Raw genomic sequence first — 72,089 nt, forward strand, 5'->3', positions numbered from 1 at the left:
TGAGCGTAGCCTAGTGGTTAGAGCGTTGGACTAGTAACCGGAAGGTTGCGAGTTCCAACCCCCAAGCTGACAAGGTACAAATGTGTAAAGGTAAAATAAAAAAATAAAAAAAATTGAGAGACAAAATATAGCAGTGTGTCGGCGATAGCACCATACCTTCAAGTGTGCGTTTGTGTGCGACTCGTCATGCCACCAATGCACTTACGAAACAATACAAAAGGGAGACATGCTTGGTCTATGGTGATGTGTTCAGTACTGGGAGCTAGTACGTATAGTGAAGTACGACTGTAAAAAGTGATGGAAGCTGGTCTGTAGGGACAAATCCAATAAAGAGGGGCCTATAGAGTCCTTTCTGATGGGTGGAGATGTGACAAGCTGCCAGCTCATATGCTGTTGTGCTTGAGTCACTTCACTGTGGGTCGCGGGTCCCTCTCGCCCCCATCCCTGGCCTCACCCCACTTCGCTCACAGCCTCGTTTGAGCCATTAGGGCCATGGCAGAAGACGCCCCATGTTTCATCCCACTGCTCCACTCGCCCAAACCCCCACCCGCCTCTTCCCTCTGCGTCTTATAGACAACCTGCCATGACACGTTGGCTGAGGGTTAACTGCACCACGCCATGGTGTTTAGGGTGTGTTGTGAAGAGCCCTCCCTGACAATGTCATGATTACATGTCTGTCCATCAGCCAGCGCGGTAGCGGCTCTACGAAGACACACCAGGAATTTGAAGGGGTTAGCTGCATTTGCACGAGTGATTGAACTGAAGTGATTCATCAGGAAACTCAGCCTCACATTGATAAAGCTCAAGGGAGTCGAATGAATAAGCGTCTGTGAGTCGTGTCTTTGTGTTGTGCAACTTTGATGTATCCGTTTCAGTTTCAATACTTCCCAGAGAATCTAATATTTGATGGTGTTATGCCATGCCCTTTTAGCTGGCAAGGAAACAACATTTCTTGGCTGGTAGGACTGTTTTGTCTGGACTTTCTGCCTGCTTACCTACAATGCAGAGGCAGACAAGTGTTGGGTTCCCCCCATATCTGGTAAATAACACCTGTAGGAATTACAACTGGTTTGAAACAGCCAAATTAGGCATTGTAATGATCCAACAGTGTTGTAATCCTGCAGGAAACCTGAACACGGCACATGTAGTGATACCATCGCTCAAAGTTGAGTTTGAATTTAAAAGGGTATTTTGTTTAGATGGTCATTCGCTTAGTTCTTGTTCTCAACACCTGTGTTTTCATTCTTCGACAGCGAGAGCCCAACATAATCAATGTGGGTTGAGAATGTCTATACCACCTGTGCTTTCTGAGAAATATCAATGCTGTAGCTAGAATGTGATGAGTGTGTTTCATGAAACAAGGGGAGCGGTATAGGAGAGATGCAGGTTGACTTGGCGGAGGATTCACCCTTAGGGCAGATGTGCTAATGGGAGACGATGGGGTCTCTCTCTCTCGAACACACACACACACACACACACCAGAGCTATGGTTATCAGGAGGGCCCAGATGTAATGAGATTGTGATCCAAAGTGATATAGGGTGGATATATGGGAGGCATGTGTGAGGAATTCATAATTGTGTCCCAAGATTTGGCATGGTGAAATGGTTAGCCTAAATCCCATTCAGTCACTGGATATAAATGGGTATGATATACCAGTGTTACGTTGATATTAAAGCTAGACTCGGCGAGGCCGCACGCGCGAAGTAACAGTGTCAATTTCCGCAACAACTAAGAATGTTGAAGCAGAGCTAGGCACTACGTTGTAGCAGCGTGAAGCACTCCCATGCACATCGCGCTCATCTAAACGGCGTAGTCTACCTTTAATGTTATGCTTCCATCTTTACAGTTCACAGGTATTGACTGTGATTTCTTTTTAGACTGATGCCAAAGTAATGGTATTAAAAATGGGTAGGTTCAGGTAGATTATTATTATTTTTTTACAGGATATGACATTACTACAGTGACAAGCAGACACACACGGCGCCACGTAGAGATTTGGGTAGCAGCTTTATTTTTGTGCAAGTCTCTCAGCACGTGTCAGAGACGGGGGTGTGCTTTGCAACAAATGCTTTACATTAGAGTGGGCTTGGCTGCATTGGTCACAGTGACCATCGCTATTCATGCCAATTCATAACATGGCTGCTCTGGTTCTATGTCCCCATGGCTGTCCCCATCTGAAACTGCCTAGGTCCCGTGTCACCTCCTTGACCTCTCATCCCTGTGACTATCTGTTATTTATCATTCAGCCATCACAATGAGAGATATGGTCATCAAAAGACAGACGGTATTCGATCGGAGTGAGGCATTGGCTGAGTATTTGCGTTGCTTTCCCAGTAGATGCCTCTCGCCAGTCCAATGAACCGTTCGTAAACAAAAAGCAGGCACCACAATGTAAGTTGCTTCAGCAGGTGTATGTTTCAAGCCCACTAAAAAGTGATTCGATAAGGTGTGTGTAATTTTTTATAACTTTACACATAACAGAAACAAGTACTATCAGCAGGTAGTTGAAAAACAAGCTGCAGTAGAAAAAAAATTGTTTTCCCCCCTCCAGAATCCATAAAAACAATACTTGAATCCATAAAAATAAAAAAATCCATCCAATCCTTGATAACTTGCCACCATGCATTATGTAAGGCTTTAGTTCCCTAATTGCGCTAACAAACCTAGACTAGATGACGCTGTGTAATGGTTTAAGCTAGCTATCTCTAATCAAAATTGTACTCGAGCTAGCAAATGTTGTACTATACAGCTCACTAGGCTTCTGCATGTCTTACAGTGTTAAACAGAGGTAGTAGGGATTGGTAAACGTTGCCACAGAACTAGTGCAATGGCAAACTGATAAGACATATAGAACCTTCATCGCTGGTTCATCCCTGGATAAGTATTACTGCTGGCTTAAGTTTTATTGGTGGCTTGGCATATATGAAAATGGCTCAGATGGTATGTCCTCCAATAACCCCTTAACAGCTTTCCCCTATATTGTTCTCCCTATCCTTTATGCTACTGATCCAATCCTCCAACTCCATACAACTACTCATCGGTGTCCTGGAAAAATCTCCAAACCCACACCCACCTTGTTAAACGACTCAACTGATCATCGACACCTCGAATAGCTTGATCAGACATGTTAGCAATGGGCAATTAAAAACTGCATGCACACAGTATTACTCTCAAAGACCAGGGGGTTGGGGACCACTGAGTGAGAGGGATTGTGTTGGCATGGATCATCGCTGGTTTGGATGGGGGGGTGCTAAAGCAGTTACATAAGGTATGGTTGAGCTGTTGGAAAAGAGCTTGGGCTGTTCTTTCAGCTGTTCCCTGAGGGCCCCGGTATCCGTGGCCCTCCAGACGTGGAGGGCTGTACCGGCCGAGAGAACCAGGAAGAGGAGGAAGGCGGTGGGGTAACCCACCCAGTCCACCAGACCCCCAGCCAGGGCACTGAACATCAGCTTCCCCAGTACCTCCAGGGTGGACAAGAAACTGTAGTGGGTGGCCTGTCGGGAGAAGAGGAGGGGGGAGAGGGTTAAGTAGGGGCGAGGGCAGAGAGCGAGAGAGAGAGAGAGAAAAAAAAAACTGGACTCGGGTGATATTTCTGTCTCGGGTATGTGGTCATCGCTTGTCTTTTAACTGGTGTTTGCAAGGAAAATCAGTGGGGAGACAAACTCCCACAAAAAAAGGAGGGACAGGAGACAGAGAAAATGAAGGAAATACTACAGAAGAAGAAAGGAACCAAAAGAAGAATTGAAGAGGCAGAATGACAAAGCTTGAGATTTGTGTCTCCAATGTGTGGATGTAGGCCAGCTGGTGAGGGGTATCTGGGTCCAGGCCTGCAAGCTCTTAGAGGGAGAGAGGAGAAAGAGAGAGAAATAGTGAGAGAAAGAGCAAGAGAGAGAGACAAGACCAACACAGATAACCTAACATCCCAAACTCTACCTCTCAGGCCCACTAATGCAGATTCGTGGGTCTCCACCCTCCACTGACACCTACACACGGTGCAACCCTATTCCATACACTCATGTGTTTACGCCAACAGACATACAGGACTTCAAGTGTGCCAATGTTGGTGTTTCAAACCATTATTAGTATTTTCAAAAAGTGTAAAAAAAAGAAAGAATTTTAACCACTTTAAAAGTGGACATACAGCAACAATTGCAAAGCTTACTAGATTAAATTACACAATTTAAAAAGCCCATTTCATTGAGAATGTCATAAACAGGACTATCTTTAGCAACTTACTTGGAGGAGATTGTGATTGGGTCTAAATAGCTGTATGGTGTTTGGTAGTCTAGAGGTTAAGAGCATTGGGCCAGTAACCAAAAGGTCGATGGTTCGAATACCTAGCAGACTAGGTGAAAAATCTGTTGATCTGCCCTTGAGCAAGGCACGTAAACCCTAATTACTCCTATACGTCGCTCTGGATAAGAGTGTGTACTACAATATAAATTCAGTAAATTCAGTGTAATTTCTCCCAAAAGTCAGACTCTTTTCGCATACAAAGACAATTTTCTCAGATACATCTGCATTCACCACATTTAGTGTGGTTATCCTTAGATATATTCTCTGTAATTGTTGATATTTTGTCCATTTTTTATTCTAGATAACATTTTCTTTGAAAACATGCACTTCAGCATTAAACAGATAGAAAGATGAAAAAAAGTATTTATGGACAGGTCAGGTCCTGACCAGTGTTAACAGAAAGAAACAAAAATATTTAGGCATACTTCATCCAATTTCCAGATGTTTTTAATGAGACATTGCCTCATTTGCAGATCTTAATAAAATATTTCAGAAAAAATGCAAATACAAAAAAAGTATTGGTGTTGGTACATTCAACCGGTAAAAGTTGATTGTGATATCATTAAGGGTAAAGAAGTATCCTACGAGTGTGATGCCTAGCCTTAAACCACCTCCACAAACGAAACTATGCAAACTACTAACCACTTAACAAAATTGATTTATTTCAGCACAAAAACACTAAAGCATCTGCTGTGGCATGCAGTGCCAGCTACGCCTAAATCCACATGATCAAAGTGAAAGCAACCTAACTCAATAAGAGGAGTAGGTTCCCGTGGAAAACATTGTTGAATGATTACGGTGAGCAGATGACTTAGATTATTAACACTTTGTGCGGTGAAAAGGCCTTCGTTCGTTGTGCCTTTGACGCTGTGTAATATAGCTCCTGTGTGGCTATGAGAAACTTAGCCAGTTACCCGACTCGGACAAATGTCACTGGTGGCAAAATGGGGGAGCTGTAAAGGAGACATTTCCCAGGCATCTTTGCTGGGTCTCAGTAGAGTCCAGTGCTGGGTTGAACCGGGTTCACACAGCCGGAGCGCCTGTAGACCCGAGTTAAGTGAAGTGCTTTTATTCGAGCGAACTTGTTTAAGGGATTCCATTTCTCTCTCCTGGGCCCTCGACAAGCACTCATGGTATCAGCTTTCCGTCACTGGATATGACCTTAAAATAACAGGCAGCTATATGTGTCATGAGAACATTTCAAATTAACCCCGGAGGTTATCGCCTGCCTTTATCATCAAGGATTTGTGATGAGCTTTGTTTCATTAGCTTTTTCTCCCTTAATTGCTCAGACACAGCCCTGTATCCTCCTTGGTGTAGCTTTCCTAGTCGCCGACTCCTTGGTAGAACCGAGGCAACTCATCACCTTCAGAATTGATTGAGTGATGTTTGAGAGGCTGCAAACGGATCACCTCCAGGCAGCGATGGCCCAGTTTGAGTGGGACAAAAAAAAAAGTTGTCAAAGAAGAAGGGGAGAGAGAGAGATGGAAAAAGGAGAGAATGAGAAAGGCAGAAAAAGGGAGAGAGGGAGTGAAAAAGAAAAGGGCTTGTCAGTCCCAGATGACAGGTGGGTGTTGTTGCTTTGAGGAGGGCTACCTGTCCTGCCTGTTGACACCACAGGATGTGACCTAACTCCATAGAAGGAGCACTTTAAAAAGGAGAACAGTGGGGAAAAGCAGAGAGGGAACAGAACAGAGCAGGTTAGCCTGGTCTCTTTGTTGCGTTTTTGTTCACAGCCAGGAGTTTCTGTTTCGATGGCTTACATAACAGAGCACCCCTGTGGCCGCGACGGGGTTCGGACAAACCCTCGTCTTCTTAGGTAGACGCCTCTCCTCCAAGCTGAGGTAAATGGCTGAGAGCTCCACTCCGTAAATGTGTGCATGACCTTCAAAATGTGGGGCACCAACAAAAATGTAAACAATGGAGCAAATGCATCCCTACGACATTTGAAAAATTCCATGAGAATATCTTTATGTATTAAAACATGATGTCAAGCTGAATATAATTTGTTTCTCACACCTAGGACCTGACTTGGCCATGGGAAATGATGTTCTAGGTGTTACTTTTCTTTACATCCGAACGGTGTAGCTGGGAACAAACGCGTTACATTCATTTCTGGAACATGGGGATCTTTTATGCATTTTCTTTAAAGATTCCACCTACGCCTCTGTGAAAATGTCACCTTTCATCTAAACCAACTTTGGCAAGGACTAAAGCATGAATATTCTATTGTTGTCCAACACCAAACTTGTCCTTGTCGTTATGAAAAAGTATAAACACAAAAACGACAGTCTAAGTCTGCATGACATCGCAGCAGCCTGGTCCAAATAGCATAGCTACCTGCTCCATCTTTTCACCCCCCCCCCCCCCCCCCCCAAACAACTTGAGTTTAAAAATGTCAATCTACCAAGCAAGGCAACTAAAAATAGGCAGAGCAAACCTGTTTTGGTTATTTCTGGTACACTATATGACCAAAAGCATGTAGACACTTGCTTGTCGAACATCTCATTGCAAAATCATTGCCATTAATATGGAGTTGGTCCCCCCCTTTGTTGCTATAACAGCCTCCACTTGTCTGGGAAGGCTTTCCACTAGATGTTGGAAAACTGCTGCGGGGACTTGCTTCTATATAGCCACAAGAACATTATGCTTGGTTCGCAGTCGGCGTTCCAATTCACCCGAAAGGTGTTTGGGGTGGAGGTCAGGGCTCTGTGCAGGCCAGTCAAGTTCTTCCACACAGATCTCGACCAACCATTTCTGTATGAACCTTGCACATGGGAGTATTGTCATGCTGAAACAAGAAAGGTCCTTCCACAAACTGTTGCCACAAAGTTGGAAGCACAGAATCTTCGAGAATGTCATTGTATGCTGTAGCGTTAAGATTTTCCTACACTGGAACTAAGGGGCCTAGCCAGAACAATGAAAAGCAGTCCCAGAGCATTATTCCTCCTCCACCAAACTTTACAGTTGGCACTACGCATTGGGGCAGATCTTGTTCTGTGGCATCCACCAGAACCCAGATTAGCCCGTCAGACTGCCAGATGGTGAAGCGTGATTCATCACTCAAGAGAACGCATTTCCACTGCTCCAGAGTCCAATGGCGGCAAGCCTTACACCACTCCAGCCTACGCTTGGCATTGCGCATGGTGATCTTAGGCTTGTGTGCGGCTGCTCGGCCATGGAAACCCATTTCTTGAAGCTCCCGCCGAACAGTTCTTGTGCTGACGTTGCTTCTCGAGACAGTTTGGAACTCTGTAGTGAGTGTTGCAACCGAGGACAGACGATTGTTACACGTGTTTCAGTACTCGGTGGTCCCGTTCTGTGAGCTTGTGTGGCATATCACTTTGCAGCTGTACGGTTGTTGCTCCTAGATGTTTCCACTTCACAATAACAGCACTTAAATTTGACCGGGGCAGCTCTAGCAGGGCAGAAATTTGACAAACTGACCTGTTGGAAAGGTAGTATCCTATTACGGTGTCACATTGAAAGTCACTGAGCTCTTCAGTAAGGCCATTCTAATGCCAATGTTTGTCTATGGAGATTTGCATGGCTGTGTGTTCAATTTTATATACCTGTCAGCAACGGGTGTGGCTGAAATAGCCATAGGATATCACCAGTGTCAACGGTTGGCTCCTATTTAAGTGAGAGTTTAACTGTCAAGTCCGCTTATTGGTGTGTGGTCAGCGACTTTTATAGAGAGATCGTCCCAAATTACACGTACCGGGGGGCCTCCCGGGTAGCGCAGTGGTTAAGGGCGACGGGGAGGTCCGTGGGGCGACGCACAATTGGCCTAGCGTCGGGTTAGGGAGGGCTTGGTCGGTAGGGGTGTCCTTGTCTCATCGCGCACCACAGACTTCTGTGGCGGGCTGGGCGCAGTGTGCGCTAGCCAAGGTGGCCAGGTGCACGGTGTTTCCTCCGACACATTGGTGCAGCTGGCTTCCGGGTTGGATGCGCGCTGTGTTAAGAAGCAGTGCGGCTTGGTTGGGTTGTGTATCGGAGGACGCATGACTTTCAACCTTCGTCACTCCCGAGCCCGTACTGGAGTTGTAGCGATGAGACAAGGTAGTAGCTACTACAACAATTGGACACCACAAAATTGGGGAGAAAAAGGGAAAAAAAAAAAAAAACATTTTAAAAAAATTACACGTACCGTTTGTGAAAGAAAAGGAAAAGTACTGCGACCCCCAGCTAATATGACAGAAATCAGCATTACAAAACCAAAGATATTGGTCTGTTTTAAGCTATGGAACTTGTGTCATCGTGCTGACTATAAACTTCTATACTAACATGACCAATCTGAGGTAAAAAGGATGTGGTTAAGACGTCAGCTTGTGTAATGTAGTAACACATACTGTCCACATGGAAAGCAGCGTCATTTACATGAATTAGACATGGCCAAATATTTCAATGTCTTAATTTAAGATCGTAAATTAAGCAAATTCACATTTGTTCACTGATCAAACATTTCTCACTAGTTTAACCATTGAGAGAGAAAAAAATACTCACAAAACTAAACCAGGCGCTCTAGACTAGAGCATCCATAGGATCTGTGCAGCAGCCAGAACCTTTGACGTCCCTACTACATTTTAAGCAACTTTCTATCTAGACAATGTTTTGGTTCGGATTAAATGGATTAAATTGCGATTTTGTGCCACTGGTCTACAAACAATACCGGACAATGTCAAAGTGTTTAGGCATTTCTTACAAATATATTTAAAAAAGCTGAAATGTCTTGAGTCAAGAAGTATTCAAACCCTTTGTTATGGCAATCCTAAATACATTCAGGAGAAAATTACAGTGCATTCGGGAAAGCATTCAGACCCGTTGACTTTTTTCACATTTTGTTACGTTACAGTCTTATTCTAAAATGGATTATTTTCAAATTCACCCTTATGAATCTACACACAACACTCCATAATGACAAAGCAAAACCTGGTTAAGAAATATTTGTAAATGTACAACAAATATTACATTTACATAAATATTCAGACCCTTTACTCAGTACTTTGTTGAAGCATCTTTGACAGTGATTAGTGCCTTGAGTCTTCTTGGGTATGTCGCTACAAACGTGGCACACGTGTATTTGGGGAGTTTCTCCCATTCTTCTCTGCAGATCCTTTCAAGCTCTGTCAGGTTGGATGGGGAGCGTCGCTGCACAGCTATTTTAAGTCTCTCCAGAGATGTTTGATCGCGTTCAAGTCCAGGCTTTGGCTGGGCCACTCAAGGACATTCAGAGACATGTCCCAAAGCCACTCCTGCATTGTCTTGGTTCGGTGCTTTGGGACGTTGTCCTGTTGGAAGGTTAACCTTCGCCCCAGTATGAGATCCTGAGCGCTCTGGAGCAGGTTTTCATCAAGGATCTCTGTACTTTGCTCCGTTCATCTTTCCCTTGATCCTGACTAGTCTCCCAGTCCATGCTTCACTGTAAGGACGGTATTGGCCAGGTGATGAGCAGTGCCTGGTTTCCTCCAGACGTGACACTTGGCATTCAGTCCAAAGAGTTCAATCTTGGTTTCATCAGACCAGATAATCTGGTTTCTCATGGTCTGAGAATCCTTTAGGTGCTCTTTGGCAAAATCGAAGCGGGCTGTCATGTGCCTTTTATTGAGGGGTGGCTTCTGTCTGGCCACCATACCATAAAGGCCTGATTGGTGAACTGCTGCAGTGATGGTTGTCCTTCTGGAAGTTTCCTGGTCACCTCCCTGACCAAGGCCCTTCTGCCACGATTGCTCAGTTTGGCTGGGCAGCCAGCTCTAGGAAAAGTCTTGGTGGTTCCAAACTTCTTCCATTTAAGGATTATGGAAGCCACTGTGTTCTTGGGGACTTTCAATGCTGCAGACATTTTTTGTACCCTTCCCTAGATCTGTGCCATGGTACAATCCTGTCTCAGAGAATTCCTTCGACCTCACGGCTTGGTTTTCGCTCTGACATGCACTGTCCACTGTGGGGCCTTACATAGACAGGTAGATGTCTTTCGAAATAATGTCCAATCAATTGAATTGACCACAGGTAGACTCCAATCCAGTTGTAGAAACATCAAGGATGTTCAATGTCTCAAAGCAAAGGGTCTGAATACTTAAAAAAAGGTATCTGTTTTTAATACATTTGCTAACATCTCTAAAAACCTGTTTTCGCTTTGTTATTACGGGGTATTGTGTGTAGATTGATGAGGATTTTAAAAAATGTATTCCATTTTAGAAAAAGGCTGTAACGTAACAAAATGTGGAAGTCAATGGGTCTGAATATCCCTTTGAGCATGGTGAAGTTATTACACTTTGGATGGTGTCTCAATACACCCAGTCTCTACAAAGATGCAGGTGTCCTTCCTAACTCAGTTGCCAGAGAGGAAGGAAACCGCTCCAGGATTTCATCATGAGGCCAATGGTAACTTTAATACAGTTACAGAGTTTAATGTCTGTGATAGGAGAAAACTGAGACTGGATCAACAACATTGTTGTTACTCCACAATACTAACCTGAATAACAGTGAAAAGAAGGAAGCCTGTACAGAATAAAAATATTCCAAAACATGCATCCCGTTTGCAATAAGGCACTAAAGTAAAACTGCAGCAAATGTGGCATTTTTTTAAACTTTATGTCCTGAATACAAAGCATTATGTTTAGGGCAAATCCAACAGAACTAAATCACAGAGTACCACTCTTCATATTTCCAAGCATGGTGGGGGCTGCATCATGTTATGGGTATGCTTGTCATCGGCAAGGACGGGAGTTTTTTAGGATAAAAGGAAACAGCCAAGCACAGGCAAAAATCCTAGAGGAAAACCTGGTTCAGTTGGCTTTCCAACAGACACTGGAAGACAAAATTACCTTTCAACAGGACAATAACCTAAAACACAAGGCCAAATATACACTGGAGTTGCTTACCAAGATGACATTGAATGTTCCGGGGTGGCCTAGTTACAGTTTTGACTAAAAATTGTCTTGAAAATCTATGGCAAGATTTGAAAATGGCTGTCTACCAATGATCAACAACCAACTTGATGTGAAATTACCATATTGTACAATCCAGGTTAGAAAATCTCTTAAGAGATTTAGCCAGAAAGACTCACAGCTGTAATCGCTGCCATGTATTGACTCAGGGATGTGAATACTTATGTAAATGAGATATTTCTGTATTACATTTTTCAATAAATTTGCAAAAGAACAAATAAAAACTTGTTTACACTTTGTCATGGGGTATTGTGTGTAGATAGAATAGATTATATATGTTTTTTAGCCTATACATTTTGAATTCAATCTAACAACAAACTGTGGAATAAGTCAAGGGGTATGATGAATACTTTCTGAAGGCACTGTAGGTACTGTATTGACAGTTGTGTAGAGAGTGGCTCTTACCTGTACACTCTCCTCCGCTCTCTGTGTGCAGTGCATCATGGTCGTGAAGGTGAGCGTGGTGATGAGGCCGCCCAGGAAGTGCTGAACGCTCAAACTCAACACAGCCATAACTGAGGGGCACAAACACAGCCTGAGAAACTTGACACGTCTCAATGTGAACACCGTAGCACAATGCTGCGAGACATTACGGCACATCCGGTTCTACGTTAGCGCCATTTAAAATCTCCCTTTTCGCTCAGAAATTCCTACTGGATGGATGGTGTGAGGAGAGGAGACTGATTTGTTGGGGGGGGGCGTCTCCTCGCATTCCCCCAATCAAGTCGTTCCCTCTCAGGAGAAGAGAGCAGAACACAGGCAACACAGAGCATCTCTCAGCTCCCACTGACGGTGAATTATTCACCAGAGATGTCGAGTTTTGCTGAATAAGACTTCTCCATTTCATAAGATTCAGAGAGCGAGACACCAAACTCAGCTCATCAGAGTGAGAGAAGGGGGCACTCATGTAATATTAAGAATTTTGCGGCAAAACATTGTCACATTTTTGGATCTTTGACATCACAAGAGGGAGGCCTCCACTTCGAGGTTTCCAGAGTGAACAGCTCAACAAAGGTTCAAACAGACAGCTTCTGTTCTTCATTCAGCTTTCCTTCATTTGCATGAGATTAAAACGGAGAGAGCAGAGAGGGGGGGGGGTCTGAGATTTGTAGATCTACAAAGATATTCTAGTGTATCCTAGCAGTGAATCCCTTTCATTTTCTTTTGACAACAATAATTATTTGAACCCTTTTCTGCTTGGCTGGGGAGCACGCATGGCTTATGCAACATACTGAATGGACTTTGGGATGGCAGGTAGCCTAGTGGTTAGAGCGTAACCGAAAGGTTGCTGGATCGAATCCCCGAGCTGACAAGGTAAAAATCTGTTGTTCTGCCCCTGAACAAGGCAGAGCTCTGGAACACCATGCTGTTCCCCGATAGTCCGGCATTTTAAATAATAATTTGTTCTTAACTGACTTGCCTAGTTAAATAAAGGTTAAATAAAAAAGAATATATTTAAAAAATGGAGTATCAAATTTGATGTATAGACCTAAATGTGGATGGTCGCACATGACACAACGTGTTATTTGTTTCGCCATGGGGACAAGGGGCATGTGGGGTTAGAGGACGCAACCTGGACATCCATGAATCGACATATGCGAACGTGAGTAGATTACCTTGAAAACAACGGTCGGACATCTTGGACACAGTCCCCAGTTCTGTATACCCCAGTGGGTTAGAAGTGCCGCAGTTGTGGACGCATGTATGGGTATCCGGTAAAGTCCACCCAGTGCAGCTTTCATGTCCAAAAGCGGATCGATCTGGGAGCCCTGTGGGTCTGTATATTCTGTGGGTCTAATATTCATAGCTACCTGTATGAGTCAGTGAGGCTACATCGAGGTGCCTGCCTTCATTCATCAGTCCCACAGTCACCTGCTCCCACATCATAAAAGGAAAAAAAGATATCGAGCTACGGATGGACAAATAGATGTGGCTAGAGGGGGACTAGGGACGCGCGTGTAAATCGAGATTAGTGGCTAAGGACAGGCTGGTTAGAGTCAATGATGTACTTGTATGTCCATGGTTAAGTGGGTGAACTGATGCCTATGCTGCCTAGTCAAGAGTGCGGTCGGGTCTTCTCTCACCTTTCATGAGTGGGGAGGGTTCCAACACAGTCAGGAGGGAGCTCTGGAACACCATGCTGACCGTCCGCATTACAAACACCCGCCTCATCAGAGAGCCAATACTGTGGAGGCACACAAGACAAACAAAGACTCTTAAACATAAAAAGGTTCCAAAAGGGTTATTTGGATGTCCCCAAAGAGGAAACCTTTTTGTTTCCTGGTAAAAAAAAAAACATTTCTGGCTTTGTGTGTGGAAAGGGTTGTACATGGAACCAACAAGGGGTCTCCTATGGGGACAGCTGGAGAACCCTTTTATGTTCTAGATAAAAACAATTGTGCTAAGAGGAGACAAATGCAATTTGACACACACACGGATAAAGAATACTGTGAAGTATGTGCATGCTAACAAAAACAAACACAATATTTCCCCTCTACAGTTGCTCACACGAGTGAGCGCATGCACACACACGGCGTGTCGCCAGACGCTAATCGATTCCCTGATAGTCTAAGAGCTTTGTCTCCCGGTGGGCATGGCTCATGTGGTAATCAATAACCTAAGGACCTCCCCAGCGTGGAAGTGAATTAATGACCATCAGGACACTCTTAGAGCAGTGTGCGTTGTGTGTGTGTGTGTGTGTCAACTAAGGATTACCACTGTGGCAATCATTCTCCAAAAAGGTCCCTGTCAATCAGACGAACCTGGCCCGTGTCACTGTCTGATATCTGAAATCTATACAACCCATCTGACATTGACCTTACCACAGCTTAGTTTGAACTCAGGCTAATGTGAGCATACAGTCGGTTTCATAAGAATTCACCCCCCTTGGATTACAAAGTGGGCTTAAAATGGATTTAAATTGTCTTTTTTTTGTCTACAAAAATACTTTGTAACTAACATGTCGTAAAAATGTAGGTAAAACGAAACACTAATACAGTTTGATTAGATAAGTATTCACACTCCTGCGTCAATACAAGTTAGAATCACCTTTGGCAGTGATTACAGCTGTGAGTCTTCTTGGGTAAAGCCTCTAAGAGCTGTCCACACCTGGACTGTGCAATATTAGCCTATTATTATTTACAAAACTCTTCAAGCTCTGTCAAGGTGTTGGGTGTCACGGCTAGAAAGTCACTTTCACGTCAAGCCATGGACCTTCAAGCAGATTTACGTCAAAACTGTAACTTGGCCACTCAGGAACATTCGTTATGTTATAGGTTATCGTCCTGCTGAAAGGTGTATTCCTCTACCAATGTCTGATTAAAAGAAGGTTTTTCTTGAGGATCTTGCCTGTGCTTAGCGCCATCTTGGTTTATTTTTGTCTAGCATATTTTTGTCTAGCATCTACCAATCACTTTCCTTCTTCATGAGGCTTTCGATATGCTCCCTGGTTTTTTATTTGTTGAATCTGTGCTGTATGTATGGGGGACAGAGGAAGGGGTAGTCATTAAAAATCATGTTATTTCACACAAAGTGAGTCCATGTAACTTATGTGATTAGTTAGGCAAAATGTTACTCCTGAACTAGTTTAGGCTTGCCTAAACAAAGGGTATGAATAATTATACTATATTAAAGTCATTTCATTTTTATTAAATTTGTAAACGTTTGTAGAATTTTCTTTTCACTTTGACATCATGGAGTATTTTGTGTAGATCAACGGGGGGGAAAAAAGCACATTTAAAAACATTTCTATACCACTTCGTAATGCAACAAAATGTTGAAAAAGAAAGAAAAAAAGGGACAGACCTACAAACTATCACAAAATGGTATATCAAATAGAATCTGTCTCCTTCTGTCCATTCTCAGTCTGTAAGCCTACAGGACCTACAGGGTCCTTCCAACCTGAAAAACAATCTGCTATCATTCACATGCTAAAGACATTCTTTCCCTTCGTTCATTATTCCCTCCCTTCTCAATGACACTCTTTGAAATCTGGCTCTCTGGGGAGTTGCCGTAGTGATGGGGCGAGAGAGGAGAACCTGCCTCGCCACTGACACCTCACACTGGCTAGGCCCCGATACCATATAGGCTCTCAGGTTGCCGATGGCGATCTGTGTAAGGGGGTCAGTCTCTGGCCACTCAAGCGTTTCTGATGGGGCCCAGGATAAGCGTCCAAATGAGCTTTTAGTACATTGAAACGGCCTGGTGGATAGGCTTTGTGTAATGTGTGTGTGTGTGTGTGTGTGTGTGTGTGTGTGTGTGTGTGTGTGTGTGTGTGTGTGTGTGTGTGTGTGTGTGTGTGTGTGTGTGTGTGTGTGTGTGTGTGTGTGTGTGTGTGTGTGTGTGTGTGTGTGTGTGTGTGTGTGTGTGTGTGTGCGTGCGTGCGTGCGTGCGTGCGTGCGTGTTGGGACATGGGGGGAGAGGGATGGGAATCACTCTGTGGGAATCTGGACTGAGTGTACAGTGTCAGGTGAACGCACCTCCGTGTGTGAAAATGTGACAATTCTGCCGGAGTCCTTTACAAGAAAGAAAGACCGAGGGAGAAAGACAGACAGAAAAGAAGTACCCTCAAAAATATGAGAGAACTTTGGTGAAAGAGATTTCAAACAAAAAGTATTTGGACTTATTTTACAGGTAGTAAAGGTTAAAAAAAAACTCAGAGCAAGCTGTGCAGACTTCTTAATACAAAGACAATATATGTGTATTCTCTTCATATAGGGCATATTTCAGATCGACGCTAATGGTATTATTAAGCAATAAGACCAGAGGAGGTGTGGTATAGGGCCAATATACCACAGCCAAGGGCTGTTCTTAGGCACGACGCGACGCGGACACTAATAACGTAATTAAAGGAAAAGTTGTCATACCCGTGGTATACGATCTGAAACACCATGGCCTTCAGCCAATCAAAATTCAGGCCTCAAAAACCACCCAGTTGTTTATTATCATTAACCCATCTCGCTTTGTGAGTGCTATAGATGGACATGGTGCCGTGTGATCCACGCTAAAGCCTTGTGTGGGAAAATACATACGCAATGTTATTTATAGATTGCATTACATCTCATGTGCCGAGGGCGGAAGCTATAAAGTGAAGCTATGGGCAGATGTATGGTCTTATGCAACGCAGGATGAGTTAGGGTACTGTATGCGCTGTAATGGTAATTGTTAAAACTGTAAGGTTAAGTAGCCATTGAAAGGAGTACTCAAAGCGCTACAGCTGAGGCACGGTAGTGATATTGTGTGTACAGTGATAACTGCTTAATGACTTCAGTCCGGCTTTGATGTGCAGGTGCTTTATTTCAAAACGCACACCGGTTCCGGTTGGAGCGAGTGGTCGCATCTGCACGTCGCTCCAACGGGTAGTATAACTTTTTCATTATATTTCATTATATATTCATTATATCACAACGGTTTGATTTGTCTTATCTTAGCAATTTCTTCTCAGCTAGCTACATAGCCGTCTTTGTATCAAAGATAATTGCGTAATTATCGTATTTCGCCGTCCTAACGTAGTCTTCACTAGCCAGCTAGCTAACGTCCACTGATTAGCTGCACTGGAGAAACTGTTACACTCAACTGAACGACTTGATTAGTTTAGTGTTAGCTAGCTACATAGCTGTCTTTGCTGTCTTCGTATCATCGTATCATCGTATCCAAGATAATTGTGTTGTTTAGGTTTAGAGTGTGTAGTCTTAGAGTGATTATCTTAATTTACCGAGGTTAGCTAGCCAGCTATTTGTCGTCCTTAACGTAGGTGACTCTGCTAGCTAGCCAACGCTAGCCAACGTCTTCTGTATAGAACTCAACTACCCGGTCGCATTCACAGGTTGTATCACATTTTCACTTCATTTTCATTACAGTACAACGGTTTGATTTGTTTGATCGTAGCTAGCTACTTAGCTAGCTACATAGCCGTCTTTGTATCAAAGATAATTGTGTAGTCTAGAGCGATTTTCTAGGTTCGCTAGCCATCTATTGTCGTTATTTTAACGCAACGTAACGTAAACAACACTGCTAGCTAGCCTGCTAGCCCCCGAATAGCAACACTGCAGAAACTATTACACTCAACGGAACGACTTGATTAGTGTAGTGTCAACAACGCACCCACTGCCAGCTGGCCTACTTCAGCAGTACTGTATCATTTTAATCATTTTAGTCAATAAGATTCTTGCTACGTAGCTTAACTTTCTGAACATTCGAGACGTGTAGTCCACTTGTCATTCCAATCTCCTTTGCATTAGCGTAGCCTCTTCTGTAGCCTGTCAACTATGTGTCTGTTTATCCCTGTTCTCTCCTCTCTGCACAGACCATACAAACGCTCCTCACCGCGTGGCCGCGGCCACCCTACTCTGGTGGTCCCAGCGCGCACGACCCACGTGGAGTTCCAGGTCTCCGGTAGCCTCTGGAACTGCCAATCTGCGGTCAACAAGGCAGAGTTCATCTCAGCCTATGCCTCCCTCCAGTCCCTCGACTTCTTGGCACTGACGGAAACATGGATCACCACAGACAACACTGCTACTCCTACTGCTCTCTCTTCGTCCGCCCACGTGTTCTCGCACACCCCGAGAGCGTCTGGTCAGCGGGGTGGTGGCACCGGGATCCTCATCTCTCCCAAGTGGTCATTCTCTCTTTCTCCCCTTACCCATCTGTCTATCGCCTCCTTTGAATTCCATGCTGTCACAGTTACTAGCCCTTTCAAGCTTAACATCCTTATCATTTATCGCCCTCCAGGTTCCCTCGGAGAGTTCATCAATGAGCTTGATGCCTTGATAAGCTCCTTTCCTGAGGACGGGTCACCTCTCACAGTTCTGGGCGACTTTAACCTCCCCACGTCTACCTTTGACTCTTTCCTCTCTGCCTCCTTCTTTCCACTCCTCTCCTCTTTTGACCTCACCCTCTCACCTTCCCCCTACTCACAAGGCAGGCAATACGCTCGACCTCATCTTTACTAGATGCTGTTCTTCCACTAACCTCATTGCAACTCCCCTCCAAGTCTCCGACCACTGCCTTGTATCCTTTTCCCTCTCGCTCTCATCCAACACCTCCCACACTGCCCCTACTCGGATGGTATCGCGCCGTCCCAACCTTCGCTCTCTCTCCCCCGCTACTCTCTCCTCTTCCATCCTATCATCTCTTCCCTCCGCTCAAACCTTCTCCCACCTATCTCCTGATTCTGCCTCCTCAACCCTCCTCTCCTCCCTCTCTGCATCCCTTGACTCTCTATGTCCCCTATCCTCCAGGCCGGCTCGGTCCTCCCCTCCCGCTCCGTGGCTCGATGACTCATTGCGAGCTCACAGAACAGGGCTCCGGGCAGCCGAGCGGAAATGGAGGAAAACTCGCCTCCCTGCGGACCTGGCATCCTTTCACTCCCTCCTCTCTACATTTTCCTCCTCTGTCTCTGCTGCTAAAACCACTTTCTACCACGCTAAATTCCAAGCATCTGCCTCTAACCCTAGGAAGCTCTTTGCCACCTTCTCCTCCCTCCTGAATCCTCCGCCCCTCCCCCCTCCTCCCTCTCTGCAGATGACTTCGTCAACCATTTTGAAAAGAAGGTCGACGACATCCGATCCTCGTTTGCTAAGTCAAACGACACCGCTGGTTCTGCTCACACTGCCCTACCCTGTGCTCTGACTTCTTTCTCCCCTCTCTCTCCAGATGAAATCTCGCGTCTTGTGACGGCCGGCCGCCCAACAACCTGCCCGCTTGACCCTATCCCCTCCTCTCTTCTCCAGACCATTTCCGGAGACCTTCTCCCTTACCTCACCTCGCTCATCAACTCATCCCTGACCGTTGGCTACGTCCCTTCCGTCTTCAAGAGAGCGAGAGTTGCACCCCTTCTGAAAAAACCTACACTCGATCCCTCCGATGTCAACAATTACAGACCAGTATCCCTTCTTTCTTTTCTCTCCAAAACTCTTGAACGTGCCGTCCTTGGCCAGCTCTCCCGCTATCTCTCTCTGAATGACCTTCTTGATCCAAATCAGTCAGGTTTCAAGACTAGTCATTCAACTGAGACTGCTCTCCTCTGTATCACGGAGGCGCTCCGCACTGCTAAAGCTAACTCTCTCTCCTCTGCTCTCATCCTTCTAGATCTATCGGCTGCCTTCGATACTGTGAACCATCAGATCCTCCTCTCCACCCTCTCCGAGTTGGGCATCTCCGGCGCGGCCCACGCTTGGATTGCGTCCTACCTGACAGGTCGCTCCTACCAGGTGGCGTGGCGAGAATCTGTCTCCTCACCACGCGCTCTCACCACTGGTGTCCCCCAGGGCTCTGTTCTTGGCCCTCTCCTATTCTCGCTATACACCAAGTCACTTGGCTCTGTCATAACCTCACATGGTCTCTCTTATCATTGCTATGCAGACGACACACAATTAATCTTCTGAAACCTTCTGATGACCAGGTGGCGAATCGCATCTCTGCATGTCTGGCAGACATATCAGTGTGGATGACGGATCACCACCTCAAGCTGAACCTCGGCAAGACGGAGCTGCTCTTCCTCCCGGGGAAGGACTGCCCGTTCCATGATCTCGCCATCACGGTTGACAACTCCATTGTGTCCTCCTCCCAGAGCGCCAAGAACCTTGGCGTGATCCTGGACAACACCCTGTCGTTCTCAACTAACATCAAGGCGGTGGCCCGTTCCTGTAGGTTCATGCTCTACAACATCCGCAGAGTACGACCCTGCCTCACACAGGAAGCGGCGCAGGTCCTAATCCAGGCACTTGTCATCTCCCGTCTGGATTACTGCAACTCGCTGTTGGCTGGGCTCCCTGCCTGTGCCATTAAACCCCTTCAACTCATCCAGAACGCCGCAGCCCGTCTGGTGTTCAACCTTCCCAAGTTCTCTCACGTCACCCCGCTCCTCCGTTCTCTCCACTGGCTTCCAGTTGAAGCTCGCATCCGCTACAAGACCATGGTGCTTGCCTACGGAGCTGTGAGGGGAACGGCACCTCAGTACCTCCAGGCTCTGATCAGGCCCTACACCCAAACAAGGGCACTGCGTTCATCCACCTCTGGCCTGCTCGCCTCCCTACCACTGAGGAAGTACAGCTCCCGCTCAGCCCAGTCAAAACTGTTCGCTACCCTGGCCCCCCCAATGGTGGAACAAACTCCCTCACGACGCCAGGACAGCGGAGTCAATCACCACCTTCCGGAGACACCTGAAACCCCACCTCTTTAAGGAATACCTAGGATAGGTTAAGTAATCCCTCTCACCCCACCCCCCCTAAGTTCTAGATGCACTATTGTTAAGTGACTGTCCCACTGGATGTCATAAGGTGAATGCACCAATTTGTAAGTCGCTCTGGATAAGAGCGTCTGCTAAATGACCTAAATGTAAATGTACATGGCCAAAAGTATGTGGACAACCCTTCAAATGAGTGGATTTGGCTATTTCTGCCCTGCTAGAGATGCCCCGGTCAACTGTAAGTGCTGTTATTGTGAAGTGGAAATGTCTAGGAGCTGTAACAGCTCAGTTGCGAAGTGATAGGCCAAACAAGCTTACAGAACAAGACCACAGAGTACTGAAGCGCGTAAAAATTGTCAGTCCTGGGTTGCAAACACTCACTCCCAAGTTCCAAACTGAGCTTTATGAAATTGGTTTCCATGGCAAAGCAGCCGCACAAAAGCCTAAGATCACCATGCACAATGCCAATTGTCGGCTGGAGTGGTGTAAAGCTTACCGCCATTGGACTTTGGAGCAATGTTCACTGGAGTGATGAATCACGCTTCACCATCTGGCAGTCTGACGGATGAATCTAGGTTTGGCAGATGCCAGGAGAACGCTACCTGCGCCAATGCAGTGCCAATTGTAAAGTTTGGTGGAGGAGGTATATTGGTCTGGGTCTGTTTTTCATAGTTCAGGGGAGGCCCTTTAGTTCCAAATCTTAAAAACTACAGCATATACAATGACATTCTAGACGATTCTGTGCTTCCAACTTTGTGGCAAAAGTTTTGGGATTTTTCTTTTTTCAGCATGACAATGCCCCCGTGCACAAAGTGAGGTCTGTATAGAAATTGTTTGTTGAGATCAGTGTGGAAGAACTCTGGCCTGCACAGAGCCCTGACCTCAACCCCATCAGACACCTTTGAGATGAATTGGAACACAGACTGCGACCTAAGCTCGCAACACCTAAGCTCGCAACATCAGTACCCGACCTCACAAATGCTGTTGCGGCTGCATGGAAACAAGTCCCAGCAGCAATGTTCCAACATCTAGTAGAAAGCCTTCCCAGATGTAGAATGATAGTGAAAACATCACAACGATGGAATAACACATATGGAATAATGTAGTAACCAAAAACAAAGTTCTAAACATTTCAAAATATATCTTATTTTTGAGATTTTTTGCCTTGATGACAGCTTTCCACACTCTTGGCATTCTCTCAACCAGCTTCACCTGGAATGCTTCTCCAATAGTCTTGAAGGAGTTCCCACATATGCTGAGCACTTGTTGGCTGCTTTTCCTTCACTCCACGATCCAACTCATCCCAAACCATCTCAGATGGGTTGAGGTCGGGTGATTGTGGAGGCAAGGTCATCTGATGCAGCACTCCATCACTCCATCATGCCATGCTGGTTAAGTGTGCCTTGAATACTAAATAAATCACAGACAGTGTCAAAAGCAAAGCACCTCTCCTCCATGCTTCACAGTGGGAACCACACATCTGGAACCAAAAATCTCACATTTGGACTCATCAGAACAAAGGACAGATTTCCACCGGTCTAATGTCCATTTCCTTGTGTTTCTTGACCTAAGCAAGTCTCTTCTTATTATTGGTGTCCTTTAGTAGTGGTTTCTTTGCAGGAATTTGATCAGAATCCTGGAAAGCTTTGTAGTCTAGTCAGATCTGCTTGTGTGGAATCAGAACCTTAGGTCCTGCGGTATGTGGACTGCTATACAGAGCATTCTGCCTGATTCATGCAGTCTTCTCTGAATAGTTCATGTTGAGATCTGTTTGTTACTTGAACTCTGTGAAGCATTTATTTTGGCTGCAATTTCTGAGGTGCTGTTAACTCAAGGCAAATGGTTGCTACTTTGAAGAATCTAAAATATATTTTGATGTATTTCATAGTTTTGATGTCTTCACTATTATTCTACAATGTAGATCAAATAAAATAAATCAATAATAATAAATCCTTGAATGAGTAGGTGTGTCCAAACTTGTGACTGAACTTCAGGCTATTGGGAGAAAAAAAAGATGAGGTCAAAGAAAGTTCAACTTACACTGAGTGACATTTTGCACAGTATAAAAAACAAAAATCTATGAGTTTTTGATCTATGATCTCTTTAAATCAAAAAAATAAAAAGACCATTTCTATTGACCTAAACAGAAGTTGTTGATTATTGGTGGATGGTTTTGCATTATCAGATGTAGAAGTTACAGGGCCTAGTGTTTCTGTTGGGGCCTGTCTCCTTACCTCTCTAAGAAATATTGGAGGCTACACAGCATCTCCCCATGCTGCTATCATACCACACATCTCACACTGGGGGGCCACACACAGAGACAGAGAGACAGAGAGAGAAAGAGAGCGAGAGAGAGGGGCTACACAGCTCTGAGGGCTGTGTTCACTTCCATTAAAACACACATATACATCCCAGTGTGTGAAGTGGAGGTGATGTGATATCTGTGCCACAGAAAGGGATGCTTCTGAGACATGTGAAGCTGAAATGGGCACTGTAGATAACAGACAGATGATTTGAAAACAGCTGGTGAGTATTTCAAATGAGTTACAAAACAAGTCATGGAAGCATGTGAGTTAGGTAAAGCTGAAATCAGAGTGTTACTTCTGAACGCTACCTGAACTGGAAACGCTACCAGGGGCGTGTTGCCCCTGAACACTACCTGAACTGGGAGAGCAGCAGGCCGCCGAGGGAGGAGCCACAGATGGAGAAGCCCATAGCGATCACGCCGTTCCAGAACCCCAGCTCGCGTGCTGTCATGTGATTGTCTAACAGGAAAAGAGGGAACATGGTCACCGCTCCCTGCTCACCTATGGGTGGAGAGAGAGAAAGAGAGAGAGGGGACACCAGTTAGAGTTAAGGTTAGACAAGCGAGAGGCTTGTCGCAAATCAGTTCATCTGTAATTCTATCTACAACACAGTCCTGTGTCAACTACAATGGATTAGCCATTGTAGGGGGAAAAAAACACACAAACATCTACAATCCACCTTCCTGTGACAGAGCTATTCAAACGATAAGAGGAAGAAGACAATGGTGTATTCCTTCCATGTGAATGTAAGACAACTCCAATGTTCTTGAACACGGTGACAGTGCACAAAGTAGTTAACCTGCTTAATAGACTGACTGGACACTGTTATAGTAGTGCTAATGTCTTTTCTAAATGAAACAGCACACACTATTCCTAGATAGTGTCAATAATAGATGTTCAACAGGAAAAATAATATCCTCTGCCTTTTCTAAGGGGGGGGGGGGGGGGGCGACAGGAAAATGCAAAACTTCCTCACACAACACAAGTCTCAGTCACAAGAGCTCTCGGTTGAAATAAGTTTTGCCAGGCAGACAATTGTCTTTCTGTCGCTGTGTGGCGTCAAAGACGGGATAATGTACTGCCGAGCGACAGCGTAAAATATTCAGCAACACCGCCATTATTAATGGAGAGTGACTTCACAGAGACAGGAAGACTGAGCGCTGAGTGACAGCTCAGAGACTACTGTCAAAGAGACGACACACACAGACATAACTTGGCCAGGAGAAAAACAAAAATAGACAGAGAGAGAGAGAGAAAGCCCTTCACATGAAATGGAGAAGGAAATCAAAGAGTTCAGAGAAGCTGCTGAAAACCTCCCGGCGCGCGGGAACGCTGCGATGACGCACGCGTAAACGTTCTGACAATGCTGTGTGACAGCCCAGCTAAATTTGTGTCAGGAGAATGAGTGGGATAAACAGAGGTTGCGATGATGACATATTCATCACATTCAGCATCTACATCTCCTGTGTCTGTCTCTACGAGGCAGATCTAAGATCAACAGCTATTCATCTACATCTCCTGTGTCTGTCTCTACGAGGCAGATCTAACATCAACAGCTATTCACCTCCACCTCTACGCAGACGACACCATTCTGTATACTTCTGGCCCTTCCTTGGACACTGTGCTATCTAACCTCCAAACGAGCTTCAATGCCATACAACACTACTTCCGTGGCCTCCAACTGCTCTTAAACGCTAGTAAAAACCAAATGCATGCTTTTCAACCGTTCGCTGCCTGCACCCGCACGCCCGACTAGCATCACCACCCTGGATGGTGCCGACCTAGAATATGTGGACATCTATAAGTGTCTGGCTAGACTGGCTAGACTGCAAACTCTTCTTCCAGACTCATATCAAACATCTCCAATCTAAAATCAAATCTAGAGTCGGCTTTCTATTCAACAACAAAGCCTCCTTCACTCACGCCGCCAAACTTACCCTAGTAAAACTGACTATCCTACCGATCCTCGACTTCGGCGATGTCATGTACAAAATAGCTTCCAATACCCCACTCAGCAAACTGGATGCAGTTTATCACAGTGCCATCCGTTTTGTTACTAAAGCACCTTATACCACCCACCACTGATGACCTGTATGCTCTAGTCGGCTGGTCCTCGCTACATATTCGTTGCCAGACCCACTGGCTACAGGTCATCTACAAGTCCATGCTAGGTAAAGCTCCGCCTTATCTCAGTTCACTGGTCACGATGGCAACACCCACCCGTAGCACGCGCTCCAGCAGGTGTCTCTCACTGACCATCCCTAAAGCCAATACCTCATTTGGCTTCCTTTCCTTCCAGTTCTCTGCTGCCTGTGACTGGGACGAATTGCAAAAATCTCTCAAGTTGGAGACTTTTATCTCCTTCACCAACTTTAAACATATGCTATCTGAGCAGCTAACCGATCGCTGCAGCTGTACATAGTCCATCGGTAAATAGCCCACCCAATTTACCTACCTCATCCCCAATACTGTTTTTATTTATTTACTTTTCTGCCCTTTTGCATACCAATATCTCTACCTGCACATGACCATTTGATCATTTCACTCCAGTGTTAATTTGCTAAATTGTAATTATTCGCCTACCTCCTCATGCCTTTTGCACACAATGTATATAGACTATTTTTTTTCCTACTGTGTTATTGACTTGTTTATTGTTTACTCCATGTGTAACTCTGTGTTGTTGTCTGTTCACACTGCTATGCTTTATCTTGGCCAGGTTGCAGTTGTAAATGAGAACTTGTTCTCAACTAGCCTACCTGGTTAAATAAAGGTGAAATAAATAAATACAATTTAAAAAAATCTACATCTCCTGTGTCGGTCTCTACGAGGCAGCTCTAACAACAACAGCTATTCATCTACATCTCCTGTGTCTGTCTCTACGAGGCAGCTCTAACAACAACAGCTATTCATCTACATCTCCTGTCTGTCTCTACGAGGCAGCTCTAACAACAACAGCTATTCATCTACATCTCCTATGTCGGTCTCTACGAGGCAGCTCTAACAACAACAGCTATTCATCTACATCTCCTGTCTGTCTCTACGAGGCAGCTCTAACAACAACAGCTATTCATCTACATCTCCTATGTCGGTCTCTACGAGGCAGCTCTAACAACAACAGCTATTCATCTACATCTCCTGTCTGTCTCTACGAGGCAGCTCTAACAACAACAGCTATTCATCTACATCTCCTGTGTCGGTCTCTACGAGGCAGCTCTAACAACAACAGCTATTCATCTACATCTCCTGTGTCGGTCTCTACGAGGCAGCTCTAACAACAACAGCTATTCATCTACATCTCCTGTGTCGGTCTCTACGAGGCAGCTCTAACAACAACAGCTATTCATCTACATCTCCTGTGTCTGTCTCTACGAGGCAGCTCTAACAACAACAGCTATTCATCTACATCTCCTGTCGGTCTCTACGAGGCAGCTCTAACAACAACAGCTATTCATCTACATCTCCTGTGTCTGTCTCTACGAGGCAGCTCTAAGATCAACAGCTATTCATCTACATCTCCTGTCTGTCTCTACGAGGCAGCTCTTAACAACAACAGCTATTCATCTACATCTCCTGTCTGTCTCTACGAGGCAGCTCTAAGATCAACAGCTATTCATCTACATCTCCTGTGTCGGTCTCTACGAGGCAGCTCTAACAACAACAGCTATTCATCTACATCTCCTGTGTCTGTCTCTACGAGGCAGCTCTAAGATCAACAGCTATTCATCTACATCTCCTGTCTGTCTCTACGAGGCAGCTCTAAGATCAACAGCTATTCATCTACATCTCCTGTCTGTCTCTACGAGGCAGCTCTAACAACAACAGCTATTCATCTACATCTCCTGTCTGTCTCTACGAGGCAGCTCTTAACAACAACAGCTATTCATCTACATCTCCTATGTCTGTCTCTACGAGGCAGCTCTAACAACAACAGCTATTCATCTACATCTCCTGTGTCGGTCTCTACGAGGCAGATCTAACATCAACAGCTATTCATCTACATCTCCTGTGTCTGTCTCTACGAGGCAGATCTAACATCAACAGCTATTCATCTACATCTCCTATGTCTGTCTCTACGAGGCAGCTCTAACAACAACAGCTATTCATCTACATCTCCTGTGTCTGTCTCTACGAGGCAGATCTAACATCAACAGCTATTCATCTACATCTCCTGTGTCTGTCTCTACGAGGCAGATCTAACATCAACAGCTATTCATCTACATCTCCTATGTCTGTCTCTACGAGGCAGATCTAACATCAACAGCTATTCATCTACATCTCCTGTGTCTGTCTCTACGAGGCAGATCTAACATCAACAGCTATTCATCTACTCTACTACTCACCATCATCAGTTTAAACCTGGGAAACGTTTTAACATCCAAGGGTGTAGGTAGTTTGACCATTTGTAATTACGGCAAGACTTTACATAAATGGTCAGTCTGATTTCCACATCCATTTTTTGACTTGTAAATGATTGATATACACCCATTGATTGCTGAAGAATATAACGTATAACTCATGGGCTTAGTTCAATTGTCGTACCCCAAAATATAAGCTTGATTGACTTCTTTGTTTGTAGGCAATGTAGGTCTTCAACACTGTTTAGCCTCAAAATATGGTTATAATTATAAATGTGGAGCTCATGGATGGTCAGTCCTTGTAATTCTATACATTTGAGAGTGTCTACATTTCTCCAACCCCATCGCTCAGCTATTTAACAAAACACTGATGGGGTGAACGCTTTACTGTTAATGGAACTGCAGATTGCCCTTCAAGAGCCTGCAGGTATAATGGTTTATAAACCCATTATAAGCACTATAAGCCTTTATAATGTCTAATAAACCACAGACTACTGTTGCAGTTCATACTTCCTACACCCATGTCTTGATTCTGTGGTTCGGTCTTCACAGTGTTCAGTGCTGAAAATCCATGCAGACAAACACAACAAGGCTGATTATTCATTTATATAAATACTCTCAAAGCAACAATTGTCATTTTCAGAGGATATTTCATTAGGCATCCACAAAGAAGAAACTAGTTGAGAGGGGGACAGACGGACGGACGGACGGATGGACGAGACCAGACAGACAGACAGAGAGAGAGAGCGAGCGAGAGAGGGTAAGGGAGAAAGGGGGTAAGGGAGAAACGGACAAACAGAGAGAAGGGGTAAGGGAGAGAAACAGACAAACAGAGAGAAGGGGTAAGGGAGAGAAACAGACAAACAGAGAGAAGGGGTAAGGGAGAGAAACAGACAAACAGAGAGAAGGGGTAAGGGAGAGAAACAGACAAACAGAGAGAAGGGGTAAGGGAGAGAAACAGACAAACAGAGAGAAGGGGTAAGGGAGAGAAACAGACAAACAGAGAGAAGGGGTAAGGGAGAGAAACAGACAAACAGAGAGAAGGGGTAAGGGAGAGAAACAGACAAACAGAGAGAAGGGGTAAGGGAGAGAAACAGACAAACAGAGAGAAGGGGTAAGGGAGAGAAACAGACAAACAGAGAGAAGGGGTAAGGGAGAGAAACAGACAAACAGAGAGAAGGGGTAAGGGAGAGAAACAGACAAACAGAGAGAAGGGGTAAGGGAGAGAAACAGACAAACAGAGAGAAGGGGTAAGGGAGAGAAACAGACAAACAGAGAGAAGGGGTAAGGGAGAGAAACAGACAAACAGAGAGAAGGGGTAAGGGAGAGAAACAGACAAACAGAGAGAAGGGGTAAGGGAGAGAAACAGACAAACAGAGAGAAGGGGTAAGGGAGAGAAACAGACAAACAGAGAGAAGGGGTAAGGGAGAGAAACAGACATGGTTTGAGAAAGGAAAGGGAGAAATAAAGAGCGAGAGAGGGTGAGGAATTTGGTGCAGGGGGGCGGGCAGAGGAGGGCTGACAGGTTGCTGATGGAAAATGAGAGGTGTTTGTGTGTGTACGAGCGAGCGAGAGAGAGAGAGGAGAGGAAACTGAGCGGCACTTCCTAACCTCCTGCCCAATGTATGACCATATTAGAGAGACATATTTCCCTCAGATTACACAGATCCACAAATAATTTGAAAACAAATCCAATTTTGATAAACTCCCACATCTACTGGGTGAAATTCCAGTGTGCCATCACAGCAGCAAGATTTGTGACCTGTTGCCACAAGGAAAGAGCAACCAGTGAAGAACACCATTGTAAATACAACCCATATTTATTTTCCCTTGTTTACTTGAACCATTTGTACATTGTTACAACACACATGCACACACACATGCACACACGCACGCACACACACACACACACACACACGCACGCACACACACACACACACCATTTATAATGTCTTTATTGTTTTGAAACTTCTGTATGTGTAATGTTTACTGTTAATTTTTATTGTTTATTTCACTTTTGTATATTATCTTCCTCACATGCTTTGGCAATGTTAACACATGTTTCCCATGCAAATAAAGCCCCTTGATTTGAATTGAGAGAAGAGGAGGGGGATCAGCATGAGAGGGGGGGGGGTTGAAGGGTCAATGAGGACACAGAAGGATCACAGAGTGGTCACATGAAGCTCAGACAGAAGAGGCCAGGATCAGAGGGGATCACAGACACTTGGGAGAAAACAACAAGACACAACCCACCCTGGGGACACGATACAGATAGAACCAGTAAAACACTAAATCTACAGTACATAAACCATCCATAGGGAATAGAGACCCCACACACTCACATGACCAGCCCTACTGACACACTAACAGCTATCCCTACAGGTGTGCAGGGTGTCACAGAGTTTGTTGACCCCCTAAAGGACTAGGGTGAAGCATGGGGAAAATACTGTGTGTGGCTATTGACCAAGGGTAAAAGCAAGGCAACTTGAACCCCAACCCCCAGATGGGTCACTTTGCTGCAATGCTCTTATTACATTTACATTTAAGTCATTTAGCAGACGCTCTTATCCAGAGCGACTTACAAATTGGTGCATTCACCTTATGACATCCAGTGGAACAGTCACTTTACAATAGTGCATCTAAATCTTAAGGGGGGGGGGTGAGAGGGATTACTTATCCTATCCTAGGTATTCCTTAAAGAGGTGGGGTTTCAGGTGTCTCCGGAAGGTGGTGATTGACTCCACTGTCCTGGCGTCGTGAGGGAGTTTGTTCCACCATTGGGGGGGCCAGAGCAGCGAACAGTTTTGACTGGGCTGAGCGGGAGCTGTACTTCCTCAGTGGTAGGGAGGCGAGCAGGCCAGAGGTGGATGAACGCAGTGCCCTTGTTTGGGTGTAGGGCCTGATCAGAGCCTGGAGGTACTGAGGTGCCGTTATGTTACCAACTACGTTTTACTCCCATAACCACATGAACTATAACCAAATGTTCCCTCTCATTTTCTTCAGCATGGGGGCAAATTTCAGGTCTACTGAAAGCAAACTTGAACTTCATGAAAATGTTGTGCCACTTCCGGTGGGCATTTACTGTGAACACTGAGGCTGTACCCGCTTTAAGTTATACGTTTTAACTGTGGCCAAGTAGGCTATTTGATCATAATGTAGGCCGACCAGAGAGGCCTACCATAAAAAACAATAGAGAAAATGCATCCCATAACATTTTAACCTGGAAATAGCTGTTCTATCATTCAGCCTACAGTAGCAGCCAATGTGTGTTGTTCAATGTAGGCCTACAATCTACTTAGGGCTTGACAATTGCCAGTTGTAAATGAGAACTTGTTCTCAACTAGCCTACCTGGTAAATAAAGGTCAAATTAAATGTTAAAAAACAACAACCTGTTTATCCACTTAAGTTTCAGACAAGGTGACTGGAAATGTGTTTGATGCAAAACACCACTTTACAAAATAAAATGAATTACTATTCCCGTACCATTGTTACAGAAAATCAGACAAATGACAAAGATAAAAACAGGTTTTTAGCATTTTTGCAAATGTATTAAATAGAAAAATTAAATATCACATTTACATAAGTATTCAGACCCTTGACTCAGTACTTTATTGATGCACATTTGGCAGTGATTAAAGCCTCGGGTCTTCTTGGGTATGACGCTACAAGCCTGGCACACCTGTATTTGGAGAGTTTCTCCCATTCTTCTCTGCAGATCCTCTCAAGCGCTGTCAGGTTGGATTCAAGCCCGGGCTCTGGCTGGGTATAATTTTGGTATAATTCCCCAGATCTTTGCCTCGACCCAATCCTGTCTTGGAGCTCCGTGGACAATTCCGTCGATCCCCATGGCTTGGGTTTTACTCTGACATGCACTGTCAACTGTGGGACCTTATATAGACAGGTGTGTGCCTTTCCAAATCATGTCCAATCAATTGAATTTACCACAGGTGAACTCCAATCAAGTTGTAGAAACATCTCAAGGATGATCAAAGGAAACAGGATGCACTAAATTTCGAGTCTCACAGCAAAGGGTCTGAAAACTTATGCAAATAAGGTATTCGTTTGTAATACATTTGCAAAAATGTCTAAAAACCTGTTTTAGCTTTGTCATGATGGGGTATTGTGTGTAGATGGAATTATATATATTTTTTAAAAACGTCAATTTTAGAGTAAGGCTGCACGAAACAAAATGTGGAAAAAGTGAAGGGGTCTGAATACTTTCCAAATGCACTGTATATATGGCAATGGCTATTTACATATAGGCTTACTTGAGCTCTGATTGGTTATGGCGCACAGGTCTGTGTAGAGTACGGGTCTGAGTCATGCCTGTCGATGCAATAGAACCCTATTCCAATGTCAAATTGGGTGTCAAATGAAAGCGAAGAGACTATATTTTTGAGAAATGAAGGCATATAGTATATACATTTTTAAACCATTTTCATACCCAAAAATGTGTAATAAGCAATGGCTTTGATTTATGGTAAAACAGATGGAAAAGGGGTCTTGGACAAAATCTACCAGAAAAGGTATTATAAATACATAAATGTTTAGAACCCCTGCCAACTAATATCAACACTTAGATTTCGTTTTGTAGAAATGATTTGCTTTTGGTAAGTTTAGTTAACATTGCCATGTGCCTTGTCATTCTGTTTAAAGACGTTTTTCCTATTTCTCTCCCTCATGAGGAGGAAGTATAATGAAAGTTCACAGAAGTAAAAGGTAAACCTACCGATGAGTTGTGTTTTTACTGATAACAAGTTTGTTGATGAAGTGATTCAAAAGTAATAATTCTTAATAAAAAAACAAACCACTAACGGAATTACTGCAATTGAATTGGCTACAATGGGACAGAGTAGTCACAAACCACAGTTGGGTCACCTGCTACAGTCCTCCCTTCCACTGGCATACTGCTATGTTCAGCTCATTACCGGTTTCTTTTCGCTTTTTGTCATCTGGTGGTCAAAGCATGTCACCACTCCCGGCTCTTACTGATACCATGACACCTACCACCCATCCTCTTTCCATTTCTTGTAACAAGCATCCTCACCCACTGAGTAGCGACTGACACGGACGTTGAAAAGTAGTTGACATTTGGTCAGTCCACCCTGGGGGACCAATCATAGACGTCGGTGTTTCACAAGTTTGGACAGCACAGTAATGTACAGTATTATACGACGGGTGGTTCTAATCCTGAATGCCGATGGGTAAAAACCGCATTCCAACCGGTGTCTATTCCACAAGTTAATACCAGCTAAATCGATGACATTAAAAAGACTGTTTACTCGGTTTCATCTGACTGCGCAATCCATTGTCTCATCAGGCCAGCCAGACACTTTATAAAATTGGTCTCCACTATAAAAAGCATCGAGACATTATCTCTTTTCTTTTAGAGTAACATTTGGTTTTCAACAGTGGAGATTTGTATAAACGTTGCTGTCGGTCTGTCCGACGTTTGCAACATGGTTTCAAAATTCTAGATGGATCTCCAGGTGTCCCATAGTAATGAATGTTTCGGGAGTCGGGACGAGACAGGCAGGCAGCTTTTCTCAGCCAGTCGAAATCATGAATCAGCGCAGCTAGTTTGCGGTCTTTCCAGCTTCCGTTTGATGCGATTGTGTTCGTTGTGTTGTTAGCAAGCTCCTCTGAACAAAAGTGTCCTGACGAGTAAACACATTTTCTATGCCGGGCGAAATCGTGCCTAACTAGCTCATTATTATGGATGTATCCAAATAAATGTCACTAGAAAACAGCTTAAACAAATGCAAATATTGTTGTTATTCTGTCTGCACTGTTTGACGTGACTGTAAGTTAGCCGTAGTTGGCTAGCTAGCAACCAAGGGATAAGAACATTGCCAGCCAGTGTGGCAATGGAACATTTAGAACAAACGACTGGGTCGCGTCCACAGATACAGAACAAAAAGAAAACGACAGGGTCGCGTCTGTGACAAACGGACAAACGACCAGTAGGCTTAGGAAGCAACCCTAGATGTGTCGGGACTATACCTTGTGGAAGGATGAAATATATTTATTCATACTATCAAATAAACGTTAATTAAAATGTCAAGTCATTATTTGAACATGTTGGTAACCCGTTGTATAAAAGTGATAATAGCCTCCAAGCCGGTGTTTGGAGGAGATATTGGCAAGGTTTGCCGACACGAGACAACACCATTGCCAATATATCCTCCAAACACCAGCTTCTCGGGCATTATCACTTAAGCAGAGCACAGTCGAGAACAGTACAGTACTGCGCGGGGGCTGTAGTAGAGCACAGTAAATAAAAGTACAGTACTGTACAGTAGAGATCAGTACTGTACAGTAAGGCATTGGGTATACAACAATGTAGGGAAGGGAGTTTGAAATAATTCCACTATTCGAATAGTATCATGAATTTTTGTTGGATATCCGAAACGCATGTAGTTTGAAACGTATATTTTTTTACCTATTAACCTAAGCACTGCTGCGCGAGGGCTAGAGGCTGGCGCTCTATTGCTGTGTGAGAGATGGGAGTGAGCAGACGGGGAGAGACGCCAAGGTAACTTGGCTACAGCCGAGAAGAGCTAACTTTTAGCAGCCACAATGTTGTTTATCATCCCAGTGCCCGCCTGGACTGGAGTAGCCTAGAGAAGCTAATTGAGGCCACATGCTGCGCTTTCTCTCAAACCCCCTTCATATAAAAACAGCAATTTTATTCCATCTTGCATTGCATTAGTGAACTCTCACTCCACTTCCTACACATTGAGCCCATTTATCCCTTTGATTGGCCAATATAAGCAACAAGCTACACACATCCACTGGTCGGCTACTGATTTTTTTATTTTTTAAATGGGGCGCACTGTGCACGTCATAAAAACTACAATGAAGATTTTTTTATTAAATCAAATCATTTGAAATGTCATGGTATATCTTTGTGTGTAACAATGTCACATGGATGTTTTGATTTAGAAAAGACCTTCGCAGTGTTAAAAATAGGCCTATAATTGTTTTTTCTTGCAAAAATGAAACTCGTATTGGAACACAAATGCCTGTTTGATATTCGACTAACCGTGCCCATCCCGTAGTATAATGTACTGTATTGTACTGTAAAGTACACATCTACTTTACTGTACTCTACTGTACTGAACTCCACTGTGATGTCCAAACTTATGAAACACTTGTGAAACACAGTATGTCTATGATTGTTTCAGATTTGATCTGGTCCGGACAACCAAAAGCCAATGAGTATAATAATAGTCAAATAGTCAAATATGCAAAATAAGGATATTGCCGAATTCTACCTTTGTGTACCTATTCAGGATACATCACCATGAAGATTATAGAAATACATAATTATGAATATCATTATGTATTTCTATAAAGTACAGATCAGAGACCCATGATGTAATTCCGTTAACGGATGTAAATCCACTTCACCTACTGCAGTTCAATAACCAAAACAAAAAAATATCAAATTTGAAGTGTCATAGCTTATTCTTTCTGCAGGCATTTTTTCAATCTTAATTCAGAGCAGATGGATAACAGTTTTCTGGAAACGTGGTCGCATAAACGGAGGGAGGCATTACCGTAATTCTGTAATCAAACATTGCATCTGCAAAGTTCTTACAGTAAATGTCTAAATTGTTCAACGTAATCTTTGTGCATAGAGTTGTATGGTTTGTTAAACTTTGAAATCAATGGTTTTTGTTTGGCAGCCCTACGATGTACAGTACCAGTTAAGTTTTTTTTATTTAAAAAAAAAACTATTTTCTACATTGTAGAATAATAATGAACACATCAAAACTATGAAATAACACACAAGGAATCTATGTCCCTAGAATTTCTAAGCAAACAGCTGGAGGCAGGGCTTTCTCCTAGAGCTCCATTTTTATGGAATGGTCTGCCTACCCATGTGAGAGACGCAAACTCTGTCTCAACCTTTAAGTCTTTACTGAAGACACATCTCTTCAGTGGGTCATATGATTGAGTGTAGTCTGGCCCAGGAGTGTGAAGGTGAACGGAATGGCTCTGGAGCAACAAACTGCCGTTGCTGTCTCTGCCTGGCCAGTTTCTCTCCACTGGGATTCTCTGCCTCTAACACTATTACAGGGGCTGAGTCACTGGCTTACTGGTGCTCTTCCATGCCGTCCCTATGAGGGGTGCATCACTTGAGTGGGTTGAGTCACTGACGTGATCTTCCTGTCTGGGTTGGCGCCCCTCCTCTTACATTCTCCACCCGGCACAGCCAGAAGAGGACTGGCCACCCCTCATAGCCTGGTTCCTCTCTCGGTTCCTTTCTAGATTTTAGCCTTTCTAGGGAGTTTTTCCTAGCCACAGTGCATCTACACCTGCATTGCTTGCTATATGGGGGTTTAGGCTGGGTTTCTATACAGAACTTTGAGATAGCAGCTGATGTAAGAAGGGCTATATAAATACATTTGATTTGATGTAGTAACCGAAAAAAAAGTTAAACAAATCAAAATATGTTTTATATTTGAGATTCTTCAAAGTAGCCACCCTTTGCCTTGATGACAGCTTTGCACACCATTGGCATTCTCAACCAGCTTCATGAGGTCGTCACCTAGAATGAATTTCAATTAACAGGTGTGCCTTGTTAAAAGTTAATTTGTTGAATTTCTTTCCTTCTTAAATGCGTTTGAGCCAATCAGTTGTGTTGTGACATGGTAGGGGTGGTTTACAGAAGTTAGCCTTCTTTGGTAAAAGACCAAGTCCATATTATGGCAAGAACAGGTAAAATAAGCAAAGGGAAATGACAGTCAATCATTACTTTAAAACATGAAGGTCAGTCAATGTGGAAAATCTCAAGAACTTTCTTCAGGTGCAGTCGCAAAAACCATCAAGCGCTATGATGAAACTGGCTCTCATGAGGACTGCCACAGGAAAGGAAGACCCAGAGTTACCTCTGCTGCAGAGGATAAGTTCATTAGAGTTAAATGCACCTAAGAAATTGCAGCCCAAATAAATGCTTCACAGGGTTCAAGTAACAAACACATCTCAACATCAACTGTTCAGAGGAGAATGTGTGAATCAGGCCTTCGCGGTCTAATTCCTGCAAAGAAACGACTACTAAAGGACACCAATAAGAAGAGACTTGCTTGGGCAAAGAAACACGAGCAATGGACATTAGATCGGTGGAAATCTGTCCTTGGTCTGATGAAACCAACCGCCGTGTCTTTGTGAGACGCAAAGTAGGTGAACAGATTATCTCCACGTGTGGTTCACACAGTGAAGCATGGAGGAGGTGGTGTGGGGGTGCTTTGCTCGTGACACTGTCTATGATTTATTTAGAATTCAAGCAATATTAAACCAGCATGGCTACCACAGCATTCTGCAGCGTTAAGCCATCCCATCTGGTTTGCTCGTAGTGGGACTATCATTTGTTTTTCAACAGGACAATGACCCAACACACCTTCAGGCTGTGTAAGGGCTATTTGACCAAGAAGGAGATTGTTGGAGTGCTGCATCAGATGACCTGGCCTCCACAATTGGTTACTACATGATTCCATATGTGTTATTTCATAGTTATGTATTCACTATTATTCTACAATGTTGAAAATAGTAACAATAAAGAAAAACCCTTGAATGAGTAGGTGTGTCCAAACTTTTGACTGGTATTGTCAACAAGTTGGGTTAACAAAGCAAGCGAACACTGAAAAGGCAATCCAGGGGAGCAGTGTTATGGACAACCAAACATGGCCACTGGTGGGTTTGCTTTACAAATAAAACCTCTGGGGGAACCCCACCCACAGTATTTGAAAAGTAATGTTATACCATCCTAATACTGTCCTCTCTCTTTAGGCCTCTTTGCCTTTATCCACCCCTTTCTATGTATCTCTGGGCACCATGTGGTGGTTCTTCATTAATTCATCGCCCCCTCCAGCCTCCCTGCAGTCCTCTTTCTCTCTGAAAATTAAACCCCACACCCTGCACTACTCTCTCCCCCCCACTTACCAACCGCAAACCCTCCTCTTGCCCCCTCTTCACGCTCTGCCATCATCTCTCCTGTGTCACACAGGCGATCCTCCTAATCCAACCTACGGCTGTGTATGGCGGGGAGAGGACAGGACGGGGGCAGTCTCATCTAATCCCACCCCCCCACCCCATCCACCCGGTCACTTCCCAGAGGAATCGCCCATGCTGTCTTCTCACAGACACATGCAAAAGACTGATTCCCTGACCTATCAATGTTTTTAATTTGCTGTTTCTGATTTTGTTATACTCTTGTGAATTCTATGGTTTTTACTAGATTACTTGTAGTTTTTCACGTTGTTTGTGTGTAATTTTTGTAATGACTTGGTGCTGCCTAAATCCCAATGAGCCAATCCTGGTTAAATAAAGAAAAAACACACTGGGCCACATCTCCTCATGCCATCCCAGCACCAGTCCTGCCTCCACACTACAACATCCATCCACAGAAAACTCACTGTGTTTATTAAGAGTGTGTGGGAGAGGGGTCTGAGAGGTGTGTGTGTGTTGGGGGGGGGGGGCATGTAGTTAGACACACGAACACACCCTTGCACATACATAATACCATCTCACGTTCACACGCATTGTCGAGTCTCACCCGAAAGTCGCACACAAACGCAAACAGTCTGACCTTCCAGTCTGAATAGAAGAGCGAACAACTAAACTAATATGATGATTACTAGGGCTGTGACGATACCAATATCACAATATTTTTTCCATGGCTAAAAATTGAAATACGAAGCAGACCAAATTCTTTGAACCTGCGTGATTTAAAATATGTGCTACAGCTTGTAAAATAAATACATGTGACTCTGGATGACAACATGATGTTTGTTTCCAACATTAGAGCTGTTTTCCTAAAGAAGTTAAATACGCTTCGTGTTTTGTTTCCTTGACACGATACTAACGAGTATTGCGATGATGGTATCATCCTGGGCCTAATAATGATGTTAACAATAATGGCATTGATTGCGATGGAGAAGGTGACAGTAGTGATAACGATGATATGGAAATGATGCTGGTGAACAATCATATGGATTAGTGTCATGGAGGGGTCCTGTCTAGGGTCTGCCTGGGCACATCTGATTACCATGCCAACCCTACCACACTCTCTCAAACACAAACACACACACACAGGAAAAACAAAAATTGCACACACAATCAAATGTAAGCAAATGTAAAATAGCATGTTTTCCCACCACCCACACAAACACCAGTGTGATGCTGCGTCTTCCATTTCATTTTCCGTGAAAAAAAAAAAAAGAGCCACAGACACAAAGACACTCCAGGCCTAATCCTTACATAATCTCCTTCTGTTACCAAACACCAAACTCTGTTTACCATAAATATTTGTATCTTGCAAATATGAACTACAAAACAACTGGTTTAAAAAGGACAACATTCCTAACATCTCACTAGGCCTAATACATACCTGTTGATTTCTACATAAATGCTATTCACACAGCTCAAAGTGTCATATTTTCTAAGAACAGGACTTTTAGTAGGTTCTGGACTCACTACCAAATCCCTGGTAATAACCCCATTCCCTTCATTCATTCATCAACAAGATGAGCAGGGCTCTCTAGTCTATGGTATGGAAACAGAGACATCTGGTGGTGAGAAATGAGACCACAGCTGAATGGAGAAAAGGCCTCTCAAGTCCTCCTTACCTCACAAAAGCGGCTATGGGACTGTGTAGTGTTCATTTAGGCACCAAACTGTAGAAAACTGAAACAGCGAGGGGATTACTTGGATTGGACCAGTATAAAATGCATAATTGTGTTCATCATTGCAAACCGTCTAAAAATGTGTTCTGTTGCCTGCCTTAGTAAATACTACACAGGATGGGATTATCAGAGCTTGTCCAATAAAAAATGCTTGTTCTGTTTTCAGTTGTAAAAGGCTTTGCGACGTAGTGCACTAATGAATACAACCCAGAAGGTTTTGTCATGTTCTCTCATAGAACTCAAACAGATACTGCCCGATCAAAACGCTCTAATCCCCAATTACCTAGAGAATGAGTTGAGAATGTGTTAAGTCATTTAAATGAAAAATGTCATTCTTAAATGGTATGAAACTTTGGCTATACTATATTCAGTAAAGCTTTTCAAAGTGGAGATAGATTATGACGTGACAGGACTATTCAACATAGATATAGTAAAACAATACACTCTGAACAAAAATAAATACAACATATAAAGTGTTGGTCCCATGTTTCATGAGCTGAAATAAAAGATTACAGAAATTTTCCATATGCACAAAAAGTTTCTCTCTCAAATGTTGTGCAAAAATTGGTTTACATCCCTGTTAGTGAGCATCTCAAGAAGTGAGCATCTCTGATTAAGCAGCATGATTATTACACAGGTGCACCTTGTGCCGGGGACAGTAAAGAGCCACTAAAATATTGTCACACAACACAATCTCACAGATGACTCAAGTTGAGGGAGTGTGCACTTGGCATGCTGACTGCAGGAGTGTTCACTAGAGCTGTTGACAGAGAATTGAATGTTCACTTCTCTACCATAAGCCGCCTCCAACATCGTTTTAGAGAATTTGGCAGGACACCCAACCGGCCTCACAACTGCAGACCACGTGTAACTATACCAGCCTAGGACGTCCAGATCCGGCTTCTTCATCTGCGGGATCGTCTGAGACCAGCCACCTGGACAGCTGATGAAACTGGGGGTTTGCACAACTGAAGAATTTCTGCACAAACTGTCAGAAAAGGTCTCAGGAAGCTCATATGCATGCTCGTCGTCCTCACCAGGGTCTTGACCTGACTGAAGTTCGGAGTCGTACCAGACTTCAGTGGGCGAAATGCTCACCTTCGATGGCCACTGGCACCCTGGAGAAGTGTGCTCTTCACAGATGAATCCCGGTTTCAACTGTACCGGGCAGATGGCGTGTGGGCGAGCGGTGTGCAGATATCAACGTGGTGAACAGAGTGCCCCATGGTAGTGGTGGGGTTATGGTATGGGTAGGCTTAAGTTATGGACAATGAATACATTTGCATTTTATCGATGCCAATTTTAATGCACAGAGATACCGTGACCTGATCCTGAGGCTCATTGTCGTGTCATTCATCCACCGCCATCACCTCATGTTTCAACATGATAATGCATGGTCCCGTTGTTACACGGATCTGTACAAAATTCCTGGGAGCTGAACATGTCCCAGTTCTTTCATGGCCTGCATACTCACCAGACGTGTCACCAATTGATCATGTTCGGGATGCTCTGGATCGACGTGTAAAAGAGCGTGTTCCAGTTCCTGCCAATATCCAGCAAATTCACACAGCCATTGAAGAGGAGCGGGACAACATTCTACAGGCCACAATCAACAGCCTGATCAACTCCATGCGAAGGAGATGTGTTGCGATGCATGAGGCAAATGGTGGTCACACCAGATACTGACTGGTTCTCTCATCCACACCCCTGCCTTTTTAGGCATCTTTATTCCCAGTCATGTGAAATCCAAAGATCAGGGCCTAATGAATTTATTTCAATTGACTGATTTCCTTATATGAACTTTAACTCAGTAAAATCATAAAAATGTTTGCATGATGCGTTTATATTTTTGTTCAATGTAGATTTATCTCTGTGCTTTTCAACACAGGCACCGCACATCAATGAGATGGTAGCCTAGATGTCTTGGACAACTACGAGAAAACATGTTTTGGCATACGGTCTAGTCATTTATGACATAGTGGGTTTCTTATGTATGTAGTAGCCTCACAGTGGATTAGGTTTAGTCTGTAGGCTGAGAGTTGAGGTTTAGTGTTAGGACTTTTAGCTACTTCTCCAATTGGTACAATAGGCAAGTGTGCATGGCTGTCAGACAGACTAGCAGACTTACCCAGTTTGTATGTGAGAACATAGATTATGGTCCAGGGCGTCCCAGGTACTGATAGCAGCTTCCGCCACACCCTCCAGGGATGCACAGCGTCCGACTGGACACCCCTCCTCCCCTCTGCCTGGCCCCTCAACAGCTCATCATCCAGCACGGGGGCCCCCCACACAAACAGCGCCACACCGAAGTACACAAAGGCCAACAGCATGAACATAGGGCCCCACCCGACCACATCAATCACAGCCAGGAGCCCGCCCCCGGCAAACACCGAGCCGGCCTTGTAGCCCACCACCTGGGCCATGTTGCCCAGGCCCAGCTCGCTACGGCCCTTCAGCAGTCCCACAGCGGCCCCGTCCACCGCGATGTCCTGAACCGACGCCAGGGCATTCATGGCCAGTAGTGTCCCCGCCACGCCCCAGATGTGGGCCTCTGGGGACAGGGTGGCGCTGGAGAGGCAGGTGAACGCCAGGCCAGAGACAGTAGCCACAAGCCAGAGCCGCTTGGTGCCCACACGGTCCACCAGAGGCGCCCAGAGGACTTTGAGCACCCAGGGGAAGTAGAGGATTTTGGTCAGGCCGATGCGTGTGAGGGAATGGCCCGCCCCCACGGAGGTAGACGGGGAGCAGCGAGGACTGGAGCCCATAGGGGATTCCCTGGACAAAGTACAGGAGGCCCAGGAAAACCAGCTTGTCATTCATGATTCAATGGAACAGGACAGTTCTTCAAGTCATGACGATGGTCCGGCAGGAGCTGATCGAATGGGTCGATCAGGCTAGGAGAGATGGGGAAGAGAGAGGGGATCATTTCACTGACAAAAAGTTCACAAACATAAGCAAATTGGTGCCGGAGTCTGGTGTAGTGGTAGAACTGCTGACTCCAGACCACACATGCCACCTGGAAATGGGGTTACAAATCCCACCTCGTTCCCTACTCTCTGTATCTCCTTCTCTACCTGTCACTATCCTTAAAATAATACATAAAAATACTTATTTATTTTTAAACATGAGCACGGAATTGAACTCGCAAGAAACATAGTTTGGGGTTTTATTATGCAAAGTGAAATAAACACATTATTATTATTGCAGACTGATGCATCAGACAGCTGTCGAACGTTTGCTTTTTCACCAGCAGGAATTAACTTTAACTAGTTAATTTTCCTTTTGAACTAAATGTATGACATAATGGGATAATGTCTAGATACAACTTTACAGCCCAAACATGACCTTTAGATAGTAGCAAGCTAAAGGTAGTAGCAAGCTAATCTAACAATGTCTCGGTAAATAGGCTAGACATACCACTTACAAACAATACGCATGCATGGCCAATAATCAAGCTAACGCTGTGATACCAAATCCAATTCAGAACAAGTATCAGCGCGTCCCAATAGCTAGCAATTTCGGTCGTAATTTTTCAAATATTATAAAACGTTTGTCTCACTGCAATCTGTTTTCAACGTTGTGTTGTTACATACTGGAATAGGTGAATCTGTTAGACGAAGCTGATCAGCTTCCGCCCTGCCCTTGAAAAACTACTTCCGGGGCGTTTGGCTCTGTTGACCTAAAATAGCCGCTCATTTGACTAGTAGTGCTTAAAAACTATGCAATATATAACATTTCTACCGTAAAATCGAAAAGGTTGCCTACCACTATGTCCACTAGATCTTTTACATTAATACTCTCTTCTCACTATCTATTGCCCATGCAGTGCGGAATTACCTTCTTCAGAGAATGTTTTTTTTTAAATAACTTTACTTATCTCCAGATAATCATTGTATTGAGCTCAAAAAGCAGTAGCTGCAGTATACGAATCTGGGAGCGAAATTAATGTTTTTTTCACAGATTCTTCTTCTTTGGAATATTGACGATTGCACAATTTAGTGTGCATTCCCGCCACCTGCTGTGTGGGATGGAAACAGGATTCCCCAAAATATATATAGAAAAAACGACCAAACTACCAAAAACGAAATAAATAAACTAAATCAAACAACTTTTCTGTTGTAAAAAACTATAATAAAACAGATCTGATCCCTACACATGCGCAAGGGGAACCTGGGAGGGCGGGTCTTCCGGCGGCAGTACCCCTTGTAAGTATTCACATGTAAAATCCTTAAGTCACAAACACTTTTTTGCCGCAGCCACAATAATGTCAATTGTCTTTGATTTATTTGCGACCTGTGCCGTACAATTTATAACTGTGGCAATGAACGCCACAAATCCACAGGATATCTTTTGACTGGGAGCAAACATTTACTACAGGGTGCGTCCACTACCATAACTTCACTAGTTTTCTCAATTATTTGAATCGCCTCCGCATAGGAGATTCGATTGACCACTAACTTTTGTCACCTGAATCTCCTTCACCCTTACAGGGCACTCCAGGAACTCGGGATCATGATCGGCACCACAAATGCAACACTGTCGTCCTTCTACACACCGTTCTTCAATATACTCTGTCCATCTGTACACACTTGAAACATGGCCAAATTCTTTTAAATTCTTACAGTGCAATGGTTTCGGGACAAAAGCTTTTACAGCATATATTACATAACCAAGCTTCACATGCGTTGGTATTTGCTCTTTACCAAAAAACAACAGGACCCGACAGACTTTCTTATTTTTGCCCATTCACCCAGCGGGGCACCAACCACACCAGGAATTCTATTCAGGGGTTCCATCGTCACCCCTGAGAGAACTCCTTTGACGGGTGCTCTACTCCAATAGTTCAAAACACAAGACTTATGTTGTCCAGATTCTTTTTAGGCTCACTGAAATCTTCCTCTGTTCTTCAGAAATACAATTAATCAAAATAAGACCACACCTGGTCACTCTGACAGACTCCACTTTTCCCATCGCATACTTCACCATTTTCGACACATAAATAAACATGTCTCCCACATATGCATCCCAGTAAGAAGTGATTCATTATCATTCATACACGTATCATCCACTCCAATTTTAGACTATTTCCGTTTTGTTCCAGTTTTCAATACTGCTGTTGCCCATTCTGAACATTCGTCTTCACCAACTTTTTTCGACGCGCTGCTGGATTCGAACTCATCATCCACTTCCGCCATCTTTCCCAAGCACCACCACAGTTGCGATTCGGCCACAACGCTTCTTCTTATATATTATTACGGCGGTCCGCAAACATTCGTTAGAGGTGCATGCCGCCACCTATTGTGTGGGCGGTGTCTACCTACTGTTCTGTAGTGTGAATTCATTACATTTTGTGACACAAAGAGGGAAAAGAAAAGAGGAGAAAAATTGCCCTACCAACTAGCCCTACACCCATTACAACCTCACCGCTATTCCACTACTTGGCCGCCGGCAGGACAGGACACTATATCGTTCAACTGCAGCTGCCACCACAACATCTATTTTCTGTGATTTCTGCGGTACAATTAATAACCTTTGCTATGAATGTTAAGAAGTCAACCTTAACAAATCACAAGATTTTCCAATCACTCTCTACTGGCCTCGACCTACTTACAGGAAGCCTCTTAGGATCTCTCGCCCTGGATCCATCTTCCTCTACTACTCTCTTCACTGCCTCAGCATACGACACCTTCTGTACTACTCTGATCCTGTCAACCTCAACCTGCCATTCTTTCACCATACACTTCTGATCTCCAACACTATGGGTACCCTTACAGTTAACAAACACAGCTTTTTCCAGGGATACTGCACGTTCCTTTGTCTCATGCCCTCCTGCACACTTCTCACATTAAGGCATCTCCTTCCTACACACTGCTGCAACATGACCATAAGCTTGGCACCTAAAACACTGTAATGAGTTCAGGACAAAAGGTCTCAGACTCTGCATCAAAACTCAGCAGGACATAGTGGGCATGTTCGAGCTGATCACTTTTGTCAAGTCAGTGACCATCATTGGTCACCACCTTTCAAAGTGTGTTGCATCATGGTGATAAAAATGGTCAGACTTGCGCCTAAATTACTTTATAAAAATCATGTGATCAAAGTTAATGAAGTTTTGACTGCAGTCGATTGCAAGTTTCAGCAGTTCCTCTTCAACAATTTCATCCTGCGGCCATCGCCTGCCTGCATTGTGGGAGGCTTTATTGTCAACCAATCATTAAGGTGTTTTTGTGTCAAACAGGAACTAACTTTGCCGTAATTCACGTAGGCCTTTACAGTGGATATGTAAAAATGAAGTGATATTTGAGGCTCTCACCAAATGATTGTAAAATGTACACACTTATTTTGGCCACCCCTCAGAGCCTGGTTCCTCTCTATGTTTCTTCCTAGGTTCCTTCCTTTCTAGGGAGTTTTCCTAGCCTGCGTACTTCTACATCTGCATTGCTTGCTGTTTGGTGTTTTAGGCTGGGTTTCTGTAAAAGCACTTTGTGACATCTGCTGATGTAAAAAGGGCTTTATAAATCAATTTGATTGATAGATTATCAGTTTTTGATATCGAGGTTGGAGACATTTTTATTTCAACATTATAAAGAACAACTTTTATAAACAATGGCAACACTGGCATGTTGCACTGAGCCTTGCTGTTGGAAAACCACAAGTTTTCGTAATGCACCCCCCCCCCCCCACCCTCAACTTTTGTCTACAGTCGGTTGCATTCGCCTTACCACTCAAACGAGCCCAGTGTCTTCTCTATTTCAGCAGGCTCTCCACCAGGTCTGTGTGGCACCAAACCATGGGTGTCGCAGACACTGGTAATCTTCAATTTCAGATGATCCCTCTTAACACATAGTTCCACCCCAGTTATCACTCCTTTCAATGGCGCCCTGCTCCGGAGAGCAAAGCAAGTCACGTCTTGTCCCGAGGCGTGTGGTACGGAGTGCCCTGTCCCTCTGGGCAGAAGACACACCAAAAAAAAAAAAAAAAATCACAAGTCCACTTCGAGTGACTTTTACCGATTCAACAGTCCCCAACCTCCTCCACCCAACCTGGATTAGCCAGAAGGCAAGGGTCCATTCTCTCCAGAAATCTCACTCCCACTGGACGAGGCTCAAACTCTGTCTTCACTGCACCTGCCACCACAGGTACTGTAATTCATGCAGATCTCCTCTAGAGCGGTGATGTTTTGGGGCTGTTGCTGGGCAACACACACTTTCAACTTGAAAGGAACAATGCTGAATGCTGAACTGTAGTTAATGAACAGCATACACACGTAGATGTTACTCTTGTCCAGATGTGTTACGGCTGTGTGAAAATCAATGTAAACGGTATATTCCATGAATCTGTTGGAGTGGGTCCAGTGTGCCTGGCCTGCTGGCCTTAATGTGGGCCATGACCAGCCTTCAAAGAGCTTCATGATGACCGAGGTGAGCGCGACAGTCAAGATGACATTAGGCCTGCCTTACAATATAGTCTTATTTCAATGGATAGAATATGTGGAATGGCATCAAACATGTGGTTTCTGTATGCTTGATACGGTTTCCTTTTACATTGAGCCCATCCTCCAACCCCCCCCCCAGCCTCTTCTGCTTTACATGCACTAACATCACATGACCATCTTAGCTACTGTAGATAATACAATTAAAGCCATTTACAAATCGAGAGAGAGATCCTTCATTTGTATTAATCACACATACCATGTCTGCCTGTGTTTTACAATGTTGTGAATTGAGCTCACGGCATGGTCTGAAGTTGTTGATTCTCAAATTAAACCTTAACCTATATGCTGCATTTTGAAAATAAACATACCATGTTGCAGAGACTTAAAAATACACACACAGATAAAGTCAGACAATTTGGAGCCACAAAACACTTTATTTGCACAAAGGACCAGTTATCCAGGGCACAACGCTACTGCATATTCTTGCCACACAAATGGTGTCTGGTATATTGCACTATAGATCCTCAAGTCTGCTGAAGCTTGGCTAAATATTTGTCAATGCTGCTTACCATGTTTACTGTGCTCATTGCTGTTAGCAGGTAGAGAACAATGCATCATGACTGCCATTTCAGTTGTCATGAACCATAATATTTTGCATTTGGGAGTGGAACATTTATGTACATTATTCTCCATTGGCACTCATGCACTGTGGTAATTGGCTCCAGGTGAGATCTGAGAGAAAGTTAGTTGTCACTTCCACACAGGGCCAGTAGGATCTTCTCATAGTCTCCCTTGGTGTCATCCTAAGGAGGTAAGAGACAGCGCACAGAGTTACTCTGCAAAATGTAAAGGTCAATCATGTCACACCATTATACAATTTTAGTTAAATTATTTTCAGATGCCATATTTCCCAAATGGTTTGTCTTTTGTCCAGATGCCGATTGGACCTAGTAATCAGAATGCCTTACACAATGTGATGCATTACTTAACTCGGAGGGGGTGGTGTCAGTTCCCCAGACCCCTTGATTAAGTCTAGTCCTGGATATAAAACATTCTCAATGGAGGATCTGTTTAATTAGATTTTTAGTCCAGTACTATGCTTAATCTGGGAAAACAGTAACTTGTCTTTTATTGCCACTAAAGAAAGTGGAGACGTTTGCTCACCAGAATTTCCTGGGAGAGGGATTTCCCAAATGTCTTCTTGTACTCCTGTTTAATCCGGGCCAGGTCGACTTCAGACCTGCTCACCATGACCCGGGTCAGAATATTGGTCCTGGTTCCTTTACCCTGGGGTATGGCACAGACACACAAACTGAAGATGTATAACTGGATAGTGGAAGCTCCTTACCCTAAATCAAGATCTGTTTGTGCGGTCTTGTACAGTATGTGCATAACCAGTGTTCTTGTGTAGAATGTCACATCTTAAAACAAGTAGAAAAATGTACTAAACAGGGAGAAACTACCAGGATTTTTCCAACAAGAAATGCTCATTTTTGTTTTTAATATGAATTTCTGTTACATACCATAATGATCAGGACCCAGAGCAACCTCTCATCTGGCACATAAAACCTAACAATGTTTAACAGTTAACACACCTTCATTGCCATGTTGAGCTTCTCAGCAAAGAAAGCAGGCTTGCTTCCAGCACACTTCACTGAAAGACAAAGGAAAAACAGTCAAGTGACAGCATCGACAAGGGGCATTCTCCAAAACTGTCTCAAGGTAGGGACTTGCTTAAGGCCCCCAAAAGGCTAAGACTGGACAAGCGGGATAGGTAGAGGAGATTCAATCAAATGTTAATTACACATGCTTTGTAAACAGGTGTAGGCATAGTGAAATGCTTACTTACAGGCCCTTCCCAACGATGCAGAGAAAAATAGACAAGGAATAAAAACAATGAGTAACGATAACTTGGCTATATACACGGGGTACAAGGACTGCGGCGATGTGCAGTGGTATGAGGTAGATATGTACATACAAGTATGGGTAAAGTGACTCGGCAACAGGATAGATATGCCTCTAATGTCTATGTGAGGAGTCAGAAGAGTTTGTGCAAAAAGGGTCAATGCAGTTAACCAAATAGCTACCCCGGACTAACTATTTAGCAGTCTTATGGCTTAGGGGGTAGAAGCTGCAGAGGATCCTGTTGGTTCCAGACTTTGTGCATCAGTAACGCTTTCCGTGTGGTAGCAGAGAGAACAGTCTATGACTTGGGTGTCTGATTAACAATTTGTAGAGCCTTCCTCTGACACAGCCTGGCATAGAGGTCCTGGATGGCAGGGACCTCTGCCTCAGTGATGTACTGGGCCGTACACACTACTCTGTGGCGCCTTGAGGTCAGATGCCAAGCAGTTGCCATACCAAGTCGTGATGCAGCCTGTCAAGACATTCTCGATGGTACAGCTGTAGAACTTTGAGGATCTGAGGGCCCATGCCAAATCTTTTCAGCCTCCTAAGGGGGAAGAAGTGTTGTGCCTTTTAACAACTGTTGGTGTGTGGACAATGACAATTCCTTAGCGACGTGGACATAACTTGAAGCTCTCAATCCGCTCAACTACAGCCCCGTTGATGTAGCTGGAGGCGTGCTCCGCCCTCTGTTTCCTGTAGGCCACAATCCGTTCCTTTGCCTTGCTGACGTTGAGGAGAGGTTGTCCTGGCATCACACTGCCAGGCCTCTAACCTCCCTATAGGCTGTCTCATCGTAGGTGATCAGGCCTACCACAGTTGGGTTGTCAGCAAAGTTAACAATGGTGTTGGAGTCATGAGCGGCCACGTAGTCGTGGGTGAACAGGGAGTACAGGAGGGAACTAAGCACGCATCCCTGAGGGGCCCCCGTGTTGAGGGTCAGTGTGACGGATGTATCGTCTACCCTCACCACCTGGAGGCGGCCCTTCCCGGACGTCCAGGACCCAGTTGCAGAGGGAGGTGTTTAGTCCCAAGGTCCTGAGATTAGTGATGACCGTTGAGGGCACTATGGTGTTGAACACTGAGCTGTAGTCAATGAATAGCATTCTCACATAAGTGTTCCTTTTGTCCAGGTGGGAAAGGGCAGTGTTAAGTGCAAAAAAAAGACAGCATCATCTGTGGATCCTTTGGGGTGGTATGCAAATTGGAGTGGGTCTGGGGTGGTGGTGATGTGAGCCATGACCAGCCTTGCAAAGCATTTCATGGCTACAGATGCCATTTAGACAGGTTACCTTGGCATTCTTGGGCACAGTGACTATGTTGGTCTGCTTGAAACATGTAGGCATTATAGACTGGGTCAGGGAGAGGTTGAAAATGTCAGCTAAGATACTTTCCAGCTGTTCCTATGGACTTTTCTTAAGTCAGACATAGAGCTCCATTGTCCTCACAAAACAGAGGAATGAAATGACAGGCATTTGCAATCAGTAATTGGATAATATGAAACTACATTTATATATAAATAAAATATTATTTTAGTCTCAAGACTTATTTTGCTCAGTGTGGCCTTATTTGAATGAAGAAAATGGAGCCCATGATGTAATGTTACAGGACTAAGGCCTAGTGAAGGGTGTGATGCAGCAGAAGACATGGACATTGTCCTTAAATAATCTGTGTATTGCAATATTACTAGGCTTGGACCTGGCTGTGTTCGCTCACCTACGGCTGTCAGACAGTTCTCAATGTCTCCCTTCAGTTCCAGGTCAATAGCCTTTGCCACATCCACCTTACTGTACTTGGTGTACCGCTCAAACGCTGAGAGAAAGAGAGAGTGGGAAAGGATTACGTACTTGAAATTATTATACAGTATCAACCATGTGTGCTTGTACATGCAGTGTATGAAAAAGGGGGGGAAAAAACACCTAGATTCTATTAGCATTTGTGGTGTGTTGACCAAAATTAACATTTTTTTATTAATTTTTTATCATTGAAGTCCACACTCAGGTATTTGCAGTGAAAAGAAATGTATGAAGTGTCTAAAATAAATTCTGGACAAATATGTCACTTGACTTCAACAGAAGGGTGTCAGACTAATTTTGCGGGCTGCATTCGGTCTTCACTGAGGTTCGGAGGGCCATACTTAAAATGTACTATACATCGTCGCAGTAAAAATAAGGTCCTATGTCACTTCCAATGCTCCCTGACTTAGCTTTCGTTTCAATGACTTAGTCCTGTCACTCTGGCCAGCTTACTATGAATGTAGGTCCATTATCATTTGTAGTTTTGATTTAGTTGGTCATTTAAAATGTTGACTGAATATATAAAATAACCCCCCCCCCACCCCTAACAAAGCACCCGCAGGCCAGATTGAATGTGCTCGTGGGCCACATGTTTGACACCCCTGGTCTAACTGATGACAGAAACAAATCACACTATAGGGCTACGACATAATGAACAGGTGGTGAGAAAATAAATAGTGTAAGCTTATTGGGCAATGTCTTCTTTACCAAATGTGTGTATACATGTGCAGTTTGTGTGTATATTCACCTTGGCGGAGCTGAGGAGCACTTCTGGTGGTCAGAATGTCAATGAAGACAGAGCAGTCTGTTCCCTTCCTCTTCTCTCCAGCCTCATACAGGGCCTAGACAGATACAGTAGGCACGGGCATCACACACACAGGGTTCGCATTACACATTGACTCTTTGCGGTGCCCAAACTTGATTCTGACACACATTCACTCTTCCTCTCCTCCATACCCTGGCATCACTGTCAGCAAGTTCCTGGTTCACCATGGTGTCCTCATTCCTAGTAGCCTACAGTAAGCGAGTGAGAGAGGGTGAGTGATGTTAATTGTGCCAAACTATTTAGCTTTAAACAAACTATAAACACACAAAGAATAAAACACACCTTGCAGAGCGAGAGCAGAGCATTCCTGAAGTCTGCGCCTGTGTCAGATTTGATGTCATCCTCTAGCTCCTTTTTGTATTCTAGCAATGAAAATGCCATGATTATTGGTATGTTGGAAATATCACATACAGGACATTTACATAGACATATTTAAATATTGCAGACACACCTCCCTTATAGACTTTCTTTATCTCTCTGATCTCCTTATTGGTCCTGGAGGCCAGAATCTCAACCAGAGTATCCTCGTCTGTGCCCAATCCCTGAGAGTGAAGTCGAGAGGGGAGGGGTGTGAACAGTCAACAAGGACAAAAGGGTCAGGTCACATCAGTCGTAAAGCTAAGAAAAGTCCAGGATCGGATAACACAAACAGAAAGTGCAGGGCAGTGTTAATTATGCCCCAAAAACAACACATGGAGGGACTACCTGCACTTGTTCAATAATAGCTCATTTGAGTCTACCGCTATACCAGACACATCCCATCATGAAATCTAAAGTACAGTAGATACTCGTCAGCACAGTCTCCTCACATATTAAAACAGTCCCACCAGTTGTAAAAGTCACATTTTTTTGCCTCACAACAGTGTAATAATACATCAGAATGAGTCACTCTGGGCTGAATGTGAGGAAGTGGGTGGGTGGGTGTGTGTGACTAAGCAGCAGACCAAGAATACTGAATGACGACATCGCATCTCCTTCAGAACTGATTCATTACTCAGTGGTGTAAAGTACTTTATACTTTGAAGTACTTTTACTGAAGTTGTTTTTCGGGGTATTTATATTTGACAACTTGTACTATTACTTCCCTAAATTCCTAAAGAAAAATATATATTTTTTAATCCATACATTTTCCCTGACACCCAAAAGTACTCGTTACATTTTGAATGCTTAGCAGGGCAGGAAAATGGTCCAATTCACGCACTTATCAACAGAACACTTGACCCTGGTCTTCCCTACTGCCTTTGATCTGGCGGACTCACTAAACACAGGCTTCGTTTGTAAATTATGTCTGAATGTTAGTGTGCCCCTGGCTACCCATAAATAAAGTGCCATCTGGTTTGATTAATAAAATTATTTATACTTTCGATACTTAAATATATTTTAAACCAAATACTTTCACTCAAGTAGAATTTCACTGGATGTTTTACTGAAGTCCTTTTCTATTGAGGCATCTTTACAGTTACTCAAGTTGAAAATTGGGTACTTTCCCCCACCACCGATTACTCTTTAAATATTTGTATTCTGTTACAGTCTCTAGGCTTACCCAAACAAGACGGAATCTGCACAGTTGTTTGTAATCTAAGTAGTAGTATATTCAGAGTTAGTGAGTGACTAGCTGCGTGCACGTTTACCTTCATGGCCAGTTTGAGCTGTTGGGCGTCATATTGGGCTGGGGTCTTGAGCAGAGCCAGAACCACATCCTCCAGGTCTCCCTTTAGGGCAGACTTCAGGGCAGTCTCCAGAGGCTGCAGAGAGAGGGGTGACACTTCCACAGTCATACACAAGTGTGTGTGTGTTAGGCTGGTGTTTGCACAATTTCTATCATTCCATCGGTTCTAAAGTGCAAACTCCACCCACCCGCATATCCACCCACCCGCATATCCTAAACCAAACTACTGTGTTGGTAAATGTGTCACAGCTTACCTTGCCGCTAGCCTTCTCATAGGTAGCTTTGATCTGCTGTCTCTGGGCGTTGCTCCTCCTCACCAGCACATCAATGATGGTGTTCTCATCCACACCTACATCACAAGATGGAGGGACTTGTTCAATAAGAAAGGCTGTTGCGCATGTTGCCTAATCCATGAGCCCTTTTTTTTACTAACACAAAATCTCTGAATGGCCCCGGCCAAATGGTGAAGCAACCCTGACTACTCACCAGCAAGAAACAATGAACACTGACCCGGACATGCTCACACTAGTGTTGTCATGATACTCAATTTTGTACTTTGCTACCAGGCTTAGTATCACGATATTCAATACAGAAACAATACTCGTATGGCTCAGTTGGTAGAGCATGGCGCTTGCAACGCCAGGGTTGTGGGTTTGAAAATGTATGTCACTACTGTAAGTTCTTATTTACAGAGGGTATACACATTTGTTAAGGCAAACGAAAGTTCACATGTTCCAGAAGGCATTTCTACCAAAAAACAATTTTATAAAAAAAATAAACAGTTTACATTCAAATGGCTCTCCTGTAAGTAGGTACACGAGACATACACTTAGTGTCCTAACACGAGTCACATATTTTCAACTTGACAGAATGGGGTGATTAAGGAAATGTGTGTGATTGATATATCAATGTGTAAGGTGCTGTTAAACAAATTCTGTGCTCATCTCAGCCAAAGCTGGAAATATCTAACAATTAATGATAGTGCTGCTGGAAATGTGTTGTTAATTATATTATTTATGTCTGCCACATGTGAATTGTTTTGTTTGACTGAAAAACAAAAAGGTAATAAAACTTTAAATTGAAAACAAAAAGTGCATGGAGAGACATTTTTTGTGGTACGGGACCTAGCTAGGGGTGAAAGTAGATATGTAACAGACATATAGAGTATGTCAATCTCACCTTTGGCCTTGATGGCCTTATCCAAGATGCCTACATCCCCATCGACACTGAAATGCAGGTCAGGAGTCACAGTGCCCTGATTGGGTAAGGTCTGAGAGATCGAGAGAGAAACACTTAGTTTCCATGCAGTGAATTAATGTACATCTTCACAAAATACAGAACAATGATATAGAAGCAAAGAAATGAACAGCCCATACCACATAGAGTATGTTAACAATCATACAAAGAATATGTTACTAACGGGGGAAAGCGCAGGAATTGTGCAGTTTTCCCCCGGTTTCAACTGTTTCTGAAGGGAAGGGCTCCTAAATTCCTTTTTATGAGTCACAAGTATGCTCCTCCCATTATTTTGCATCTCAGACTCTGACCCCCTTTCTTTATCTTTAACAGCCATCCCTTTTGGTCTGACTTCTGTCCTACCTCCCCGGTCCCCCTCATTTCAATCCAGCTACAAATATACAAACACTGCCTGGTAACTTTCCACACATGCATACCACAAGGGGGGAAAAAAAAAGCTGATTTGGGAAGTTCCCTCTAGAAAGTGGAGCAGAACCTTACAGAGTCATCGGGTAGGCCCAGATAGACGGTCTGCTGCAAGAAGGCTGCGATGAAGGACATGGTGGCACGGGTCTGAAGAGAGAGGTCAAGGGGGATTCAATAATAACCACAGTATTAATAACATCCTTTGTATTGAACACCAAGGCCTTTTGCATTTCTGAGTGTTAAAATGGAGGGACGAAAGGCTCTTTGTTTCCAGAATATGCTACAGTACAAGACCAATTTGGTCAAATTACATTTCAGTGGACTCATCCAACAACCTCGTACACTTTATGCCTCATTGAATCTGGTACAACATAAAATATTTGGCTAGGACTGCCACTTAGATAGGCATGTTTAATTTTACTCTAATGATTATCCTATAACATGTGGATATAATTCGTGTATGCACAAATTATGCATTTTGTCACCGCAGAACAAATTGCCCCCATCTATTTCACAATGGTATGGCAAAAGTCGTGTGATGACCACGCCTAGACTCATGTAGAACTCGCCCAAAACATTAACCGTTTCGTCAATTTTACTCAATTAGTTCAATGGTTTAAGACATAACAGGATCCCCTATATAAAATTATTATTAAAAAATAATTAAAAAGTCACTACTACGCCAGCCACGCACACACACCTACCTAAACGACAAACAAACAAGGATGTAGGCTAAGTACAATAAAGTTCCTTGACAACGTAGCCGTATTTAGAATGTAGGCTAGCGGGGAAGTTACTTTCCCAGTTTAACACGGTTCAAACAAATTACTGTTACCTGGGCTCGATGTTCAAGTTCCTGGAGTAGGTTTATCGAATCAAAAATAGGATATTTTACCGGCTGCTCAAAGATAGGGACTGGAAAACTTTCTCAGACTGAGCTTGCAGACGTTGTGAAGTTGCGCTCATGTATTTATACAGCCACACGATAAACCCCACCTAGCAATGTGCATCCCACAATTGCGCTTCACTACCATGACTACGGAAAAGTTTCCATGCAGTCCAATAAGGAAAATTGAAAATCCTGACACAATTTGGTTAAATGAAAACAGATGTGGAATGTTCAATTGCCCTCTTGAGTTGATGTTAACAAATTACATATTTAATATATACACTACAAATTGAGAGGTAAAATAGATTTCTTAAACCACGTTTCCATTCCAGTTTTGTGAGTAAATCAAAACAGCTCTGATGGAAACAGGAAGTTAAGGTAAAATGTTAGAAATGCCGACAAATCATTTGTTTGTTCAACATGGTGGGATATGTTTGTGTCAGTAAAATGAATTATGCGAGAAATGTCGGTGGAAAGGACTTGATGCGCAACTATAAATAATGTCAAAATAAACTTGGGAGTCACGAGATGATATGGTATGTGGTCCTTCCACGAGGACTCGAGAAACCATGAAGTTTATTAGGCTACAAATGAAACAAGTTATGATGAACATTGGAGGCTGCTGGTTGGGAGGATAATAATGGCTTGAATGCAGCAAATTGAATGGCATCCAACACGTGGAAATAATGTGTTTGATGTATGTGATACCATTCCACTTATTCCGCTCAAGCAGTTACCATGAGCCCAATTAAGGTGCCACCAACCTCCTGGTGAAAGTGCAGAGTGATCTTAATGCGCCTTTCTAATAAACATCAATGATCTTATTCTGGTGACATGATGCTTGACTGCTGTTTGAGAAATACAAGTAGTATCGCTCTTATCAATAATAATCTCATCATCTAGACTCGTCTACCCCATATGCACTACACAGGACGCACTGCAACTGCCTCTGCAACGCAATGCAGCAAGGCAAACCCAGCGTTCTATTGGAAATGTATGTACTTCGGGGCCCAGATTCACAAAACACTTCTTACGCAAAAATGTAAGAAGCTTCTTAAGAAAAAAAATGAAGAAGTTTATAAAATGCTTCGTAAATCCAATTACTCAACAATATCTCAAGATTTAATGATTTTCTTCTCAAAAATCTTATTACAAATATTATTAAGATATTTGTTGCCAGGCAACCGTTTTTGCTAGCTATCTAGCTAAACATGTTCAATTGCTTTCAATTGCTTTTTCTCTCACTGACCTGAGTTTAAGACAACGGTTTAGCTGTCTTGGAATTAAGAACATTTCCAATAACTTTATTTTCAAGAATCTAATTTCTTCTTAATTTTTTGCTTAAGAAGAAACATAAGACATTTGCTTAACTTTCTTCTTTAGGAAAAATGGCAGTTAAGAAGACATTTCTTCTTAAGAAGGTTTTGTGAATCTGGTCCCAGGTGTACCAAAATGAAATAACTACAAAGATTTTTTATAACTAAACCAAGATAGACCACAAACTGTCGTTTCCAATGGGAATAACTGAGTCATAGCGGGCAGAACAAGCAAGGAAGTGGGCATAGCCAAGCACGAACTAGCAAGATCCAATTGACGCGTTCTAGCGTGCATCCGCATATTTCTGTCAGTGAACGCCACCTCTGTGAAGTGCAATAACTCGATTCGCCTTTGTGCTCCTTCTAAACAACGTGCTTTTTAAAAGATTTTGAAAAGGGTAAAGTCTACAAAACGTAGTCCAGTTTGTTGATAACTGTATTGAGATCAAATGTGTCATCAGTGAGAAAATCTGCAGAATGTCTGCCCAAATCCACTCCCACAGCTGGCCAGTAGGCTTCCTCTCACTACCATATTTGGTATATTTGGTAGTGAGTGGAAATGCAAAGTGGATGCTTCAGATTTATACATCCGGTGAAATAACTCTCATTGTTCTATCTGCGAAACCAATGTTGGTGTGATCAAGGCGTTAGGCTATGAAAGTGTTGCCTCTGGGAGTGTAATTGAGCCAAAAGGGGTTCCCTTAAAGGTGCAATATGCAGAAATCACTACACCATTTCCTTGGTGCTAACATAGTTAGTCTACTTTCCGTTTATTTGACAAAACAAGCAATATATAGTGTAAGTAATCATTGTCCCATCCAAACCACTGTGAAATATATTTTCAATAAACAAAAATAGTGTATTTAAAGCTGACAGTTGAACATATCTACTGCTTCTTAGACTTGCTTTCAATGAAAATGACATATCTATAACACACATTTCTATGTGAATTTGGTCAGATCGCCCAAAAAGTTACATATTGCAGCTTTCAGAGGTTGAAACAGCAGCTGCCATAGAGAGAGAGAGAGAGAGAGTCAAAAACAGCAGGTTAGCACAAACTCCCCCTGACCTGTGGGAGCTGTTTCCGGATAGGTTGCTAGGAAGGTTGTTAGGGGGCTGGACATCTGCTCATCCTCTTGACCATACAGGTCACACAATACTTGCTGTCTCCCTCAAGCAGTGGTAGAAAACAACATCTTTGTCTCTGCCCATCAACAACTGGACTCACTCATATCGCTGGACTTCTAGGATGGTGTGTGTGCCCAAAGTGAGTTGTGTGAAGTGTAGATTGTTCTTAACAGTTAGTTGTTACTAATGTTTTATGCTGCCTTGGTGTATAGCTGTATTGCAATATGTACAGGTAGAAGAAGCGGGGGTCCTGGGCTACATGGTTACAAGTGGTCTGCGGTTGTGAGGCCAGTTGGGCATACTGCCAAATTCTCTAGAACGACATTGAAGGCGGCTTATGGTAGAGAATGGAACATTCAATTCTATGGTAACAGCTCTGGTGGACATTCCTTCAATCAGCATGTCAATTGCACGCTCCCTCAAATCTTGAGACATCTGCGGCATTGTGTTGTGTGACAAAACTGCACATTTTTGAGTTGCCTTTTATTGTCCTCAGCACAAGGTGTACCTGTGTAATGATAATGCTGTTTAATCAGCTAATTGATATGACACACCTGTCAAGTTGATGGATTATCTTGACAAAGGAGAACTGCTCACTAACAAAGATGTAAACAAATTTGTGCCCAACATTTGAGAGAAATAAGCTTTTTGTGCATATAGAACATTTCTGGGATCTTTTACTTCAGCTCATGATACATGGGACCAACTGTCATGTCTAGTCCCACTCCTCCCCTCCGACATTCGACGTCACTGGTCAACGAACCACTGGTCCTGGCAACCCATATTTACACACACCTGGCAACCACCATTACGCATACCTGCATCTCATCATCACTCACACCTGGACCTCATTACTCCCTGATTACTTACCCTTCTTATATCACTCTTTTATCATTAGTTTTCAGGTAGTATTGCACACTGTTTTCATGTCAGGTGCTGCTCTTGTTTTGGTCCATGTTATTGAACTCACTAACTGCGTCCTGATTACCTGTGTCTATGTTACAAAATACTACCTCACCAAATGGAATCAGCGGTTAAGTTACGCAGGACATCTCCCAGATGGTCAGCAAATAGACACTTACTTCTCCAACACCACGACCAGCTGGCACAACTGGGGATGGCTATGGAAGAGGTCCTCCGGGTTCTTTGACATTTCCAGAGGGGTGTCACCTCCAACCACCGGAGGATTCTCCATCACGGGTCGAGCCAGCACCCCAGCCTGTCCAATAGTCTGCCCATGTCAACGATGCCCGTTTGTCCCTCCCAGACAAATATGACGGGTCTCCATCCAAATCATGTGGCTTCCTACTCCAGTGCTCCCTCTTTCACACATCAGATGAGAGCCCACACCACTGAGAGGTCTAAGGTTGCCACGGTTATTTCCCTGCAGACCAGGTGAGTGTTGGAGTGGGCTACGGTTGTCTGGCGGATCTTGGTTCCTATGAGGGGTTCAGCGGGGTCTTCGACCATCCACCAGAGGGGGGTGAGCACCTACTCCAACTACGGCAGGAAGGCCAGACCACGGTGACATAAGCACTCACCTTTCAGACAGTAGCAGCATCCAGTGGATGGAATGAACCGGCGCTCTGCACCCTATTTAGAAGAGGGTTGCGCGAAGAGGTCAAGCTGCAGTTGGCATGCTGAGATGACACTTTAACCTTCGACTCACTCAATCCAATGGTCATCCGTCTGGATAACCTTTGGGAGCGTCTGTACCCCCATTGCCTCTCTCCCTCCTTGTTGACCATTCTGAATCCGAACCTGAACCTCCATGGTTAGGGCATCCACCGGTATGTTCCACTAGTGCAGAGGGGCGGACACGTGACCTTCCATATCCCAGGGTTGGCATGAGTATTCCATTTTCATTGTTTTCTGCCAAACCCTTTACGGTTCCTATTTCACTGGCTGTTGTATCTAGCTCTAGTGGAACTTCATCGACCAGGTCCTCGCCTCCTCCCTGAACTTAACCTCATACCCATTCTCCTCTCCTTTTCCTATCCAAGCTCTGGACACAGAACCTTTGGGATTCAGCTCAGTGATACACATCACAGCACCCTCATGGTGGGACCTATGCACCAGAAAAGCCTTCCCTCCGCACCTGTACACAAGGTAATCCTTGATCTCCCGTGGCTCCAACATCACATGGTCAAGTAGGAAAATTACTGCTTGGTGATCAGGATGTCAGAGGACCTGCTTTTCCGTATCCTGTGGTTCCATGCCGGTTGAGAGCCCTGTGAGTGTCCACCAGCCAATCGATTGGTCCTGCCATATTTTTGGCCCTGTGTGTTGGGATGTAGATGTGGACATCCGCCAGGCCCTGGAGTGAAACCCACTCCTGCCACCTGCCCTCCAGAGCGCAGCTATGTTCCCACAGGGGTGAGCGTTCGGCTGTTGGCCTGGGTACACACATCCCTCGCCACTGGACACTCTATCACCCACACTATTAATCCCTTTCTGATAGATACTAGTGGCCCACTTTGGCGCAGGACGTAGCCCACTGAGCACAATCTGAACCTGAATTGACAATCCAAATCCCCACCAAAACTCCTTCCTGTGCCTCAGCGTCCGTGGTCTCGTCAGTCCATTGACTTTGGTACTGATCTCCCCTCTTTTGATGGTTTTACCATAATTTTGCTGATAGTGGACAGATTCTCTAAATCATGCTGTTTCACCCCTGTCTGGGCTCCCTACCGCTCTCCAGGTCACTGAGGCACTGTTCCAGCAGGTCTTCTGGCATTATGGCCTTCTGGAGGCCCACAATTCACATCACGGGTATGGAAAGGCTTCATGGAAAAGCTGGGGGTCACAGTCAGCCTCACCTCCAGGTACTGTCCTCAGCCGAACAGGCAGGTGGAGAGAACCTGGAGCTGGGGAGGTTCCTGAGGAGTCACTGCCAGGACCGGCAGGTGGAGTGGGCCTGTCATGCCAAATAGTGTCCCCTCTGCGCCACAATGAGATTCGACGAGTTCTAGCTTCTGTTGCTAGGGCTGTTGCGAGAACATTCTGACTGGATTACAAAATGAACCAAAGTGTCCATTGCTATGCTGGTTGCTTGGCTCTATTTTACTTCATTAGCGCTCGTGAATGAAGGAGATTGCAGGCAGTTCTATTTCACCGCATAAACACTCGCGCAGTCCACGCAAAATTATTTCCTCAGAATTGCTCTCCATGGATGGTGTTTTTGATGGTGACAACCTGACTACCTGCTGCTTCAGAGGACTGGAAAGAGAACACACTTTCCTTACCATGTCTTTATATAATAATTTAATCTGTTTTTAGATTGATGTTACTAGCTACTGTACTTATTTACCTCAGCCTGCCTAGCCATTTACAGTGGCTGTTTTATTTAACTCTAGCTAACTACTGTTATTGTAGCTTGCACTTCAATGGCATCCCTCAGATTTTTCTTTTATCTTTCCAAACAGGCGAAGTACTATGAAGAAACCACTGATCTCTACAACCATTCAGGGTAACGTTAAGCTTCTATTAGATAACTGGACGTATGTAGCTATGTACAACCATTTTCCATCTTGCTAGCTATACCTATTGTTCAGTGGAGGCTGCTGAGGGGAGGATGGCTCATAATAATGTCTGGAATGGTATCCAACACGTGGTTTCCATGTGGTTGATATCATTCAATTGACTCCATTCGAATCCCCCTCAGCAGCCTCGACTGATGTTATGTCTGTCATATTGAGGTGTCTAGCTATAAGGTAAACCTGATTAATCAAATGGATAGGTGTAAGCAATTATGGTAACTCCAAATGACCTTAACTAGGTGTCTTCACTAGACAGACAGAGGGGAGGCGAGGTGTCCCATCCACCGGAACCAGTGAGTTCAGATCACTCTGAGTCAGAGGGGGACCAGCTTGAGGTAAGCTATACCTTCCAAATATGTTAAAATGCATATCTCCCATTTCTAACACAGCACTAATCATCACATTTTCTCGCAGTAAAGTGTAACCTGTGTGTTTGCCTCGGTCTCCTACCTGTTCCCTCTAAATTCTGCTTCTGTTCTCCAGGAGCTAGGGGTTCTGCCTAACACCCAGACCTGGATACACCTGATGTCCTCCATTACCAACTTACATAACAGATAATGACAACAGTATCTGATGTTAATTTTCTTGCTTTATCATAATGTGAGACCCAGATAAAAAACAAAACTGATTTGCATATGAATGGAGTGGAGACTTACTTACTTCGTAGAGTAAGTAACTTTAATGTGTCACGCAGATTACACTTTGTTTGCCAGTAACGTAGCGATGTTTAAGACATGGATTTCATGTTGTAATGTTAACAAGGTACCCAAAAGTAGTTTGAATTAATGTTTTCATTTGATTAGTTAAGCAACTTGTTCAAACAGTGAAATTGTGGTCGGAATGCTGCCTTGTTTGCATAGCGACGATGAAAAGAATGTAATTTAGGTGGTAATCTCAAACTCTAATCATTGGGTCATCACACCGTTGCTACAGCAACTGATGCTAATAGTTTATAGAATCCCATTGTGACGCAGAGGACACTATTTGTCATGACAGGTCCGATTCTTTCCTTGGGTGGAGTATGCCCAGAATTAGTTGTGTCATTCATCCACTGGGCTGACTACCTTCCAGTGTATTCTGGGTTACCAGCCAGCCCTGGCCCCATGGACTCCAAGCCAGACCGAAGCGCCATCCGCCTCAGAAGGAGCAGGCGGTTCATCACAGCAGTGAGGTGTCGTGGATATTCTAATCCAGAATGAGGAGAGACATGAACCACTAACAATCAGATATTCTTTATTCAAAAAGTATTAATACGAGAGCAAGTCACCATACACACAGCGTGATTAGAGCGAGCTCAGATATTCTGATTTGGGGCTTGCTTTATAAAGCCCAACCTTGTTGCTTCTCCTTAATCCACCACAACTGTCTCAATGTGTCGGTCGAATGAACTGATCTCTACTGGATGAGGTGGCCAAATATTCTGAGTCCTCTGTGTTCTCTTGTGAGTTAAGAACTGGTTGGTCTTAGAATAGAGGATTTAAAAAAAAAATTATTCCACCTTTATTTAACCAGGTAGGCAAGTTGAGAACAAGTTCTCATTTACAATTGCGACCTGGCAATAAGGATAAGGAGAGACTTTGTTCAGAAAGGAGAAGCCTCATTTCGAACATGCAAGTTTCAGAGTAGAGGGTGGGGTTAAGAACACGAGCTGTGCACAGCCGTAGTGGATTCGGTACAGAGTTCGGTGAAAACAGCAATTTACACAACCAGTGTACATAACTATCATTTAAAGTAATACCCCCCCCCCCCCCACACACACACACACAGGCACCCATGTTTGATCCTGGTGATCGCATCTGGCTCTCCACCAGGAACCTCCCACTCAGTCTTCCCTGTAAGAGGCGGAATCCTCTGTTTATGGGGCCATTTGGGGTCCTCCGGAGGGTCAACAACTAAACATACAGATTACAACTCCCCTCCAACTACCAGAGTTCACCCTCTTTTCACCGGTCTACTAACTACTGGTCCTGGCAACCCATCTTCACACACACCTGCATCTCATCAGTCACAACTGGACCTCATTGCTCCCTGCTTATTTACCCTTCTAATAGCACTCTTTGTTACTAGTTTTCAGGTAGTGTTGTTTGTTTCTGTGCATCATTCCAGGTTCATTGATATTAAACTCACTAACTGCACCTGCTTCCTGCGTCTAAGTTACACCTTATGTTGCGTTTATGTTTTTGTTCAGTATACATTCCCATACTCATCTTCCTTGTGTGTTTAAATAAAGTTCCTTTGTAACACTAAGGCTGCTTTATTCCCCTCTATCTGGGGGCGGTGTCAATTGGGCACAAACCAGTCAAATGCGTAGAGCATTTTACTTCACTCAGAAGTGTTTCCATACTTGAGGGGTGTGTCTATACACTACCGTTCAAAAGTTTGGGGTCGCTTTAATGTCCTTGTTTTCTTGGCCATTAAAATAACATCAATTTGATCAGAAATACAGTGTAGACATTGTTAATGTTGTGAATGACTAATGTCGCTGGAAACGGCAGATTTTATTTATTTATGGAATATCTAGAGGCCCATTATCAGCAACCATCACTCCTGTGTTCCAATGGCACGTTGTGTTAGCTAATCCGAGTTTATCATGTTAAAAGGCTAATTGATCATTAGAAAACTCTTTTGCATTTATGTTAGCACAGCTGAAAAATGTTGTGGTTAATAAGCAATAAAACTGTCTGCCTTTAGACTCATTGAGTATCTGGAGAATCAGCATTTGTAGGTTCGATTACAGGCTCAAAATGGCCAGAAACAAAGAACTTTCTTCTGAAACTCGTCAGTCTATTCTTGTTCTGAGAAATGAAGGCTATTCCATGCGAGAAATTGCCAAGAAACTGAAGATCTCGTACAACGCTGTGTACTACTCCCTTCACAGAACAGCGCAAACTGTCTATCCAGAATAGAAAGGAGAGGGAGGCCCTGGTGTACAACTGAGAAAGAGGACAAGTACATTAGTGTGTCTAATTTGAGAAACAGACGCCTCACAAGTCCTCAACTGGCAGCTTCATTAAATAGTACACGCAAAACACCAGTCTCAATGTCAACAGTGAAGAGGTGACTCCGGGATGCTGGCCTTTTGTACTTTTTTTGTAACACTTTTGTAACTGCAGGGGCCTAGTGCAGGGCCACCGTGTGTCCCCCCCTGCCACCCCACAGTTTGGGAACCACTGGCCTAGTGCAGTCATTTTGTAGTTCAACTGTAGTTTATTTTGCAATTACTGCGTCCAAATGAACACTATTCATTTTTGTAAGGATAGGCAGATAACAAGGATTGCCCATGGCAATGTTTTTTTTGAGTGTAGCATATTTGTTTGCTTTATAGAGCAGTGAGATAGAACCTCCCTTTACACTGCTCTTGGCGGACCATAATTGAAAACACCTCACATTCCTGCGCATGATGAATGAGGGGATTGCATTCGTTTATTAGGGCTGTCACAATTACGTATAACTGCGTAACAGACTGTTATGGATGAAAATAACCTTCATAACTGTTTATATTTTTAGCAAAAATATTTTGTGGAATGAACAGCTGACTTTATGGGATGGTAGCGCAATCATGTGGTTGAGTCCTTTTCAGCTGTAACACGAACTCACAAAGTTTTTAAACCCAAAGGTGCAACATCGCGAGACTTCCGGGAACGCTTGCGAAACAGACTAAACAGTTTGAGAAGTCAATGAGAGAAGTGAAAGATTCCTCCTTAGTTGTTAATTTCCTCAAAATCTAGTCAATGTCCTAAGTAGCTGAACATCTTGTGAAAGTGACAAACAGTCACGTTTTCATTTTCGTCAAAAACTTCTTCATATCAAAGGACTGCCTTTGATTTGAAGGCCTGCATATGCACAGTTCGCCACGAGATGACCGTTAGACCCAATAATGTGTTTCTACACGAGCTTAGCTAACCAGTGGTTCCCAAACTGTGGGGTCTAAGGGGAACTCAGTCCAGCTTTCAACTTACTCTTGAAAGCTGCAACAGTAGAATCCACAAGGTGCAATTTTGAAATGAGGTAGTGCATGATCAGTTTTCCTCTTGTCATGTCACTCATTGCAAACCTTAGAGCTATTTATAACTTGTCAGAAATCTCCAGATTAACTAGCCCATGCCAGCTAAGAATTTTTATCCCATATATTTTGTTGCAATGTTTGAGTTGCTCAAATATCACATGAATACACATTAGCCATGGTAAAATGTATAGAATTGCAATACAATTAGCTCAAAAACGGCATAATGTTCTCTGCACCCCATGACGAAATGTGGAGAATTGTATGAAATAAGCTTTAAACCTACAACATTTTCTCTCCGCCTACAAGAGGGGTGTGAACAGTTGGTGTTACAGTGCTTGTGCCCATTGAAATAGATGTGCCACGCGTGCAGGAGGGCACGGGATGTTCCCCAATGCTGGAAGGGGGCCTGTGTGAAAAAGTTTGGGAACCCCTGAGCTAGCAATCTTCTGAACCTATCTTCATACTGTACTGTCTTTGATGAAACTGTTGCTCCCTGCTGAAACAAGCAAAAGAGTCTATGGTTCCCTAGGCAACGTCCCTCAAAATGCAGCAGCAGCACACATAGAAATAGAATGAATATATTACATGTTTTATATAATTATTAACCTTTATTTAACTAGGCAAGTCAGCTAAGAACACATTTTTATTTACAATGACGACCTACCAAAAGGCAAAAGGCTTTCTGCGGGGAGGAAAAAACACACATCATGACAAGAGATATACCACAACACTACATAAAGAGAGCCCTAAGACAACAACATAGCATGGCAGCCACACATGACAACACAGCATGGTAGCAACACAACATGGTAGCAGCACAACATTGTAGCAGCACAAAACATGGCACAAACATTATTGGGCACAGACAACAGCACAAAGGGCAAGAAGGTAGAGACAACAATACATCATGCGAAGCAGCCAAAACTGTCAGTTAGAGTGTCCATGATTGAGTCTTTGAATGAAGAGATGGAGATACAACTGTCCAGTTTGAGTGTTTGTTGCAGCTCGTTACAGTCACTAGCTGCAGAGACGAGCGACCCAGGGATGTGTGTGCTTTGGGGACCTTTAACAGAATGTGACTGTCAGAACGGGTGTTGTATGTGGAGGATGAGGGCTGCAGTATATATCTCAGATAGAGGGGAGTGAGGCCTAAGAGGGTTTTGTAAATAAGCATCAACCAGTGGGTCTTGCGACGGCTATACAGAGATGACCAGTTTACAGAGGAGGATAGAGTGCAGTGACGTGTCCTATTGATAAGGGAATTATATGCTTAACTTCTTTGTGACTAGGGGGCAGTATTGAGTAGCTTGGATTAACAAGGTGCCCAGAGTAAACTGACTGCTACTCAGCCATAAAAGCTAAAATATGCATATATCGATAGAAAACACTCTGAAGTTTCTAAAACTGTTTGAATGATGTCTGTGAGTATAACAGAACTAATATGGCAGGCGAAAATCAGAGAAAAATCCAACCAGGAAGTGGGAAATCTGAGGTTTGTGGTTTTTCAACTCATTGCCATTCCAATATACCGTGTCCGTGGGGTCATTTTGCACTTCCTAAGGCTTCCACTAGATGTCAACAGTCTTTAGAACCTTGTTTGATGCTTCTACTGTGAAGGGGGGCCGAATGAGAGGGGATTGAGTCAGAGGTCTGGCAGATTGCCATGAGCTCGTGACGCGCGGTCATGTGAAAGTTAGCTTGCATTCCATTGCTTTTCTACAGGCAAAAGAATTCTCTGGTTGGAACATCATTGAAGATTTATGATAAAAACATCCTAAAGATTGATTCTATACTTTGTTTGACATGTTTCTGCAAGCTGTAATATAACTTTTTGGATTTTCTGTCTGACCTTTCCGCTGGACTTGCAAGCGCGTTTGGATTTGTTTACCAAACGACCTGACAAAAGGAGTATTTGGACATAAATTATGAACTTTATCAAACAAATCAAACTTTAATTGTGGAACTGGGATTCCTGGGAGTGCATTCTGATGAAGATCCTCAAAGGTAAGTGAATATTTATAATGCTATTTCTGACTAATGTTGACTCCACAACATGATGGATATCTTGTTGGCTGTTTTGGTCTCTGAGCGCTGTACTCAGATTATTGCATGGTATGCTTTTTCCGTAAAGTAAAAAAAAAAGAATCTGACACAGCGATTGTATTAAGGAGAAGTTTATCTAAAGTTCAATGTATAATAGTTGTATCTTTTATCAATGTTTATTATGAGTATTTCTGTAAATTAATGTGGCTCTCTGCAAAATCACTGCATGTTTTGGAACTACTGAACATAACACGCCAGTGTAAAATGAGAGTTTTGGATATAAATATGCACTTTATCGAACAAAACATACATGTATTGTGTAACACGAAGTCTATGAGTGTCATCTGATGAAGATCATCAAAGGTTAGTGATTAATTATATCTCTATTTGTGCTTTTTGTGACACCTCTCGTTGGCTGGAAAAATTTGTCATGTTTTGTCTTATATTATCTTGTCATTTTGCTTTTCCTTCTGTTCGTTTTCCCCCTGCTGGTCTTTTTAGGTTCGTTCCCCTTTTTCTCTCTCCCTTCCTCTCTCTCTTCTCTCTATCGTTCCGTTCCTGCTCCCAGCTGTTCCTATTCCCCTAATCAATCATTTAGTCTTCCCACACCTGTTCCTTATCTTTTCCCCTGATTAGAGTCCCTATTTCTTCCCTTGTTTTCCGTTCCTGTCCTGTCGGATCCTTGTCTATTGTTCACCGTGCTGTGTCTGTGTATCGCCCTGTCGTGTCGTGTTTCCCTCAGATGCTGCGTGGTGAGCAGGTGTCTGAGTCTGCTACGTTCAAGTGCCTTCCCGAGGCAACCTGCAGTTCTTGATCGAGTCTCCAGTCTGTTCTCGTCATTACGAGTGGAATTATGTCTTATGATTGTAGATTTGCTTTACTGGATTAAAGACTCTGTTTTCGCCAAGTCGCTTTTGGGTCCTCATTCACCTGCATGACAAAATTGCTGTGTTTTTCTGTGACTTGGTGGTGACCTAACATAATTGTTTGTGGTGCTTTCGCTGTAAAGCTTTTTTGACACCGTGGCTGGATTAACGAGAATTGTATATTTAAAATGGTGTAAAATACTTATATGTTTGAGGAATTTAAATTATGAGATTTTTGTTGTTTTGAATTTGGCGCCCTGCACTTTCACTGGCTGTTGGCGGGGTGGGACGCTACAGTCCCGAATATCTCAGAGAGTTTAATGATAATGACTAAAAATATTCCACCCTGAAACCATATAATTTTATGAAATATATTAGAATCATAAAACTATAATCTGATGATGTGTGTAGTTTTAGTCAGAATTAGAATAAGGGCCTTTTGTTCCTTTTTAGTATGTAAGCAGGGTGCAAGTGTGAAACAAATGATAAGAGGAGCTATTGGAATACCTAGGATAGGATAAGTATTCCCTCTCCCCCCCCCCCCCTTTAAGATTTAGATGCACTATTGTAAAGTGACTGTTCCACTGGATGTCATAAGGTGAATGCACCAATTTGTACCAACCGTGTTCCTTACAGGACATTCTGTCTCCACCCTTGGAGGGGAGAAACTGTTAGGCTTGCAGAAAATTATGAAACATGTTGCAGATTAAAGAAACTATGTATCTGTGTAGTGGAAAAACACTGACTGTCTGAGCAAGGCGTAGCTTAAGATTTGAACTTGTTTGAGTGTTATAAAGACTGTGTTTGCATTCTTGACTTTAGAACGTTCTCGTGGATAAACTGTACTAGCCTTTTGCATAAAATGAGTCTTTGCCAAATTATTATTACACCCATGGTCTTACAAACATCGGGGGATGGTCAAAGCTATTGATTGTTAGTGATTATCATTGGAATTTGAAATTCTCGTGACACCTATAAGGAGCATTGGTGGCAAATCTGATGGCCGAATGGTAAAGAACAACTAGCCCCTCTATAAGTTACGTCTCCGTAATCTAGCATAGGTACGATGGTCAGCTGAATCAGGGTTAGTTTGGCAGCTGAGGTGAAAGAGGAGCGATTACGATAGAGGAAATCAAATCAAGATTTAACTTTAGCCTTCAGATTTGATATGTGCTGAGAGAAGGACAGTGTACTGTCTAGCCAAACTCTAAAACCTCAGAGGTAGTAATCCCACCTGTGGAGAGAGGGGCATTCTTCTTACCAAACCACATTAAGTTTGTTTTGGAGGTGCTCAGAACAAGGTTAAGGGCAGGGAAAGCTTGTTGGATACTAAAGAAAGCTTTGTTGTAGAGCTAGGGGCTAGGGGCTAGTCGCATTAGAATGTGTGGGAGATTAGGAAATGTTGGACGGGCAAGGAGGCATCCTTGTCAGTAACAACCACATGATCAACATTAAGGGAAATGGGCAGCTGTGAGGAGGAGGGTTTATTCTCCAGGTCTTTAACCTTTTCCAGAACTTCTTAGGGTTAGACCCACAGAGAGAGAACTGCTCCTTAAAGTAACTAACTTTGGCTTTCCGGATAGCCTGAATGCACATGAATGCACATCAAGAGCCAGTCAGCTTGAGTATGCGTGTGACGAGCCTTTCACAAAATGGAATTCTGGAGGTGGAGTAACTCTGCATGATCACGGTCGAACCAGAGGCTGAACCCGTCTTTAATTCTCATTTTCTTTATGGGGGTATGTTTTGTTAACAATACCACTGAAAATATAAAAAAAGAAGGTCCAAGCGTCTTTGACAGAGGGGATCAAGCTGATTCTATACCAATTTACCAAGGTCAGGTCATGAAGGAAGGCTTGTTTGTTAAAGTTTTTTAGAAAGCGTCTATGACAAATCAGGACAGGTCATTTCACTGAGCAGCAATTACAAACACAGGCTGTAAAACAGTTATCACTAAAGTCATTACAGAAAACACCAGACTGATACCAATCAGGATTATTTGTGAGGATAACATTGAGGAGAGTAGCATTTTCTGGGTCTTTGGAGTCATACCTTGTGGGATTGGTAATAATTTGAGAAAGATTTAAGGAGCCCCATAAGCTTTTGGACTTGGTAAGATGGTTTAAGCATGTCCCAGTTCAGGTCACCTAGCAGGACAAGTTCAGATTTAGTTTAAGGGGCCAGGAGAAAGCTAAGGGCAGGTAGGGTACAGGCTGGTGCTGATAGAGGACGATAACACCCAGCAACAGTCAACAAATAGCTATTTGAAAGTTTAATTCTTAAAACCAGCTAATCAAATTGTTTGGGGACAGACTTGGTGGAGACAACCGAGCACTGAAGTCGATCCTTGGTAAAGATTGCCACCACCCAAGATTGCCACCAGCTTTAGAACAGGATGGGAGGCCAATAGTCTGTGTAACCAATAGAGTCAGAGTCCCGAGTGTGGGAACAAACATAGTCTGTCCCACGGTTGGGTGAACAAGAAAGTTCATAGTCAACAAAGCATGCAGGAGTCATGAGGCAAATAGCATAAAGCTCAATAAAAAAATATAACGACTTGTGTGTGTGCTGGAGGCGAGCGAAAGCTCGGGAGAGAGGGGGGAGTGTGGCGAGGGTATCTGTACCAGACAGGGGGGGACAGGCCAGGGAAGGACGAACAGATCACCAGGTTCAATCCAAGCAGCAGTGCAGCAGGCAACGGGAGAAGATGTCACACCCACTTGGGAGAAACATTTTTCTGGAGGCAGACATATTGTAGAAAATGCCAGTGGATGGTCTCTGAACAGCCTTAGGGGGCTTCAAGGGTATCTGGATTTGTGTGGGGTATGCTGTGAAACTTTCCTGCCATTGTTGGGCTCAAAGTAGATTTTAACCTACTAACAACCTATTCATTTAGGCTGTGGAGGTAATCTACTATTTCCTTGTTGTATAGTGCAAACTATTTTGTTTTGCTGGTGTTAAGATCGCGGGTCTCCCTCAACTCGGATACATTTTTCTTTCTCGCTATTTTCACTTCTTTACTTGAAGTATACCAAAGTAACCCTCTCTCTGGCTGGCCTGGGTTCTATCCTCAGCTTTCCCTCCGTGGAGTGTCTCGTCCAAGCTGCATCGACCACCACACCGAATCTACTCACATACAGACATACATACACATAGTCCCTCTCTCCCCTTACCTTTCCTTGGCCTCTATCTTTTACATCTCTCAGAGAAAATGACATTTTTTGTGGTATTGCTTTGTGCACTGACTTTACTGAACTATGGAGAAAACTAACATTGTAGCTGGGTGAGTACATCTGACACTGTGCTCTCCCGGAATTCGCTCTTTTCACTCGGTCCACTCTTACAAGGGCTGATGCATTTGTGGCATGATGTGAACAGTACGAACTTGTGTCACTACCAAAGTCTAATGGTTTTAAATGACTGTTTTGTATTGTCTGGAAACTTACTTGTACAATTCGCTTGCAGTAGGTCTCTTAAAAAAAGAGAAGCCGTGCAAGGTTATTAAACAAAGGTGTCTATTTTCTTCTTTTGTTGATATCAGGTAACGTGCAACCTCACCTTGGCCCTGATATGCAATGTCTCCAACACCCCCTCTGATTTTAAATCTAGATCTGGTTTTTGTATTTTTCATTTAAATGTACGCAGCCTGTTGTCAGAAATGTATGGGGTTAGGATTTGGGCTAAATCAACTGATGCTGATGTACTTGTGTTTTCTGAAACCTGGCTCAGCAAGTCTGTTCTTGATAAGGATATTTGTATAAATGTGTATCGCACTGTTTGAGTTAAGAAAGGTGGGGGTGTGGCTATATATGTAAAGTCTAAATTCCTTGTAAATGTGGCAAAGTCTGAAACTATTTGTAAACAGAATTTTTTGCTTTGAATCTTGAGGTTTCAAAGGGTATCTCTATAACTGTGATTGGCTGTTATAGACCTCCCCCCTCTGCATTTTCTTCTCTGATGCACCTTATGTCTAAACTTCTTTACGGTGAAATGGTCTTGATTCGTGATCTCAACTGGTGTTGGTTAAAGCCGGTGTCTGATGATTTTCAAATGTTTTGTCATTCTATGAATCTTATCCAGTTGATTAACTCACCCACTCGCCCAAATCTCAAATGTCCAGAGAAATTTACCCTGATTGATTTGATATTGACAAATGTTCCACATAAATACTCTGCGGTTGGTGTTTTTTGTAATGATTTAAGTGACCATTGTGCTGTTGTTG

At 43.6% G+C, this 72,089-nt stretch overlaps 2 protein-coding genes across 2 annotated transcripts; both read right to left on the minus strand.

Moving 5' to 3' along the window:
- Positions 1 to 1,998: 1,998 nt before the first annotated feature.
- mfsd3 (major facilitator superfamily domain containing 3) lies at positions 1,999 to 42,425 on the minus strand. Its single transcript, XM_046350222.1, is given in 7 exon segments — positions 1,999 to 3,496; positions 11,654 to 11,763; positions 13,333 to 13,433; positions 23,095 to 23,242; positions 40,916 to 41,513; positions 41,515 to 41,681; positions 42,347 to 42,425. Coding segments are annotated over 6 exon segments (1,320 nt in total). The 5' UTR covers positions 41,608 to 41,681; positions 42,347 to 42,425; the 3' UTR covers positions 1,999 to 3,226.
- A 4,211-nt stretch (positions 42,426 to 46,636) lies between these two features.
- LOC124036082 (annexin A1-like) lies at positions 46,637 to 55,085 on the minus strand. The gene is made up of 13 exons (XM_046350223.1): positions 54,916 to 55,085; positions 54,156 to 54,227; positions 53,598 to 53,688; positions 52,673 to 52,767; positions 52,381 to 52,494; positions 51,201 to 51,291; positions 51,032 to 51,111; positions 50,881 to 50,937; positions 50,672 to 50,765; positions 49,844 to 49,939; positions 47,818 to 47,876; positions 47,387 to 47,509; positions 46,637 to 47,025 (listed from the first exon to the last, which is right to left on the minus strand). The coding sequence occupies exons 2-13, from the start codon at positions 54,213 to 54,215 to the stop codon at positions 46,966 to 46,968; spliced, it is 1,020 nt and encodes a 339-aa protein (XP_046206179.1). The 5' UTR covers positions 54,216 to 54,227; positions 54,916 to 55,085; the 3' UTR covers positions 46,637 to 46,965.
- Between the last annotated feature and the right edge of the window lie 17,004 nt (positions 55,086 to 72,089).

Source organism: Oncorhynchus gorbuscha, linkage group LG05 (genome assembly GCF_021184085.1).
Source record: "Oncorhynchus gorbuscha isolate QuinsamMale2020 ecotype Even-year linkage group LG05, OgorEven_v1.0, whole genome shotgun sequence".
NCBI lineage: Eukaryota > Metazoa > Chordata > Actinopteri > Salmoniformes > Salmonidae > Oncorhynchus > Oncorhynchus gorbuscha.

Coding starts and splice junctions, on each gene's coding strand:
- LOC124036082 (XM_046350223.1), bottom strand. CDS start 54,215: ATGTCCTTCATCGCAGCCTTCTTGCAGCAGACCGTCTATCTGGGCCTA. Junction 50,938..51,031: donor CTCTGCTCTCGCTCTGCAAG/GTGTGTTTTATT, acceptor CGCTTACTGTAG/GCTACTAGGAATGAGGACAC. Junction 47,510..47,817: donor AGCTCAACATGGCAATGAAG/GTGTGTTAACTG, acceptor GCCATACCCCAG/GGTAAAGGAACCAGGACCAA.